The 72,089-nt window shown below is 42.9% G+C and overlaps 1 long non-coding RNA gene across 3 annotated transcripts; it reads right to left on the bottom strand.

Moving 5' to 3' along the window:
* Positions 1–32,996: 32,996 nt before the first annotated feature.
* On the bottom strand, positions 32,997–51,361 carry LOC121476774. Of its 3 annotated transcripts, XR_005984030.1 has the most exons (7): positions 51,032–51,361; positions 44,988–45,153; positions 41,543–41,592; positions 39,116–39,212; positions 38,292–38,522; positions 35,436–35,492; positions 32,997–33,477 (listed from the first exon to the last, which is right to left on the bottom strand). It is a non-coding gene; the product is annotated as an uncharacterized LOC121476774 (long non-coding RNA). The 3 variants fall into 3 exon arrangements; XR_005984031.1 differs by lacking the exon at positions 39,116–39,212; XR_005984029.1 differs by lacking the exons at positions 38,292–38,522; positions 39,116–39,212.
* Between the last annotated feature and the right edge of the window lie 20,728 nt (positions 51,362–72,089).

Raw genomic sequence — 72,089 nt, 5'->3', positions numbered from 1 at the left:
TGCATGGAGCCTGCTTCTCCCTTTGCCTGTGTCTCTGCCTCTCTCTTTTCTCCCTCTCTGTGTGTGTCTCTCATGAGTAAATAAATAAAATCTTAAAAAAAAAAAAAGAAAACAAGAATGGCCTTCCAGATGTTATTTACTCCCAAGAATTATGCCTCCAGTTCAGGTAACTGCCATCATTGGTTCACTAATTACTAACCTTGCATTAAAAAAACAAAAGCAACTCAGAGCCAGATATAAGTATTTAACATTAATACTTAATTACCATTGCTTCATCTAACTGGCTCTCTAGGAGACCTGCCTAGTTTACCTGAATCTTGTTTTTGAGTGAAAAGTCTTTGGACATTTTCCAATATCCTCTCCCATTCCGTAGGTTGCCTTTTAGTTTTGTTGACTGTTTCTTTCCTTGTGCAGAAGCTTTTTATCTCAATGATGTCCCAATAGTTCACTTTTGCCTTTGTTTCCCTTGTCTTTAGAGATGGGTCTAGCAAGAAGTTGCTGCAGCCGAGGTCGAAGAGGTTGCTGCCTGTGTTGTCCTCTATGATTTTGAAGAATTCCTGCCTCACATTTAGGTCTTTCATTCATTTTGAATTTGTCTATGTGTAAGGTGTAAGAAATGGTGCAGTTGCATTCTTCTACCTGTGGCTGTCCAATTTTCCCAGCATTATTTATTGGAGAGACTTTTTTCCATTGTATATTCTTTCCTGCTTTGTCAAAGATGAGTTGACCATAGAGTTGAGGGTCTATTTCTGGGTTCTCTAGTCTGTTCATTGATCTATGTGTTCATTTTTGTGCCAGTACCAGACTGTCTTGATGGTCATGGCTTTGTGATACAGCCTGAACTCTGGCATCGTGATGCTACCAGCTTTGGTTTCCTTTTTCAACACCCCTCTGGTTATTCCAGGTCTCTTCTGGTTCCATACAAATTTTAGGATTGTTTGTCCCAGCTCTGTGAAAAAAATGTCCATGGTATGTTGATAGCGATTGCGGTGAATGCGTAGATTGCTCTGGGTAGCATAGACATTTTAACAATATTTATTCTTCCAATCCATGAGCATGGAATGTTTTTCCATTTCTTTGTATCTTCCTTAATTTCTTTCATAAATTTTCTGTAGTTTTTAGAGTACAGATCCTCTACCCCTTTGGTTAGGTTCATTCCTAGTTATCTTATGGTTTTCGATACAATTGTAAATGGGATCGATTCCTTAATTTCTCTTTCTTCTGTCTCATCATTAGTGTATATCCGAGATCTATAAAGAACTTACCAAACTCAACACCCAAAAAACAAACAATCCAGTCAAGAAATGGGCAGAAGACATGAACAGACATTCCTTCAGAGAAGACATATAAATGGCCAACAGACACATGAAAAAATGTTCCACGTTGTTTGACATCAGAGAAATACAAATCAAAACCACAGTGAGATATCACCTCACACCAGTTAGAATGGCAAAAATTAACAAGACAGCAAACAACAAATGTTGGCAAGGATGCAGAGAAAAGGGAACCTTCTTACATTTTGGTGGGAATGCAAGCTGGTACAGCCACTCTGGAAAACAGTGTGGAGGTTCCTCAAAAAGTTAAAAATAAAGCTACCCTTCGACTCAGCAATTGCACTGCTAGGGATTTACCCCAAAGATACAAATGTATTGATTTGAAGGGGCACCTGCACCCCAATGTTCATAGCAGCAGTGTCCACAATAGCCACACTGTGGAAGGAGCCGAGATGTCCATCAATAGATGGATGGATAAAGAGGATGTGGTCTATATATCCAATGGAATATTACTCAGCCATCAGAAAGGATGAATACTAAAAAAAAAAAAAAGAAAGGATGAATACTTACCATTTACATTGACATGGATGGAACTGGAGGGTATTATGCTGAGCAAAGTAAGTCAATCAGAGAGAAGAAATTATAATGTGGTTTCACTAGTGTGTGGAATATAAGAAACAGCACAGAGCATCACAGGGGAAGGGAGGGAAAATTGAATGGGAAGTCATCAGAGAGGGAGAAAAACCACGAGAGACTCCTGACTATAGGAAACAAATGGAAGGTTGCTGGAGGGGAGGTGGGTGGGGGGATGGGGTAACTGGTTGATGGGCATTAAAGAGGGCACATGATGTGATGAGCATGGGATGTTATACACAACTGATAAATTACTGAACACTAAGGATGTCCTATATATTGGCTAATTGAATTTAAATAATAATAAAAAAACTAGAACAGGAAAAAAAAATGCCTCTGGACAAAAACATTTATCTTTGTCTCTAGTACTTTGGAACTCTAGAGCAATTAGAGTTTTTTTTCCTCCATACCAGTTTTAAAGCTTTGGCTCATGATTTGTAACTTGTTGGAGAAAACAAATTTATTGATCTTCTGAACATTTCTAATTACTTTTGGGGAGTTGACACTTACTCCTCCTTTAGCTTTTTATAGGAAAATCCTGTTACGGCTCCATCCAACTTGTCTTAGCTGGAAGGGGACCATCTGGTTGTCTGCTTCTCCAACTCTCCTGACAGGAGTCATTTCTAATTGGATGTCTCTGATGATAACTCTTAACAGTTTTCTTCTCCAACATATATACATTTATTTGGCTGGGAAGTACTAATTTAAGATTTGGTAATCCATGGAAGCTTCTAAATGTTTTAAGAGAGATCTCAGATGGGGTAAAATCTTTTATCATCTGAAAATTTTGAAGTACACTTAAATAAACAATTTCTAGAAAGAACTCTACAAGTGGTTTTCTTGTTACCTTCCTGACATGCGTGCGCGCATATGTTTTTGTGTGTAAAACCAACCATTGATAAACGGGCTAGGTATGTCGTAGTCTGATGTAGCCAGACAGAAAATAAACAAAATGAGAAGCCTAGAGAAACTTCCTTGATTTGGAAAAACCTTGACCTTTTCAGACTCATTTCTCATGGTTTTTCCATTGGCAGTGGTTAGAATTAAGATGGCATTAATAGCTGCCGGCACTGATTCTTCTTACTTTTTTCTTTTCCTTTTCCATGTTCTACATTCAGTGTTTATCAAACCCCTCTACTTCCTATTGGGACAAAGTTTAATTTTTATATTCTGATGACAAACTACTCCGGGGCCTTCTTGGGACCACTGACATAGGATGTGGATGTCACCTCATTACATCAGGATCTCTTTCTCTCTCTCTCTTTTTAAGCTTATGGATGAGGCACTGACCCCAAAGTAAAATAAGAGTTTCTGAAATCTCTGCACAACTCCTAAAATCAAGATGGAGTAATAGCTCCTTCTGTAATTTCTGCCAATTAATCCACCCCCACACCACAAACCAAAGATTCCACAATAAGTTAAAGAGCAGCGTTAGTGACTCAGATGGAATGATTTCACCCATATGGCCCTACTGCAGTGGTTTTTCACTTGCTGGCTGGTATTTCCCTTTGTACTAACAGTGACATTTACCTGGGTGGGGGGTGGGGGAAGAGATGACATTACTTGCCCGGCAGCTCCTGAGTCCTCAGCCTTGGGAGTGGAGGGAGCAAACCAGGCCTCCGGGGATTGGAACCCTTGAACTCATACTTTGCCCAGTCAGAGCCTTTCATGGGCTCCCCACATATACAGAATAGGCCCCCCAATACAGCAGAACAGTCGGGGCCTTCCCAGATCTGCACTAGTTTGCCTTTCAGCATTCCTTGGCACTTCTTTACCCCAAATCAAACAAACTGAATTATTCTAGTTCCCCCACAAATGTCACATCTTTTTTTTTTTTTTGCCTCCATCTCTGGCTCATGCTGTTGTTTCTGCCTGGAATGTCTTTCTCAGCTCCAGAAAAGCAAAATCAGATTCACCTTTTAAGGCCTGTGAAACTTTTCCAGATACCGTCTCTTCTTTTTTCCAAAGATCCGTACCTCCCTTAACGCCTTGACCCCTTCTGCCTTATAGTCAGATTGTTTGTTTACATTTGCTGTAAGTTCCATGAAGGAGACATCTGCTGCTTATTTGTCTTCATGCATGAGACTCCACTTGGCAGAGTTTTTGCAGGGCCTCGGTGACTACTTATTGAATTGAATCTCAGACCCAACAGTTTGAAGTCAGCAGCTCCTTTCTCGGCACCCATTCCCACGTCCTCTGGAATTCCCCAGCCTGGTGATGGGGACACTGCCCACTTCATTGCTCATGCCCGGGCATGTAGCATTACTCTTTCTCCTCTGTTCCTTACTCCTTCAACCTCCTTCTAATCAATGACTGTATCCTGTCAACTCTGTCTTCTTTAGCAACCTCAGAATTGCACCTCTGTTGGGACACCTGGGTGGCTCAGTGGTTGAGCATCTGCCTTTGGCTCAGGGCGTGATCCCAGGGTCCTGGGATGGAGTCCAGCATCAGGCTCCCCATGGGGAGCCTGCTTCTCCCTCTGCCTGTGTCTCTGCCTTTCTCTCTGTGTCTCTCATGAATAAATAAATAAAATCTTAAAAAAAAAAAAAAAGAATTGCACCCCTGTTCTTTCCTGCCATGGTGCTGTAACATTAGATTTGGCCATCACCATCCCTTACCTGGAATGCCACAGCAGCTCCTAACTGGTCAGTCTGTCTCACTTCTTGCCCTCCTCGTCACCCCTACCCAAACCTATTATTTTTCCACCGCATATCTAGTGATTTCTCTAAAATGCAGACTTTATTATGTCACTCTCTTGTCCGTGAGTCTCGGAATCTAGTTTAACTTCTTTAATGCCGTGTATAAGGCCCTTTAGAATCTGACCCCCTCTTTCCTTTATCATTGATCTATCGCTCCTCCTCATTTTCCACCAAACTCCACTCATACTGGATACGTAGGTTTCTGGGAAGGCTCTTCGGGATTTCTATGATGTTTGATACAAATTTGTGTTTTAAATATATTTTAACTCTTTAAGAGACTATAATAAAAACATTCATTCAAATGTATATCACAGTTCTGTGTACTGAGGACCATTAATACATTAATTTGGACTACAAGTTAGTTCTTCAGGATGGAACTTCTACCTTTTTCTTTTAAGATTTATTTATTTATTTTAGTGAGAGAGAGAGAGAGAGAGAGAGAGAAAGTGCATGCATGAGTGGGGGTGGGGGGAGAGAGGCAGAAGGAGAAGGAGAATCTTCAAGCAGACTCCTTGCTGAGCAGGGAGCCCAATGCCGGACTTGATCCTGTGACCCTGGGATCCATGACATGAGCCGAAATCAAGAGCTGGATACTTAACTGACTGAGCCACCCGAGGTACCCCTGGAACTTCGACCTTTTTTGAGTATATACTTAAAATTCTGCTAAATGCATCATTGATTCAAAAAGTTGGTAATTTTTCATGGGATTTTTTTTTTTTAAACAGGCCAAGTAAAAAATTCTACTCAAGTAAAAATTGTGTATCCTTGCTATACAGCTCATTAAATATCAAACAAGGCTCAGACTCACAGTATAGGCACATGTATCTGTACACGTCAAAGTATCGTATTTCACTAGAGATATTTTAGCACTTACTGAGGGTTGGGGTGTTTGTTGCTGACTTGTATATCATGATGAGAAGTGCACACCATTGTAATATATTGTTGTGGTTAAACTTTGAAACTAAAATCTCTTTGACTCCTTGACTAAGTTTTTAGATTAGTTTATTTGTAGGGTACACTATGATGGAAAGAGAGCTATGAAAAAAAACATACTTTCCTTTTGCATCTATTTCTCTGTGTGAACTAGGGTTTTCTAGTTACTTTGAAATATGCACACAAACACACACACATTTTTTTCAATGGCCAAACATAACCAAATATGACTGAAATAATTTGGATGCAGAAGTCGATACGAAGCACAGCGTTAACATTCAATTTCAGATATTTATGTTCATTAGACTTATCTGCTGTTCTCATTGATGGATGAGCAAATACTAAAAATCTAAATGTTTAAAATAAATTTGTGTTAGTAAAATATCATATTTATCTATTTTATGTAATTGAGCTCCAAGTAAGCATTCAGTTAAAAAGACTTTTTTTTTTTTTTTAAGTGAGAACCATTAAGACTACAAGAAGACTATTTTTCTCTTGATCCTATTAAGGCATTCACACTATGTCCTCCCGAAGCATTAGAGAGAAGAACCACCAGATGTCCACAGCATGTTTTCTCTTCCAGCCAGGACCAGCTCTATTCCGAATGGAGACTTGTCCTGTTGGCATATGTGTTCTCAGGGGAACATACTAAGGTATAGCTGACTTCCTGGGTGGGGGGGTGGGTATCCTCATCTCTGCCCCGATTTCCCACACTTCTCTCAGGGTTATACCTTCGAGAAGCCTCTTGGTGTTGAGAGCATGACCATGCATATTCTTCCCTTTTGCTTTGCTTCCTCTGCTCCCCATCTCCTTCCACACGCACAGCATTGTACTATTCCCAAGTACTCCAAAGAACAGAATTTGCTCTGCAGAACTACTAAATTGCAACAGCGTCAGGTAGTATCTTGCCATGTGTGTTTTTTCAATACGAAGGCACCATACCTTCATGTGGGATTACATAATTTCTAGAATTTTAGATTCTTCCTTAACCAGTCAGAAAATACGTGTTTATGGTTGTAGAATTTTTCCTCCCTACAGAGTGCTAACTGAAGGCGTGTTTGGTGTTTGTGATCAGCGAGTTATATGCTAGCTGGACTGGTCTTGTGCTGATATGGTCTAGCTGAACCCATAAAGACATGGATGCTGGCAGTGCTAATTCCACTGGGTTAAATTCCACCAGGAGGACAGGTGCTTACAGCTGCCCAGAATGGCATTGAGAGATATGAGTTTGTCCTTGTCCTTTTGAACACCATCCTGGTTGGATTCCTGAGAGCTTTAATTGTCACCCTGTGAACGGAGCTGGTCTTTGGCTTGGTGTTTATCAGCTCCAGAGCTGAGGAAATTGGGCTTTATCTCTTTCAGATTAGATCACTACAAGCCTCATTGGGTAAAGCTAGTGGGAGGAGGGATGGGGAGAGTAAAGCCCTTACTCCTTTTACTCAAAATGATTCTGCAAAGCTCATACCCTTGACAGAACAAAGCCCAGGACTCCCGCCCCCTCCCCTGACCCAGCTCAGGATAACTAACTGGGGATTTATTTATTTACTTCTTTCAAGGGCTTTTTAATTAGTAAACCTTTCCCTTAACTAAAATGCTGATCTCTTTCAAGATAAAGCTCTTTGGGCCTCAGGTTTCTAGTCTCTTTTCCATTTCCTTCAGCTTTTATTAACTCCGTAGCCAGGTAGAGGGTGGCGGCTGTGGGATGGGTGTCTGGCCCACTATGGAACTTTGTATCTTCCCCTGCTGCCCTGAGATCACACTCCATCCTCTTCTTTGGTGGGGGGGGGGGAGAGAAAGAGAGAGAGCGAGAGAGAGAGAGAGAGAGAGAAAGAAAGAAAGAAGAGAAAGAAAGAAAGAAAGAGAAAGAAAGAAAGAAAGAAAGAAAGAAAGAAAGAAAGAAAGAAAGAAAGAAAAAGAAAAAAAGGGGAAAAAACCCTCCTAAACTCTGCAGTTGTTCCATATGATTTTTCTTTTTCTTTTTCTTTTTCTTTTTCTTTTTCTTTTTCTTTTTCTTTTTCTTTTTCTTTTTCTTTTTCTTTCTTTTTCTTTTTCTTTTTCTTAAGTAGGTTCCACACCCAGCACGGAGCCTAACATGGGGCCTGAACTCATGCCCCTGAGACACCCCTACAGGATCTTGATTTTAAAGGGAAAGCTTTCCTCTGGCTTGGGGTCTGGCTGGGTGCTGGCAGTGTTTTATGGCTACAAGGCGCCTTGGGGTGGAAAAGCAGGGCCCCAGGGACGCTGTCACAGGCATAGGAACTGCATCTTGCAAAGGTGGCAGGCCTGTGCCCCACTCCCCCTCACCCCAGGGCCCTCAACTTAGCATCTCTTTGTGGCACAGCCCCTTCTGCAAGGCCCTGGCACCCCCTCACCATTTATTTTCCCTCCTCGATGCCCTGTTCTTTGACCTCTCGGGCAACAAACGACTTCCTGATTGCCAAAGCTGGGCCCCACCCGCCTGCCCTGGCCAAGATGTGGACGAGGACTGAGCAGGGCTTCACTGAAATTCACGGATCCCCAGTGAAGTTACCTCCCTGGGCGTATTTATCTTGAAGGCGAGCTGGCTGCTTTGGAGTGTCTGGTGATTAACCGTTTCTTCTTGCTTTTTTTTTTTTTTTTAACCCATGCTAGGGCTGAGGAAGGAAAATTCAATCCTTGCTACTTTTAGAGTGTGGAGTCGGCAACGTGGGCAACACATACCTGGGGCCCACTGGGGGTCCCCGGTGGGAAGGGAGGGGGAGAAAAGATCACAGGATTTCTGAAGCTCAAGTCAGCTGCATTCATGAGCAAATCAGCTGTCTCCTGGTTCTTGACCTCCTTTGGGCATTGTGAGGGCTGATGAGCTCATGCTTGTAAAGAGTGCAAGCCTTTAATTGAAGTATAATTAATAATCATCTGATAAGTGAATAACAATAATAATGATGATGTAATCCCCTTCCCCCACAGCCCCACTCCTGTTTCTTTGGGGAGTAACATTATGACATGATGTCCCAGTGTACTCAATTAGATGAATGACTGTAGGTGCGGACAAATCATCACAGCCATGTGCTCGCCGGCACAGCCCAGGATTGGCCTGCCACCGAGAGACCCGAGGGCCCAGAACAATGCAGCAATGTTCTCTAACCATTGCGTCGTTCAGATAATGGGCAAGTTCAAGCTGTTTCATGACTCAGGTACTAGGACAACCTACTTGCTTCTTTGCAACCTGGTGGCCCTCCCAGGCAGGAGAGCTGAGCATGGAAGCCTTACGGAGCGTGACAGTGACTTATTTCTCCTGTTCCTCGGCCTCGTGCTTTCCACAGACCCCCACATCCTGGAAGATGAATGAGCGAGTCTTCCAAGGGGGCGGGGGGTGACATGAGTGGATTTCTACCTGCCTCTACGCCAATGATCTTCCGAGGGACATCTGGATGCAAGATCTGGATGGCCGAGATTTATCTCGAGTACCTGATGGGATGAATGGAGAAGCAATGGGTTTTAGAAAAAAGGAATCTTTTTTGTTCACTTGTCTTCTCCCAGTGGAATCTAAAAAAACCAGAGCCCTCAGAGTGGACACCAAGCTTAAAAGAAGTGCTTAGAATGGGAACAGGGTGGGGGGAATTATGAAGGAGGCAATTCATCACCCACTTTTGCCCTAAAGTCTTCTCAGGCTAGAAGGCTGAGATAGGCAGAATGGAATCCCCAGCTAGAAAAGATAATAACACCTTTCATTTGCAAACAATTTACAGTTTACAAAGCACTTTCATGCAGCATGACCTCATCTGGGTCTCCCAGTATCTCTGCAAGGTTGGCTAAGTTTATAATCACCAGTTTTATAGATGAGGAGACTGAGGTCCAAAGTGGCTAAGTGATTCACCCACCCAGAGAGAAAGTGGCAGAGTGGGAGCCAAACCCAGGTTCCTAACCGGACACTAGGACTTCCTCCACGATGGACAGAGTCCACAATCTTCTCCCTCCTGGGAAGATCAGTGTTCGATTTATTCAACAAATAGGTAATGAACGATCGCTCTGTGCTGGGCACGGTGCTGGGTGCTGCGGGGACAGCAGTGAAACGGGACATATAACGCTTGTTTTATAATATTTTCACCACGGTAACAGTCTTGTGCGGCTGGCATCTCTAGGCCACGCTCTCCATTCAGAGAGATCCGTAGGAAAGTCCTTTTGCTGCAACAGTGAAAGTCCATTCTATCTAGCTAATGTACAAAAGGGAATTTTTTTTAAAAGATTTTTTATTTATTTATTTATTTATTTATTTATTTATTTATTTATTTATTCATGAGAGACACACAGAGGCGGAGACACAGGCAGAGGGAGAAGCAGGCTCCCTGTGGGGAGCCCATGTGGGACTCAATCCCAGGACCCCAGGATCATGACTGGAGCCCAAGGCAGACGCTCAACCACTGAGCCACAAGGGAAACCTATTACAAAAGTTATGGGTGTCTCACGGCATCTAATCAAATGTTGGTCCATCCCAAGCTTTGGGATGGCTAAGAACTTTTCCAAGATTCCCAACATTTGGGAAAGGGCATCTTCCAAGCTTTCAGCAGCAGGACCAAGGAGACCCTTTCTTTCCATCTAGATCATGTTTTCTGCTTCCAAGTTCAAATCCCCAACAGAGAGAATCTCATTGGCCTAAAGTCTCTAGCCTTGAAACAACCCAGGCCATCTGTGCAGACGTCACCACTGGAGGTCCATCCGTGGGTGCTGGAAACCAATGGGTGCTGACGAGGCTGCACAAATTGTGGTCAGTACCATGTGCCCACCCCAGACTTTGGATGACACCTCAGAAGAAACAGGTAGGCAGGAACGAGTGCCCAAAACTCTGTCATCACCTCCCCGAGGCCCATCTCCCCCTAATTTTTCTATCTAGATTCTCAATATTCCAGAGAGAGATTTCTGTAGAAAACACAAATGAAATAATCTTTTATAAATACATTCTGAAATACGTATGGGCAATATGTCTGGGATTTTTCTTTCAAATATTCCAGGAAACAAGAAGGGTGGGATGTGATAAAATAAGAAGCGTGTATGTTGATCCTTGTTAAAGCTGAGTGGTGGGTACATGGGGGTTCGTTCTACTATTCTCTCTACTTTTCTCTATTTTCGAAAATACTTATAAAACGAGTTAGAAAGAGGAAACTGCATGGCTCAGTCGGTTAGCGTCCAACTCTTGATTTTGGCTCAGTCACCATCTCAGGGCCATGAGATGGGCCCGCATTGGAGTCTGCGCTGAGCATAGAGCGTCGTGGCTGCTTAGGAGTCTCTCCCTCCCTCTACCCTCCCCACCCCTGCACACATACATTCTCTCTCTAAAAACACAAAACAAAGCCAAAAGTAAGCAAAAACCAAAAGTCAAGTAAGAAAAACACAAAGGGATTATTCTGTGTCATTATGTTCTTTCCTTGAGCCTGTTTTTTTGGTTTGTTTGGGTTTTTTTCTGTACAGATCTTGTGGGGAGAGTCCCTACTTGCCTTGTCATCTCCATTATTTGATGTTTCTTGCGGGATAGAATCATTTAATCAATTTTGCAAGTATGTGTGGAGGGCTCCCTCAGGTCAGGTGGTCTCTCCAGCTTCCAGGTGAGCTAACAGCACCAGCAGTTTGGGGTATTTGCTTGTGTATTTCCTTCACCACCAGCCCTTGGTGCGGATGCCACAAAATGTTGTAGAGGGACTCTCGTTGCCCCGATGGCTCTGCTGACCCTTCTGTGTCAACTCTGCCATGATGGGACAACAGCAGCTGGAGGAAAGATCACAGCGAGAGCTCGGGAAGCCCCTGGGAGGCATTTGCAACGGCAAGGGGCATTTCTTCCCTGGCATCTGTTGCCCAGCACAGCTTCAGACATCGGCTGATGGCTCTGGGGTCAGGCCAGGTTCTAAAACACATTCAGGAACAACCTTTATTTTGACCCAAGGGGAAAGAAGAAAGGAGAGAAACAGCTCACTTGGCCCGGGCTCAGGTGGGGTGGGCCAGGTCAGGCGGCTCGCAGCAGGTGCCCAGCTGTATCTGTTTCCAGCAGTTCCATTAACACTTGGCAAGTTGCACTCACCTTCAGCATTTGTAACATGCGATTGTTGACACAACTAATATTACCTCATGCTCTTGGGCCTTTATGTGTTCCCTTGCCATTGTCATCAGGACGCAGGATCTCTGGGGTTCCTTTCTATATATGCCATGTTTGTCCATGGCAGGGAGACAGTGTAGCCCCCCCCCCAACCTTCCCACCAAAAACACAGCGCCCTCATTTCTCCCGTCTGGATTGATGTTAAGCACTTAACATAATTGCCTTGCGGAAAAAAATAGCCAGAGATGTACAGTTGGCCCCACCGTGGCCTCATATTTCAAAACCAGCCAGGCTTCTTTTTAAATACTCCTTTACAGGGTGTGAAATCCATCATGTCATGCGAGGTCCCCCAGGGCGCAGGGGAGACAAGACTCTCGTCTTCCTCTGGAAACACAGCCAGTGAGTTGAGTTCTTCGCCTCCCCTGGCCCCCCCACCTACCCTCGGTTCTTCGTGCCACGACTTCCCAGTTGGTTTCTCGTCAGTGGGCTTCCTCTTGGGAGTTGGCAGCTGCCTCTGTGACTCTCGTCCGCGCTGCATGAAGAAACCACAACCGAATCGTTAGCAGCCCATTGTCTTCCCTGGTGTCAACCTGGCCCTTCCCATAGACCAGCGACGTTCACCCTACTTACTTTCTCAGGGTGAGTCAATACCCGAGCCCTGGCCATTTTCTTTACCTCCCCCCTTGAAATGCCTCCTTTTTTTCTTAGAATGGCCCAGGCTTCACCAGACCCACACTTGCCTTCCCTCAAGCAACCTTCTCCTCTGCCCCCAGAGTGGGGGGTGGTAGCTAGGCCCTGTAGTAGAAGTGGGAAAACACAAAGCTGTTGACAATTTGTTCTTGCCCATCTATTGTATTAGAAGGTGGGGCCAGGAGTAAAGAAAAATAGCCTAGAAAAGCGAATCCTGTATGAAAAGAAAGAAACTGGGACGCCCGGGTGGCTCAGCAGTTGAGCGTCTGCCCTTGGCTCAGGGCGTGACCCCGGGGTCCTGGGATTGAGTCCCACATCAGGTCCCTGCAGGGAGCCCACTTCTCCTTCTGCCTGTGTTGTGTCTCTGCCTCTCTGTGTCTCTCAGGAATAAATAAATAAAATCTTAAAAAAAAAAAAAAAGAAGAAAGAAAAGAAATAAACCAACAACAAAGCAAATGACATCCCGCCATTCACTTGGAGTATCAGTGGGCAACGAAATGCTAGAGCTTCCTTCTGCTTGCTGCTTACCTACCGATGGAGAGGGATCACGGCTTACAGTAGGAAAATGTAGGTGAGGTGGCTCAGTCGGTTGGGCGTCTGCCTGCTTTCGAGTCAGGTTGTGATCCCAGGGTCCTGGGATCGAGGCCCTCATGGGGCTCCCCGCTCAGCAGGGAGTAGGCTTCTCCCTCTGCCCCTCCTCCTACTTGTTTTTTTTTTTCTCCCTCTCTCTCTCTTTCTCTCTCTCTCTCTCTCAAATAAATAAATACAATCTTAAAAAAAAAAAAAAGAAAATATAGGTGAGGAGGGGGCATTGACAGAGGGATCGACTAACCTATACGCCAGGCAGACAGCCCTCAGCTGCGCTACGTTTCGCTCGCTTCCTGCTGAATCACATCACTGGTGCTCAGGTAAGCCAGACCACCTTCTGGAAAACCATTCCTGGCCTCTGTCTGCTTGGTGCTGGATTTCCTCTTCTTATGACTGGTGTGGGTGCCATGACCCCCCTCTGCCCCCCAGCAGGTGATGCTGTGGTTATGACTATTTCCTGGCCGCCGGGCCTTGCAGAGAAGAGTCAGAACACACCAGTTTGGCCCCTGGATCCGGCCTGTGCAGCCCGGCCGTGGTCTGCCCTGAGCCCTTTCCCTGGTGTGTGCACACACACACGCTCGCCCTCCATGTGCTGGTTTGCCGTCTCTGTGCGTCTTCTGGTTACTAACTCAAAATCGGAACGTGAGGTCTCTTTCCTCCCTATGTCACGAAATCAAGAGTTTCTGTCGAGATGCTTAGAGCTGGTTTAGAATAATGACCGCAAATAAGACCGTGCCAAGAAGGTCTACACACCAGGCTGCATCAAGGAGACTCTGATTTCCCTGGTGGCGGGGGTGAAGGGGTGAGGGTGGTCCTTCTGTTTCCCTAGAATGATAAGCTCAGGCCTTACCTTGGGATACTTACTTCTGTTTCTTCAAAGATTGTTTGCTTGTAGATTAACTTTGATCTTTGTCCACAACGAAAATGTTGGGGAGGTCAAACTACGTGGAGTGGAAGTACGAGAAGAGATGTGCATGACCCAGAGGCCCACGATGGGGACGCGCTACCCACCCCATTTGCCTAATCACGGGCCCAGGTGAATGGAGACCTGGAGCCACACGGCCATCCACTTCGCAGGCCGGATACGGAATGAGGAGAGTTCAGAGGTAAGCAAGGCAGATACCATCCCTGCCCTTTTATGGACAATAGTCTACTGGGAAGACAGACTTAAGGAAATCAGAATAAATAATATAAGACTCTCGCTATATGAGAGATAAATGTTAGAAAATTAAAAAAAAAAAAAGCAAGCAAGCAAGCAAGAAAGATAAGGTGCTGCGCTGGTCATACAACAACACGGCCCAGGCTGGAGCATCTGGGAAGATGATGTTTATGGGGAGATGTCAAGGATCAGGGGAGATGGTGGGAACTGGGGGGCGGTAGGGAGAGAGAGGGCACATAGTAAGGGTTGGGCTGGTATTTCACAGCAATTGCAATCTCCCTGGGAGAAAGGTAGGACTCTTCAGATCCCTTGGGAGTTTGTCCTAAGCCAATTTGGTTAAGTATGGGTCTCATTCATAATGATAATAACACAACAGTAATGCTTATTAAATGCTTGCTTGTGGGTAGATATCCTGCTAAGTGTCAAAGGTCACCTCGGTGAGGCTGTCCCTAGACACCCTGCATAGCAACCCCCCACCTCCTATTTCCTAGACTCTGTTTTTCTTTTCCCTTATCTTTTCTCTTACCACCATCTGGCATTGTCTATTGTCTGCCTGTCAGGCTGGAACGTGACCTACATGACAGCAGGTACTTTTGCCTCTTTTGTTCACTGCTGTGTCCCCAGAGCTTAAAACACTATCTGGAAATTACTTGGTGCTCAAGAAAATACATATTTGTTAAACGAATGGATATTGTTCATTTAATCCTCACGGCGTGTCTGTGAAGTGGGTACTGTGCGCCTTCCTCCGCAGATGGGCAAATTGGCACAGAGAGATTCAGTGATTTACCGAAGGTCACACAGCCAACCGGGTAGTAGAGTCAGGATCCGAGCCCAGGCAGCCCGACTCCGGAGTCCTGCACCGCGGGCCTGTGTGCAAGATGGAAGGAGTTGTGAATAGAATGTGCCAATTTGACTTAGAGCTTTTCTCTGGTTAAATGGTGTTCTGTTTAAAGACTTCGGAAACGTGATCCAATTCGGTATTGCAGTTCTAGATGCTACTGGTTTTATAACACAGGGATCATTGAGCAAGTGGAATGTAAGGACAATCATTGGATAAGGAAGCCTTGTGCCAACCCAGGGGACTTGCAATCCAGATAAGATAAGGAAGTACTGAGTCACACTTTCAGATCCTAGAATATAATCTGAAGCCAGTGTTCCTGGAATATTCCTCACTTACAACTGACGTCTTAATGACTTAACTCAGTCTGGCTACTAGGCATGTGAAATATGGAAACATGATTTACTGTTTGACTTGTTTGCTTGAACTAAGCGCTCAGAAGTGGTTGTTGGTGGCGTGTGTATGCGTGTCCCAAAAACTAAGAGTTAGAATAAAGAAAACAGAAATATTTACCCCATAAATCCATACGGTGGGCAACAGATTCAGTCTTGATGTGCTGTTTTTCACAGCTCTTCATGCCTCTGAGCCAAAATTATTTCAGCCTCTGGAATACAAGACCTCCTCCTGAGGCCATTTTGACAGTTCTTTCCTCTGACCAATTATTCTTCAGGAATGTAGCTGTCAATAGTTGGCTTTTTCCCAGATAAGAACGGTTTTATCTTTGTGCGTGTGTATGGAGTTGTCAAAGAAAGGAGCTTGCTTTTGATCTCAGAAACTTCATCTTTTCCTTTCTGCCCACGTACCCCTGAATCACTCAGCAGTCCCTAACCTCTTTTTCTAGGAAAGCTATTTAGGAGGTTCAGCATTTATTTTGCTTTTTCTTTGGCCACTTACCATGTCAGAAGTGGTGAGTAATTCTGGTCCTTTTCACACGTCTGTCTTTATGTTGTCTTTCTGGGTCCGTCTCTTGGTGCCTGGCTCTGGTCCTTCCTGACTCAAGGGTACCATACACTCTCTGGCACACATACACAAATTTAGATCTACAAGAAGTGATGTATTTACAAGGAGTGTGTACAATTGCCACAAACTCACTGAAAATCTGTACCTTGTGGTATGTGTAAGTTATACCTCAATAAGAAGAAGGAGTTTTGTGTTTACAAATTTGCGGCAAATTTAATGAGAGTTTAAGCATCTCTTGAGTGGATTTATGTATTGGTCGGTGCCCCCAACAATATCTCGATTGGTATGATTGTTGTGCAAAGACAATACTTGTGGCTATGAGAGCTGCCATCAGCAACCGTTATTCATAGGTTACGAGTGCTCAAGTTTTAACTCAATTTCTGCATACACAGAGCCACTGGAAGCCCATTACCACCAGGAACTTGAAAGCACTGGAGCAGTTTCAGTGCAGGGAGGGGCAGTCTAGTAAAGAATGCACGAAGGGGCGCCTGGGTGGCTCAACTGGTTAAGCATCTGAGTCTTGATTTCTGCTCAGGTCATGATCTCAGGGTCTTGGGATCAAGCCCCCCATTAGGCTCCTCACTGCTGAGTCTGATTGTCTGTCTCCCTCTGCTCTTTGCTGTGCTCTCTCTCTCTCTCAAATAAATAAATAAGATCTTTTAAGAAACACACACACACACAATCAATGCATGAAGATTCTAGCAAACACCTTTTTTGTGGGATGCCTCGGACAAGTAACTCTTTCTCTTGTCCTCAGATTTCTTATCTGCAAAAGAGGATAACATTTGCCCCACTTTATTCCTAAGATTGTTATGAGAAGAATTACTTTTAAGCCAATGAAATATATATTTAACGCTCACTCAACCGTGTCATATTCTGTGGGCACAGAAGTAGGAAAAGGCTTGCTTCCTGCATTCACAGAACTTAGGGACGAAGACAAGAAGGAAGACCAGTAGATACATGTTTACAATAGACAATATCACATCATCTAGGTGATGGGGGGCAGAGTGATGCAGACTCAAGTAAGGGAAACTTTAATTCTCGCTGGTGCCATTGGAGAAGGCTTCATGGAAGCACAAGCATTTGAACAAGACCCTGAAGGAGGATGGTTTGGAAGACTTTCCAAGTAGAGGGGCGATAGGAACACAGCACAGAGATGGGTCTCCATGACAACCAAATGAGTCTGTAAACTATAAAACACGATTCAGTTGTAAAATATCATTTGTTACCCCTACTGGGGTCACTGCTCACCTTCCCCAGCAGCCATGGCCTCTCTAGGTAATAAAATACCAGTGATTCCAAAAAAAGCCTAGCTTCCCAGCTTCCAGAACTTTGGGCTAGGCATGACTAACTATGGTAACCTTCAGTCTCAAAGGAGGTGACGCTACAGCTCAAGTCCAACTCGGAAGAATGAACATCACCCAAAGGTTCACAGTTAAATTCTCTTTCCATCTTCTCACATTTCCCCCAAACCCTTCTCACGTGGGCCTCCCCCACTGCCCGCCCCCCTCATCAACTCTTCTCCCTTAACAAGGACCAGGGCAGGCTCTGAGGGGGCCAGCCCACACTCAAACCCTGACGATGCTGATTTCTAGCTGTGTTATAGGAAGCACCCTCCTTTAATCCATGTAAGACATTTTACATCTATAAAACGGGAATGAAAATGATAGTCCCCACTTCATGGTGTTGCTGAGAAGGTTAAGTAAAATAATGTACCTGGTATGTAACACTCAAAATGTTATGTATCATATTATCACCTGGTGTAGGTGTTGCCAGACGATGGCTGGGGGCCAAATCCAGCCACGTCCATTTGTTTGTGTAACGTCTAAGCAGCTTCCTGTTGCAATAGCAGGGTGGAACCGTGACAGAGACTGTACGCTCCACAAAGCTAAAATACTGGCTGTCGGGCCCTTTGCAGAAAAAGTGTGCTGACCTCTGACCCGGAGAGCAGAGAAGAGAAAGCCAGCTTAGGTGGCATTTACAGCCAGTTAGATTTTGTCCTCAATGGGCTTGCTGATGCCTTTGCGTCCTTATTGTTGGTCCCTGGCATCTAATGATCTATGGTGTGAACCCCTTATAATGGAGAAGTCCTTGGAGAGATCCTCACATCTCAGTACCGTGGAGATTCCTGGGATCTATTTCCATCCTCTTGGGGTCCAGTATTAATAGATAAGGATCACATAGCAAATGTGGGGAAGGTGGGTAACAAGTTTCAGCTCTTATTAGTTACAGCATAATCTCAAATGGAAACTGCAGAAAACTGGAAGGTGAAAGAGAAGTTAGTGTTACCAGGTGATGACCCAGTCACCAAGCGGAGGCAAGCAACAACACGGAAAAAGAAGCAAACTGGTGAGTGGTGTGAAGTTGCCACTGACCTCCTCTTGTGTACCTTAAATTAAGAGCCCTATGAAGTCCACTCCAATTCCATTTAAATATCCCTCTTTTAAAGACCTGCAACATTATTGTTATTATAAGATATACAGAAACTTGGGTAGATTGGGATTATGCGTCGGAGCAGTATTTCTAGGGCTTTGTTGTTTGCATACTGGGAAGAGCACCAGATCTGAGTCCAGGAAACATTGCCATGATCTAGGTGGGACCACAGAAGCATGTCACCTCACCTCTCTTAGCCTCAGGCTCCAGCATAGACAATCTCTTTGTTAATTGTTAGAGGATAATAAACGGAGACGCTCCTAGAGTGGCGTGTGCATGTGTATGACTGTGTGGTGGGGTGCTCTGTAAGGAAGTGACTGTAAGCCTTCTTTTGAATGGTAGATGCAACGAGAAAATATTCTAAGATGCGTTTTGGTCGCAACTGTTTTCACCTACTACCCCTTAGGCCATCTGCATCCCTTCCCCTTATTCAACCAAGGTAAGGTTGCTTTGGACCCCAGCTGCCATCAAGGCAGAGAATGAACCTAGTATTCACTTGTCCACACTTGTGATCCAGAGGCATGCACTCCTAAGATCATTGGCCAGGGGATTTGTCCCCGTCAGTGAAGAGGCTTTTCTTAATCAAATAAAAAACAGATGTTCACTAATTTTAAAAATTCATTAAAAACACCAACATTTATTGAGCTGTCACTATATCCCAAGCACTGTAGTAAGTGCTGGGGCCAGCAAGAATGCACAGACAATGTCCTTTAATGACCTCAAATCCAGCCTTGGAAAACTCTTAACAATTCCATTCTGAAAACACGTTCCTTTATTTTGTTACAGCCAGTGACGGCTGTGAGGCTCTCTGACACCCCATCCCACGACACCTTCACTGTCCTTCCTCCCACGCTTGATGCCTCTCCTTCCGGTTTCCACTTACTTTTGGAATTTCTTCCCCACGCAAATGTAAATGACTGTCAACAGTTCGGAGATTTTTCTTCCTGGGGAACTTGCATTATAGTTCCATGTCCTCCCAACAGCGCTTTTGTGCTAAACCTGGAGTTGGTCTCAGAATCCATCTGTCATTACCAGTCAAGGTTGGCAAGGTCTACAGCTATTCATCATGGTTTAAGCCAAGGCTGAAATTTCAGGAATAAGATAATAAACACTAGGTTCAATTTTGGGGAGGGGAGGGAGTTGGGGGAATGGAGGTTTCATTTTTTTGTTTTGTTTTGTTTTGTTTTGGGGTTTTTTTTTAGGGGGAAGCCCTGCAAAGTAAGATGACAGAGATATAGCCTACCCCTGTTATACATAAGGTCCCAACTTAGCAAAGGGAATAGCCCAAGGGTGGCAATTATCCTGCAGAAATATTCTCTACCAAGAAGAAAATCAGAGATGATCTTCACTGGGATGAAAACCTTTTCATGGAGAAAAGGAAGAGTGTGATATTTATATTACTATAAAGGCACAGCCACTCAAAATATCCATAATAAGTAGAGAATTCAGAGCAGAAGCACTGTGGGTAGAGAAAGCACCAGAGGTGCTTTAAGGTGCCTAAATGAACAGTTGGCCTCAAGAAGAATCTAATTTGAATGCTGTAGAGTTAGCATATGAGGAGTTCTATTCTAGAAAGTTCTATATACCGTGCTTGACAGGAGCTAAAGTCCAAAGAAGGAAAATGAACACGTTCACTAATGAGGATTCAACTTGCAGTTGTAGTGTCAAAAAAACTCAAAAATTTAAATAATATTCCAAAGCTTTCATGGTATTTATTTTTAAAAGATTTATTTATTTACTTGAGAGAGAGAGAGAGTGAGTGTGAGTGAGAGAGGGGCTGAGGGAGAGGGAGAGAGAGAGAGAGAGAATCCCAAGCAGGCTCCACCCTAGAGCAGAACCCCATGCGAGGCTCCATGGTAGGATCCTGAGCTCAAGACCTAAGCCAAAGCCACGAGTCAGATACTTAACCAACTGAGCCACCCAGGTGCCCCAGCTTTCACAGTCTAAATATTGTGAAAGTATGCATTAAACTTGGGAACCTGCTGTGATAGAGTAGATTGTAAACATTTCCATATAGTTATAGAATTTCAAATGCAACAGTATGCCCTCATGATTATAATAATAAATAAATCCAGGAGAGCTTAGTTCAAATAAACACATTATTGGAGTTGACAACGCAAGTGTGAACACCTCCCCGACTCACGGGTGTGCTCACTGCAGATCTCTGTTGGCAAAGGAGCCAACTTGGTATAGTCTAGGCTCTCTCAAGAAGCTCTCTTGACAATGTCTTGGCTGTGAATCTCTGAAGCTCTTCTTCAGTTGTCAAAGTATTTGAATCACTTGTCTACAGGTATATGCGTGTGATGATACAGCTGCCTTAATCATCTGCAGAAATATGCACAAAGTTATATTTCTGCCTGATATCCCATTACCAATATAAAAATATCATCTACTGTTTTGGTCATTTGCATTAATAATTAATTAGAAGCCTTTAAAATTCCCATTTCCCTCAAAGCTACATTTTTATAAGGGCTTGATTTGTTTCTCTCAATAATTTTGTGAAGTTTTCAGTGTTTTTACCAAATAAGTATCTTTTTATGTACCTTATAAATGCACAAAGACATAAAAAGTATTGTAAGATACCCCAGTATTATTATTTACCCTTATGATTTGTTTTAATTGGATTTTAAACATGGGCTTAACATCATATGTATACACAACCATGTGGTTATCTTGACTGGTAAGATTAACCTTGAACTACTCCTTCCTTCAAGGAGTATTGAAGGAAGGTATTGTCTCATTAGATGACCCTCCCTATCACCTCACAGATAAAGAACCAAGCTTTCTGCAATGTTTGAATTCATATTTTCCCCCCAAATGCAGTTGTAGTGGAGTCAAATAAATAGTAGATTTAATTAACAGCGGGATTTATGCCTCAATTCTGTCAACAACCCAGATTAGCTGTTATTAAGAGGGCCTTTTGTTTAAGCTTTCAGAGCCTCAATTTTGCCATCCTTGAAATGGAAATGATAGTATTTTTTTCTTATTAAGTAGCCCATTTAATTAAAAAATATTTACTAACATAATCTTTGAGAAAACCGCTGGGTAAAAACTCTAACATTAAGCAAATACAAGACCTCGTAAGACATGCTGTGATATTTTATCACACCATGACTTCATCAGTCCCTATATATAGTTCTAAGGATGCCCAAACATTAATTTTATTTGGTCATTGGTAGTGGACATTTTTGTTTTTGTTTTTGCTTTTTAATCTGTCCCCCAAAAATGTACATCTTCTTCTGATGATAGTACAATTTTCCATGGAAATACCTTTTTCCTACTTCTTAATCCATGTGACTGGCCTGCCCAATGTGATGTAAGTGTGGCCAATCAAAGTACCAATCAAGTGTGGCCAATCTGGACTCAGTGACTGGGTGGCGCAGCGGTTTGGCGCCTGCGCCAGAAATGATTCAGAAATCATTGGTTCAGAAATGATTCTTCTAAGATGAAGCCAGGTAAATAAAAATTTGATTCTGGAATTTACCGGGTAGGGGCTCTCAACTAGAAGAATTAAGAAGGTTGGGAAAATTAAGTCTGGAGGTGCTCATGGTCATCTTATCACCAGGTAGACTGATTTATTGAAGCTAAATATAAACTATTGAAACTAACAGACAAGCAGGAGACGGAGAAGAACATATTCTGAATTACATCATTGGCATCCCTGAATTCATAACCCCTGAGGTTTCACTCGTGTCCTTTTTAGTTATCCAGCCCATGGATTTCTTTTTCACTTTAGACTTTGGAGTTGAGTTTCTGTCACTTGCAGTGAAAAGAGCCTTGACTGATTCATTAACTTCTCACTATGAAGGAGATGCTCTATAAAGAGTCCATGGCCAAGCTATGAATGACTCACAATTGCGTCAATAGATACACGGTGCTAAATGCCAGTGATATGGTTGTGTGATGGCCTTCACCCCATCTTCTGTACATAGCTGGACTGCCTAATAGACCCCGAGCCTGGATCTTCAGAGTCTAGGTTCTCAGCCAGCACCACAGCTCATCTAAACCCAGCCAACAGGTGAGTCTGCTCTTTTGTCAGATTGACGCCAGCTTTTAACCCTGGGGCTAGGATATGCTTCTAATAAATCCTCGTAGAATCCTGATGACTCAACTCTTCCCTGATTCATTCAAGATTTCCTACTGCCTGCAGAAGCTTAAATATTGCCTGAGTTGCACCCTCCCCCCAACCCATTGGCTCTCTCAGACTTTGGTGCCTGCAATGGATTTGAGCTCGCTCTAAATTACTCCTGATTATAACACTGAATTTGAACTCCTGACCACCATCCTCCTCTACCAGAATTGGACTGAACTTCCTTTCTCAGTTTTTCCTGGCTCCTGGACTTCCTTACCCTTCTACCATTCATTGGGAGTGATGAAAGCAATTTCATTTATAGATCTCTACACTTAGATATAGTGAGGCTATATCAGGATCTCAAATGTACTTTTTAAAAATAAATGAGATTTTTCAATTTTTCATGTACCGAGTGCCTATCCCCCACCCACAACCCTGAAATCAGAATCATGCTGGAGTTCTGTGGCCAGACTCTATTTGGGAAACCAGCCAAAGGGAATCTCTGCAACAGATTGGTCCAGCCTCAATTATGACAGAGTAGCTGGACTACATGTTACTCCAAGGAAAAAAGTCCTGCCCAGAGACACTCAGCACATTGTCACGTTGGCCCCGCAAAAGTAGGACAAGTGGAGAATGCCCACTGAAGACAGGAGTGACTTCATGCTCTGTCCCTGGAATTGCCGCTGCACTTGTCCTAGGAGTGAATGTTGGGTGCTAACCAAGAGGACTTTGATGATGGTTGGTAAATTTGGAAAATGAGTCCTTTGCCTGGATGATTCCTCACATTCGTAAGTTGGTGCTTTAATCTCCATGTCATTTGAGGCAAGGAATGTTGGGTTCCCTGCTTGGATGTGGGAAGTTGAAGACAGAGCTCTGAGACCTTGTCTACTTTAAACTGAGGAGCCAGGGAAAAATGCCAAGATTTTCTCCTTTCCTGATGGCCCAGGATCATCTCCCATTCTGATCATGAAGCTCTTGCACCTCTCTGGGCCGATGGAAAGGACATGAGTCCAAGAGCAAAGTTCAGAAGGCCCCCAAGACAACTTAAATCAGAAAAGGTAGAGTCCCAAGCCAGAAGTCATAGGGAGGCCAATCCTTTCCTTAAAAGCTGACCAAGTGGCTGAGCACCTGAGAAGTCAAGTTCAGAGGGAATGGAATACAGCCCAGAGGCCATGTGGTGATACCATCCCTCCTACCATAGTCCTTGGATTTTGTCTTGGCTGGGGAAAGGGATGGGGTAGTGAGTCTCAGTCCAGAACCATAAACTGAACTGTGGGTAACAATTTCCATATAAACGATAAATGCTGGCTACACCCTGGACTAGCTCACCAAAGTCTATTAAACACAGAACATAGGAACAAAGCTTTATGCCTACAAGAAATTTGTTCTGAGTATAAAAAAGAAACAAAACAAAAACTGACCGATGAACTTAGGTACACACCTTCTATGTAAAGCTGGAGACAGTCTGTACTGTACTTGGGTAAATGCGGAGTGGTTTTGAACATATGGTAAGTGCTTGATGACCACTTTATGCCTGATAGATTAGTTATTCTATAAAAGATTATCATGTTCTTTTCATTTGCTTTCTTTTTTTGTAAGTCATTTTCAATTAACTTCCGTATATGACACGCAGAATCCTAATAACAGACATTTTTACAGGTGCATGATCCATGTCAGTGTGCCTCAATTCTTCCTTTTCGTAGAAAATATTTGTTGAGATATATATATATATATATATATATATATATATATATTTGTTGATATCAAATATATCTCAACAATATATATATCTCAACAATATTTGTTGAGATATATATAATCAACAAATATTTTACATATTATATACAAATAATACATATTATATACATATGCTTGCAAATAATACATATTATTGTATGTATACAATAAATTACAACAAATAATACATATTATATACATATGCTTACACACATACATATATACATATACATATACACAGAATCTGATAAATTTAAAAGCAAAAATTCGTTTGAGAGTTAACCAAAGTCTTGACTTTCACCATTCATATACTAAAGCACAGATTTTCCTTAAAGATAAATTCTCTGTTTCATAACATTGGTGAAAGGGCAGCAGGGATAAAGAATTTCAACAGTTTAGGGGAGGTGGGCGGGGGTGGGGGTGACTGGGTGATGGGCACTGAGGGGGGCACTTGAGGGGATGAGCACTGGGTGTTATTCTATATGTTGGCAAATTGAGCACCAATAAAAAATAAATTGATAATTAAAAAAAGAATTTCAACAGTTTAAATTTAAGGTCCTGGGAAAAGTCCAAATGGAGAATATTTTATGATTATGAGAAGTTGGCTTTTTTTATCTGATTATTTTTTACAGAGTCAGAAACACCCAGAGGGCAGTCAGAGCGCTGAGCAGTGACACGGCGAAGAGGGTTGGGACACTGTTCCAAGGGCCCCACGTGCTCTGCCCAGCTCACTGTGGAGGTGGCTTAGATTTGGCGAGTCGCACAGATAGTCATTCAGGCCCAGATCTTGAATTTCAGCATATTTTGCTTCTGAAAAGACAAAAACCAATTATTGATAGCTATGCTGACCTCAGATACACAGGCTATCTTAGCGAAATGATCTTTTCCAACGGTATTATTGCCAGTTAGAGGTGACCCTGAACTTGTTGATAGTTTAGTGAAAAAAACAAAACAAAACCCAAACCCAAGAAATAGATAGTCTCCCTGCATTTTGTGTCTTCAGTTACCAACACGGTTTTGCCAGCCAAGCTCTCTCTTACTAAGGGGTCCTTTGTAAGATCATTCCGGTGCCCTGGAAACCACTATTGGAGACTGTAGTTATGGAGTCTATGGAGACTCCTACTGGAGTGTATGGAGAGCAGGGCCCCACATAGAGAAAATCTGATCTAAAATACAGGAAGAAAGTGCTATGGTGAGCTCCTAGATCTAGCTGGACGCCTCTCTGTCTCCTCCAAGAGAATATGTCTCCTTAGAGGCCTAAGCCGTATCTGGCTCAGCCTCTATCCTATGTTGGGCTAAGTGTTTTGAACATAGCAGATGTTCGAAAGCTGTACTCTGGACTTTTGAGGTTGAGTTGAACTAGACCTTGGCATCATCGATTTATAATTAAAACAGATTCAGATTTGGACTTTTTCCTTTCCAGTCTCAGTCCCCACAGCCTCCAATGGAAGTCTGAGGAACCCCCATCTCTTGCTCTGCACCTCGGTGAGCCACCCTGCCCCAGTGCTACCTAAGGTCTTTTCTTAGACAAGCAGCAGCAGCTACCCCACACCTTCCCTCCTGCCTCTGCTTGTCTGGCATGCTCAGCCTCTACTGCCTTGGGCTCCGGCTGCCTTTGAGAAGGGTCAGAGGCATTGAAGTCAGGGCTTCTGATATTTCACGATATCCATTAATCATAATCATACAGCTACCTTTTTTTTTTTTTTTTTTGAGGATCTGCTATGTCCTGGATAATGTACTGGACTTGCTCAAAACCTGTTACTTATTTACTTTGCCTCGAGCCAGAAGAGTGATTCCTTTTGCTAATTCATTTGCTTAGACAGTGAAGATCCCTGATTTAATGAAGCACATGTTCCTATGGAAAAAGAGAGACAACAAACAAGTAAACAAGGTAATTTCAGATAGTGACTACACAATGAAGGAATTGCAACTGGGTTATGATGTAGTTAACGCCGCTTTAAATATCAACATCAAGGAGAATCTCTCCAAGGCAGTGACATTAGTTCTGAACCCCAAATAACGCAAAGGAGACTGGTAATGTAAAGGACATTCATGCGCAAGGACCAGCATGGGCAAAGCTCAGAGGAGAGTATGGGCTTATCGTATTATGAAGTTATCTATGGATCTGTCTTTCTCTGCCAGAATTTGAGCAATATCTTAGTTCACCTACACACTCAGGAAGGAGATTTCCATCCCCAGCATCCTCCCCACCCCCAGCTCAGCAGGGACACTATACTACATTCATAAGCATTTTCTTTATCTTTCAAGCTGTAGCCAAAACCCTACCTCTGCTTTCCCATCTTGGTATTCAGAGAATTGATTTTGTATTTGTTTTCTCCTGGTTTATTTTTGCTGTATGAAACACGGGTCATTGCATCCACCTAGGCACCTCCTGGTACTTGTGAGGCTTTCATTCAACAGATTTCCTAAGCATCAACCTTGTGCTGGGTATGGGGCTAAGGCTTGGGACTTAAAGATGCATATGGGTTGGTAACTGCTCTGTGACAGGTATGTATTTTGATAATTAGATTTGTATCATAGATAGCTATTTCCAGCAATGGCGGGGAGAATTGACTGAAAAGCAACTAAATTGTATATTTGTATATAAAGAAAACAATAAGTATGTATATATGCACATGAATGTGTGTGTGTGTGTGTGTGTTGTAGATAGCTGCTATTTGTAGCACTAACACCCACCCCCCTTTCTTTTCCTGGAAAGAATACCCTGTTTCCATTGATTACCACCCTCCCCCCCACACACACACCACTCCTGTTCCATGAGGTTGGGTGAGATTGATTCCAGTCTTAGGTTCCAGGGTGGCCATGTCATAGGTTCTGGCCAATCAACACCATGTAATCCTAAGCATTTTGCTAGGAAAACAAAATGAGAAAAAGTTTCTCTCCTCTGGGGCAGTTGAAAGGCTAGGTAGGATGCATGACTGGAGCTCTGGAAGAGATCTTACCACTACGGAGGAGGAGTCTATGGAGAGTAGACCCCCACATAGAGAAAATCTGATCTAAAATATAGGGAGGAAAAAATAAAATAAAATAAAATAAAATAAAATAAAATAAAATAAAATAAAATAAATAAAATATAGGGAGAAAGCGCTAAATGAGCTTTTAGATCTAGCTGGACCCCCTTGACTCAGTTAAAAGAACCAAAAAATTCCCTTTCTTATTGGTTCGAGTTTTCTGCTACCTACAATCCAAATGTTCCTGAATAATATAGGTGAAGAGCCTAAGGCACATTGACATTAGTTGCCCAAGATCCCATAGTTAGTGAGTAGCTATGTTTACTTTAAATTCAGGAAATTGATCTCCAGAGTATTTGCTCTAAATTGCCTCTTAGATCAAGGTGGAAAGGGAGAGGAGGAGATGGATTTGAGATCTGTAGATGGTTGGAGCTGTAGAACCTGGGGACAGGCTGGACATGTGAATCAGGAAAACACGACTTCCATGTCAGGGAGATGATGGTGTCACTCATAGAGAAGGAGGAAATACCAAACAGAAGACATATATGGGGGTGGAAAAGAGTTGAATGCAATGAGTTGTGTTCTGGATGTTTTGAGTATGAAGTGTCTGTGGGGCATGCAAATAGAAATGGCAGGACCACAGGTGAACAAAAAGCTCTGGGCTGGATTCACTCAGTCTTTTAACAAATACTTATTAAAGGTCTGCTTTGTGGGAGTCATTGGACTAGATTAATGGGGATATATGGGAGGACTCTATAGTCATAGAAATTTTAAAAAGATTTTATATATTTATTTGAGAGAGAGAGTGCATGCATGTGCAAGAGAGAGAGAGGATGAATGGGGCATAGGGGTAGAGGGAGAGGAAGAAGCAGACTGTCCGCTGAGCAATGTGGAACTCGATCTGGGATCATGACCTGAGCCGAAGGCTGATGCTATGGAAACTTTTTGGACTCACAGAGCTTACATTTAAGTCTAAGTTATCAGTGTATAAGTGATCTTTGAGGCGTATGGGTGAATGAGAGTACCTGAGAATTGTATATAGAGTAAGAATAAAAAGAAATTTAACTTGTGTATCTCAGTTTCTTTGCCTATAACTACCCCATGGGGTTGTTCTGAAAGTTAAACTTTTAGAATGATGCTGTATAATGAGCCAACTGTGTATCTTAGCTATGATATGTGTGAGGTGCTGCTGATGTTGATAATGAAGACATTGTAAAGAGCAAAGAAGCTGGGGCAGGAAGTGTCAGAAGTCGGGGTTAATGCATAACCTGGAGGTAAGATTGTGCTTATCACAAATGAGTCTAGATATACAGAATGAAATCAGAAAGGATACAAAACTGAACTTTCATTCTTACTGTTGCAGTGCTTGCCACTATAGAGGCAACTGTTGAGAAAAGCAAATTTATTTGGTTTTGAAGTACCCCAGCCCCTATTAAATTAAATTTAAATGAAGGTGCCACTTAGCTAGGTGCCAGGGATGCACATACAAACACGAATGTGATATTGCCTTTTTACTCAATGACTTTTATGTCCTCATGGCCCTCATTAGTGTCAACTTCTTGCCTCCACTGAGTTCTTCTTTGCACTTGTAGCCCTTTCTCCATTGACGGACAGGCATTAGCCTAAGTACAAAAGTCGGCTATTAGTCTTGATTTACATACACACTCACACACAATATTAAGTCAAAGTCTCCGTCCCTGTCGTGACTTGATTGAAAGCTTAGGGAGGCGGATGGCATCCACTCCAGCCATCCTTTCTCTGCTCACTCTGAACACCTTCTAATGTGTACCCTTTTTCTTACACAAAGCAATACCACTCGCCTGAGGCTCCACCCCAGAGCTATTGCCAGGCCTCTGTTTACACATCCAAGGATTTAGCAGATGCTTTGAGGTTTCACTTTAAAGAGTCTGAATAAATTCTTAGAAAAGGGTCATCTTCTTCCCTAGTCTTTACCTGGGCAGAGAGAGGTGGTTTACTCAGAGATAGACTGCAGGTATCTGTGAAATATTTATACACGAACTTAAAAATATGGACATTTTTAGTAAAAAATATTGCATTATGCTCTACATGTATTTTTGCTGTCTGCTCTTTTACGATTATAAATATATTTTAAACATTTTTAGTGTCAACAACTCTGATCTAGAACATGATTTTTAATGGCCACATATTACTCTGTCTATGGCTATAATGTAATTTTCTTATGTAGTTTTGACATTTAAATTGTGTTCAATGTTTCGCTTTCATAAACAATTAATTGGAGAACATCTTTGGGTCTATACCCTGTGGTATCCCTGACACCTATAATAGAGCCTGGCATTTAGTAATTGTTCACTAAAATATTTGCTGAGTGAATGAGTGAATATGTTACCTTGAGTTTCATTCCGGGTGCCAGTGTTTTTTTCATACTGCGTATTATTTAAGTCCAAAGTTTTCTTTTTAATAATAACCAGTTATCACAGACTGTGCAAATCAAGGTCCCAGTTCCAATAGGTAGTTTTAGTTAACATGATACTATGCAAAGTGACTGTATTACTTTGTTTCCTTAATTCAAAAGTAATGCATGCCAACTTTAGACAATTTGGAAAATGCATATAAAGAAAAGAAGAAAGGTAAAATCACCTCTGATTACAGCACTCTTAATTACATTAAGAGTTAATCACTATGACATTTTGATATATATATTCTTGTTAATCTTTTTTTATGCAAATATATGGAGTTTTTTTTTTTTTTTACAAAAAAGGAGGTATAATACTATGCATAGTTTAGTAACTGCTCATGTCATTGTTTTTTCTTTTACATAGTTGTTATCAGGCTTCTAGTGTTACGTTTTATGTAGGAACTGCAATATTTTTTATCTAATCTCTCATTGTGGGTGAAGTACATAGTTTTTTGTATAAACCATTCCAAATATTCTAAAATCTAATTAATATATATGTTTTTGTAGTTTTCAAATGTTGCACTATAAAGCTATACTAATTTCTAAAAAGCAGAAATACATACTATAGTATAGTTTTGCAAAGTAGATTGGGGGAAAAAATAGGTGGCACTTTTCCATGTCCTACTTGATCCATTTCTGTGTTATTTGGAAACTTTACCAATGGTACGTATTAATTTTATAATTAAAAATAAACACTGAAAATGTTTTTAAATTTTAATTTACATGTAGCACCCAGATCTTGGTTTCTAATCCCATTCTCCAATAAAAGGAACCTGCGCTCCTTAAAAAAAAAAAAGGTTAACTCCAGGGTTAGGGTAAGGGAAATTCAAGATGATCCTGGAACATCTCGTAGTGCCAGAGAATAAGAAAAAGCTCAAAAAGAAAAAAAAAAAAAAAAGCGACACGTCAAAAGGATACAGGGACCAACCAATGGCCAAATCCGGAATAGTCTGAGCTGCACAAGACATGGTATTGGATTGTAACTCAAAGTATAAAATAAATATCCATGAGCTCCTAACATGATGTAAATAATAATAGTAATAAATGATATAAATGTAATGTGAATAACTAAAGAAATAAATAAATGAGGGATGGGGGCAGAGACAGCTCTTCCTTACAGAAGAACTCCAACTCATTTTCAGAGAGCCTACCCAACTTCCAGGAGGTGGAGCTTAATCACCCCCAGTCAAAATAAAAGAAACCACCCCCGCACTTTGAACACGGAGAGCTGTGTTTTGTGGGTGCAGCACGCAAAGGGGAGATCAGGGACTTTACAGTGACGAGCATCACCTTGGCAAGGTGATGGCCATCAATGTAACAGCGGTAAGTCATGTTGACAGCATGTGCCCTTGATATGATGTGATGAAAATGGGCACTTGGTATCTGTGGTTTCCCACACTAAGAAACTTGGGCCCAGTCTAATCTTGAGAAAACACCAGACAAATCCTAACCAAGAGGCTTTCTACAGAACAGCTGGCCAGCATTCCTCCACCGTTCAGGTCATCAAAGACAAGGCATAGCTGAGAAACAGTCACAGCCCAGAGGAGGCTAATGTAGCTCGCAGGATGAAAAGCAATGTGGGATCCTGAATTAGATCCCAGAGCAGAGAAAGGACATTAGTAGAAAACCCAAGGAAACCCGAACCAAACCTGGAGCTGAGTTAACAGGGTCGTGCCAATGCTGACATCTTACTTTTGATCATTGTAGCACAGTTTCTGTAGGAATAATACCATTAGGGGAGATTCTCTGAGGGGGGCACCGGAACCCTTGGCGCTATCTTTGTAACTTTTCTGTAACTGTAAAACTATCATGAAATAAAAAGTTATTTCAAAAAATTGAAGATGCTTCCATCAACGAACATGCCTATCAGCAAGTAGCTTGGCATTAAAAAAACCGAACCGCTTCTAACCCCTTACGTCATACCTAATCAGGTTACGGAACACGATGAGTTAGATCACAGAGTTAGGCCCACCCAGTCCAACGGCTGTGTTTTTAATATTGTGTCTTTGTCCCTTTTTTTTAATAGGGCCTGCCTTCGGCATGCCCGTGATATCACGGCTCTGTCTTTAATCCTGCCCTACCTCTGACTCGGGCTTGTGCTGTAGCCAGGGGCCCCATCCTCTGTACTGGGCCTCAGCCTCTTGAGGCTCCCCACATCCTAACATTGAGCCTGGATGGATCTTCTGCAGCCACTGATACTTTGGATCTTGTGTCTTTTCAACTACTTTCTCTCAGTCAGTCGGGTCTTGGTAAGGGTAAGAGCTACTTTTGTTAAGGAGGTTAGACTGGATTCTAAGGGCAACAGGAAGCTTTTGAAGACTTTTAAGCAAGAGAGATGCATAATCTGTAGAATATGAACCAGGAGGGAGGGATGCAAGAGTGACTTTCAGAGTGGCTATTACGGCAGCCCCCCGGGCAGATGCGGTAGGCCCGGACCCGGGTGCTGGCACTGCGGGTGGGGACTTCTGATACCGTGACAATGAATAATGATAATCATAAACATTTATATACTCCTATGGGGTTTCCACTGCAAATGCCTTTACATTCTTTGTCAATTAATGTTTACAACCCTGGGTAGAGTTTCCATTTTGCAAATGAGAAAAACTGGAGCCATACGAAATTAAGTGAATTGCTCCAGGCTAAGCAGCATAATTTTAACCCAAGCATTTTGATTCCAAATTCAATGTGCTTTTCCAGTGCCCAATTGCAAGATTAAGGGGGAGATACATGTTAACAATTTGGTCTATTACCCCTTGGGTTAATGGCTTTCGAAATTACCGTACTTACAAGCTTAGGGATACATATTCCTGGGCCCCCCACAGTTGGAGGTTCTGACCCATCTTCTGGAAGGGGGGCCCAGAGCTCTGTAGCACCCTGGAGGCTATAAGGAAAGGGGCTTGTGAAGCTCACTCTGAAAGCCAGAACTGCCATGGTCTTTGCTTCTTTTCCCAATTCCCATGCACAGGCAACACGGGGGGCAGCTGTTCTCCAAGTTCATGTACCACCGGTGATTCATGTACTGAGTGTGGAGCCTGACTCTGAGCTCCATCTCACAACCCTGAGATTGTGACCTGAACCTAAATCAAGTTTATTGATTGCCTACCATGAACTAGGCACTGTAGAAATGCTTTGATGTAGAAATCTATATCCAAAAAAAAAAAAATAGGATATAGATTTTTTAAAGTATTTTTTAAAAATATTTATTTATTTATTTATTTATTTATTTATTTATTTATTTATTTATTTAAGACAGAGAGAGAAAAAAGAGAGTAGGAGAGGTAGAGGGAGAATCTCAGGTAGACTCCGTGCTGAGTGTGGAGTCTGACTCGGGGCTCCATCTCACAACCCTGAGATGGTGACCTGATCTGAAATCAAGAATCAGATGCTTAACCGACTGAGCTACCCTGCTGCCAGCATCTTTTTAAACTATTATTTGAGGGGATCCCTGAGTGGCTCAGCGGTTGAGCGTCCGCCTTCGGCTCAGGGTATGATCCTGGGGTTCTGGGATCGAATCCCACATCAGATCAGGCTCCCTGCGTGGAGCCTGCTTCTCCAGGCCTGTGTCTCTGCCTCTCTCTGAGTGTCTCTCATGAATAAATAAACAAAATCTTAAAAAAAAAACCAAACTATTATTTGAGCAGTCATCTTTCCAAATCTGAGTAGCATTAGCAAACTTGACTTCGAAGCTATTTTTGCTGTTGAATGATTACTTTGTCCTTTTCGCTCCTTTCCTGCCCTGAGCCTCTTCTGTGATCACTGTCCCCATGTCCCAGGCCTGGCTCCGTGACTTCCCAGCAGCAGGCCTCCAGCCACAGAAGCGCCGCCACACACCGGCTCCTCCAGAACAGAAGCCCCAGCCCAAGCAGGCTCAGAGCTTGTGGTTTCGCAGCCACAGGGAGGAGGGGATGGGAGAGGTTGGTGTGAGCATCTTCTCATCTTCAGGCCTCCAAGCGGAACTGCAGGTGATGACTTCGGTGCGCCGCTTCTCCTTTAAGAAAATAATGAAATTGTCCAGAATTGTTCCCTGTCTTATTTGGCCTAAATAATGGATTTTCTTTCTTTGTTTAGCTCTCTGGTACATCTAAAATCAGATGTACTGCTTTATGTAATTGTTTCTTGTTACTACTTTATTTGAAGGTCACTTAAGGCTTGTGGCTCACTATTTGTGAATTTTATCTACTTTTCAATCATTACAAGAGCATAAATACCTACGTACTTGCGTCTCGAGTTACAAAAAAAGGGGGGGGGCAGCTCACATGGGTTAGGTGCTCTGAAGAGCAAAACTGCAGTGACCCATCACTGTTTTATGGATACGCTTTGCCTCAGCCCCCACCGGGCCACCATGCAGTTCCAGGCCCTCACTCGCCACAGGAATATTTTCCTGGAAGGCAGAGTCAACCCAGAGAAAACCATTCTTTCCATGTGGTGATGGCTTCTCCCCAGAGGCCTGGCCTCAGCAAGGGGTGTGGAGAGGCATGTTTGCACTTCACCCAAAGGGGCCCTGGTCTGCCACACATGCAACTTGCCAAGCCCAGGGGGTATGTCCCTCCCTCTACCTCAGCTGAGAGCTCTCTGGTGGGGAGAAGACGCATGGAAGTTTATTGATTGCCCACCATGGACTGGGCACTGTAGAAATGCTTTGATCGCTTACAAACATCTCTTTCCCTCCAGCAGGTGGGACTACACGTGGCCGTCATCGTGTGGCCTTCTCTGCGGTTGGTACTCTCTGGGACCCCTCGGCCCTGGGCAGCACACACTCCACAGCCCGGGCTTGGCAGGGTTTCCCAATGGGATTCCCAAGGATCACAAATCCTCCTGGCTGGGGGCACCTGGAAACTCTCCTGCAGGACACAGTTGGCTGTTTCAGCTCCACTGTTGCCCCTGCCCCCAACCTTGGTTTATTAAAGGATCAACGCAAACCACTGACCTCTCACAGCAAGCCCTAGGGGTCAGGACCTAGTTCAGCTCTCAGTGGCTCTCCTCACCTTAAAGGGGACATAGAAGGGATCTATTCTTTGTATTCCCCTCTAAGGCGATGGCCATGGGTCATATAGTCCTAGTCTCTGTCTAACAGCAAGGCCAGGTGAAGCCAGCAAACCTTGTTGACTCCAATGTGCTAACTTTGGATCTTTCTGAATAATCCTTCCTGATTTTGCTTGTGGGGTTGAGGAACAGCCCTCTCCGTAGTCCCTGTCCCACAAATAGCCCCCTGACGTTAAGGGGCCTGGACGCACCCTTCACAAGGGCAGCCCTCTAGGAGTGGTGAGACCTCCATCTGCTTTCATAACCCTTTCAGACAGAAGGGAGGAACCAGGATTGGTCCGAGCTGGTTTCTAAGGAGCCCAGCCTAGAATCTACATCATGACTACCCAGGGTTTGGTGAACTTGAGTCTACGGTGTTTAATCAGAAAGCTGGAAGCATGGGGTGGTTGGCATCGCCGGGCAGAGAAACATCCACAACAGGCAAGCGCCCTCAATGGAGGCAGGGCCTGTATGGGGCATCGTGGTGGAAGCAGGACCCCTCACAGCAGCTGGGGGGAGGGAGCGATGACAAGTCCCGGCCCTCCAGAGAGAAAGGAGCGTTCTGGCAAGGCGTGGGCAGATTGTCAGGCCCCAAGCCAGGCAGCTGTGGTTTGGGGCCGGGTTCCAGGGCCAGCAGAGAACTGGAATGCCAAATGGGAGCTGAGCAGGCGCCCAGTCATATGCCAAACTTGGCCCACGGGGCGGGTTTAGACAGAAATGCTCTGCTTTCAGGGCACCTGGGTGCCAAAGAGCTTTCCTCATATACCTGGATCCTGGGCTTGGCACAGCAAGACTGATCGAGTCCCTTTCCCCCAACTAGTGGCCAAAGGTCCCAAATTATGAAACAATAAGCTTGTGTAGGATCAGATCAGCTACCTAGCAGAGTAGAGTAAGTGTGCAGATGTTCCAGGGATCTAGGATTACCTCTATCTTCATCCTCCCCACCAGATTCTTCCCTTGAGAGGCAGCCGTTCCTATAAACTGAAACAGATGAGTTCTTGCTAAGATGCCTGATAGATTTTTTTTTAATCTCTTAAATTCACACACAAAGAGACTGTAGATGATAGACATATACATCTATACATACCCACAGACACACTTACGCATGCAGATCGGTCTTACGTACATAGTAGACGAATCCCTAAAAAGTCATCCTTAAGTTCAGTTTTTATAAATAATTTTTACTTGAAATTATCAAGGCAACATCTCCGGATGGATCAGCATGCTCTCTTTCATTAAATAATAGGACATATGCAGCCTAACTTTCTTTTTTTTTTTCCTTTCCTAGTTTTTTTGCCAGGAACCTCAGAGCTCAACTTCCTATTTAATTTCATTACTTCCTTAGCTTCAATCTTCTGATAGAATAGTTATTTTCTTTGAACCCATTTTGTTACATGACTTCTGTATATAGGTCCTTGATGTAGTGACTTCACGGGTATTTATCAAATGTAAGTTTCCATGATTTTCAAAGTGAATAATGAGCAAGTGATAAATAAATGAGTTGACTTTTCTAGCATCTTAAAAACACGTACCAGGGAAGTTTGCCAATTGATGGGTTACTAAGTTCTGGAAAAGCAGAACTCTACTGTAAGGAACAGTATCCTATCTTGGAACCTACTTGCGTGGAGTCTGGAGTGTGGAATTCACCCTCTGCGGTTGAGTGTGAAGGAGGGTACCTCTGTGTTGGAAGGACCCGCAGCAGGAGAGAACTCCTGGTCTCCCCCATGGTGCGCTTTGCCAACACCACTCACTTTGCACCTACTCTCCCAGCCATATTTGCAAACACACCTAGGAATGTTGGCTACATCCTTCCCGGGCAATGCAGACAATGCTTTTGCAGTCCTTTATCTGACCTACTTGGTCAACACGGCGCCTTGACTCAAAGATATCAGGGAAGAAAAAGGCCTGCAGTGTCACTGAGTCCATTCCTCCGGGTGGGGCAGGAGTGAGAAGAAACCTGATCGGCCCCCTCCATCTCTAGGGAGAAGCATGTGGTGAAATCTCCTCTTTCCACCCAGAGCAAAGCCATCGGCATTGGCCATCTTAGGAGTAACCAATTTAGTTTCTCATTCTGGCATCCATCCTTACTGTGTTCTTGGAGATAATTGGCTGAAGCAGGAATATGTGTTTAGGAAATCTCTCACAAGCATATCGTGGGGCCAGTAACCCACGTGCTGTTCCTCAGCTCTGTTAACCCTGGTCTGAAGGTGGAGGCTGGAGCTCTGCTCTGCTCAGGAGGGGCTGGCACCTGGTGGCTCTGCGGGGCTGGGGGGTGAGTACGGTGGACAGTACTGCCCCCAGAAGACTGGGAAGATGAGCCACTGTCTTGGCCAGTTTTCCAGGCAGGGGGCCATCGGTATGGAGTGAATGGCATTAGGATCCCCAGTGTCCTAGAGGCAGGAAATGGATAGATGGAAGGTATCTCCCCTCGGAAGCAGCTCTTTGGGCACACATGTCATCCTCGGCTCTGATTTCAAAGGTCAAAAAGGGAAAGTCCTAGGGCAACCTGGAATCGTCCTAAAATAAGTAGAGGACTGACAGGGGGGAAGGGACTTGGCTTACTTCATGTAATGTTTTGAGGAACTGAACTCGGACCTGTGAACACCAGTTAGAAGGAGACCAAACTGGGTTCCACATGAGGAAGGAATGATCTCTTAGGGTTGATCAAAAGTGGATTGGGCCTATCCACGGACAAATTCGTAGAGAGACAGGTTGCTGAGGGGCAGGTGCCAGGGGCTGGGGGGTGGAGGACTGAGCAGTTACTGTTTGCTGGGTACAGAGTTTCTGTTCCGGAAGAAGAGGGTTCTGTGAACCGGTGGTGGGGATGGTGTTACAACAAGGTGAAGGTACTTCATGCACCGACTGTACACTTGAAAATAGTTAAAAATACATTTAAAATATACATTACATAATATTTACCCTTTAAAATGTAATGTATGTAATGTATATTTTATCACAGTAAGGAAATTAGGTAAACATCGTTGGAGATTAAAGGACCTTGTGACAGTGGAAGAAAAGTGACTATTAGCCAGCTTATCACACGAGCCTGAGTGTGCTCCTCTGGTAGCTGCTGCTGGTTTTGTTTCGGAGAAACAGTCCCAGAAACCGCAAACTAATATGGAGAGAGAGGCTAATTCCTCAGGATTTTTTAGACAGAAAATAAGAGCAGGAAGGCAAGTTTCCTTAGGAAAGGGGGCCCACCTGCCTCCCTCTCGTCTGCATGTGTGAGTGGACAGCATGGGGTACTCATTAGCTCCTGGGGGCAGCAAGAGGCATGGTGATGGTGAGGAAAGATTCTTCCTACTTCTAGTTTTGTAGTTATTTAGCCTCTTAGAGCCTCACTTTCTTTATCTGTAAAATGGGAATAACATCTTTGCAGAAACAGAGAAGTGGTCTCTGAAAGTACCTACCACATAGTGATTACCCACAAAAATGTTCATTATCACTGGTCTCCCCACAATAGTCATTTTTTAAAAGTTCTACTTTTAAGACACATTTTGCCATGATTTGTCTGTCAGGGATGTGGTTCCTGCCAAATTCATCTTAGCAACCAGGAAATGGAGTTGATACTGCAAAACATATTATGCTTATTCAAGGCAATATAACCCAGTGCTATTTTGAACATCCTGGGTGTTTTACAAAAGGAAGGGTTATTATTTGTCTTAGGTTCATTGGGACCTCCCTCGGGGTCCATCAGTGGCACAGCTGAGACTTGGTCTCTTGACCCAGGAGACCATTGGCCCCACTGCATGGCCCACTCAAGTGTCCTCCAACTCTCACCTAGATGCCTGGATTAGAGACTCTTCTGGAAGAGGTCCAGGAGGTACTTCATCAGCATTCCACACTCTGCCAAACGACAATCAGGAGAGGGAGGCCAAAGCCAACCAGGGGAAATAAAGGCAGCAATGCTTTTTCTAACTAGTCCATCAGCGCTGAGGCTGTAGGGTGCTCCTCTCTCCTAGCTACCCACAGACATGCTTGTCTGTAGTCACCAGGGCTTGACCTGACAGACTGGTGGAACAGAGGGAAACTTCCATGAGGACTCGGGGAATAGAAACACTGTGAAATGTGAAACCACCGCTCTGACTTGTCCACAGCGCTTTGGGGCACAGAAAGGGAATTTCTGGTCTCTGTTCAAGCCAGCATGGAGTGCCTCTGCCCATTTCCCCACCCCTACTGAGGGACATTTGGCAGCACCTGAAAATGGCAAGACCCTGCAGGTTGCAGTTGTCCAGCCCTGGTCCTCCAGTGTTCCAGGTGGACTCTGGATTTTGCCTGATTCCTACCTCCTGAGACTCAGCTGCCTCAGATGGGGCAGCAGCAGGTGTTGTAAGACACCTATTGTCTTGGCATGTGTGCCTCACCATTTCCCTATACTTCAATCCCATCTTGGTGTTTGCTGTAAAAGATTACCTCAAGTCATTGGTGCCAAAAACCCAATTCAAACTAATTTAAGTAAAGATGGGAAATTACAGGCCTTGGGACGTCTAAGGGTGAATCTAGGCAGCTGAATCCAGGAACCCAGATCATGTCCTCATGACAGTATTTTGTGCTCTCTTTTTTCTCCACATCTCCCCTGTGGCCTTCATTCTCATTCTCCCTACCTGGTAGCAGGGATGGCCACCAAGATCCCCAACTTTTTATTAGCTTCACAGCTGCAGAACATAGAAAGGGAGTCTCCTTCCATCATCAGATGATTTTCTAGAGGCTGATGAAACACCAAAAATAACTTTAGTTCCTGCCTTCAAGCCTCTATGGCAAATGGGTTAAGCCTACGAGATCACTGGAGTTTGATTGGTTTATTAAAAAGAAGAAAATATGATTTTGAAACAGGATGTATTTGTATGTGAAGCCTCTAAAAGGGATTCTGGAGAATCAGGGAACTAACTGAATGCCACTGAATGCCTAAAGTTAGGAAGTAGGGGCTCCAGGACAGGGAAGGAGAAAAAAAGAAGGGCACTTGAAAAAATTTTGGCCTCTCACAACTTTGATTATATATCATTTCCAACAGCTATAGTTAGTTCCTTGGCTCCACACAATCATGATTTGTGGTGATCTAAACATGAAAACAGTGGTCACTACATAAAGTATATGTGAGTAAATTGGTGAGACTCGAACTGGGAAGCCAAGGGTTTGACTCTACCTTCTTTTACAGATCTGGAAGGTGTTGGGAAAGGAATAGGAGCCTGCTGCTAATGTAACCAAAGTGAAGTTTCCAGCATGAGTAATTAGCGTGAAACACCTACAAAGGGGTACTTGGGTCACTTAGTCCGTTAAGCATCTGACTTTGGCTCAGGTCATGATTGCAGAGTCTTGTGATTGAGCCCCACATCAGGCTCCTTGCTCCGTGGGGACCCTGTTTCTCCCTCTCCCTCTGTCCATCCCCACCCTCTGCTTGTATTCTCTCTCTCCCACTCTCTCTCAAAAAAATGAGTAATATCTTTTAAAAAAAAACAAAACCAACCGTCAAACTTGGTAAGGAACTATAAAATCACTAGTGGTAGTAGAGGAAAGAAAGAAAGAAAGAAAGAAAGAAAGAAAGAAAGAAAGAAAGAAAGAGAAAGAAAGAAAGAAAGAAAGAAAGAAAGAAAGAAAGAAAGAAAAATTTCTAACCACAGATATTCACTGAAAGGGCGCAAAGACTTCTATTTCATGGCCAAGGTGAAATAACAGGAAATGAATTGACTCTCCTGGTCTCAGTACCTAGAAAATTGGACAGAATATTGAAACAATAGTTTTCAGATATTAAACAACAGGCAGCATTAAACTATGGCCTTGAGAGGAGAGGTGGAAGGTAAGGAGAAGCTGGGAGTTCTATAATTGTTCCAGCTTGCTACCTCGGGGCAATTTCCAAATTGCAGTGCAGAGGGAGAAACAGAACTCAATAGTCTCATTGGAATGAAGAATTAGAGATCCAGGTGAAAGGAGGTTGAAGGCACTAGAATTTATAGATATGGGTATGAGAAACAGGGAGCTACCGAGAGAGAGCAAGCTCCAGAGATTTGCAGAGGGGTTGCTTCAAAACTTTAGCTGAGTACTGAAATATCTACACACAAGAGGAAAGTATCTGGGAGGGGAAAAACCCCTCAAAGCAGCAGGCTGAACATTTCCTGGGGCTCACACAGGGCTGGGAATAGTTTATAGGCAGGAGGGAGACTCTTCTCATTCAGTTCTACCATACTATTGGAACTAAACACATCCTGGACTAAAGGTTGCATTGGATCCACCTGTAATAAAACTTAAAATCAAACCTTGAAAGGATCCAGTTGCTTCTAGGCAACTTAACCCTGTGCTATAATAAAGTTCACCACTATTTCAAAGAATACAACAAAATCCACCAAACAACAATATAGAATTACAGTGTCAGGCATGCAATGAAGCAGGAAAATATTATTCCTAACCAGGAGAAAAACTGATCAATAGAAACAGACCCCAAAATTTCAGAATGATGAATTAGCAGATAAGAGCACTAAAACAGCTATTTAAAATATGCTACCCATGTACAAGAAAGAAGAAGAAAACATAAACATGATAAGAAGACAGACTGATGACATAAAAAAAAAGATCTGGATGGGACAAATACAGATTAATAATGCAGTATCTGAAATGAAAAATACTGGATGAGAATAATAGTTGATCAGATACTGCAGGAAAAAAAGATAAGTGAGGTCGAAGGCAGAGCAGTAGAAACTATCCACAAGGAAGCATAGAGAGAAAAAAGACTGAAAAAATTAAGAGAGCTTAGTGACTTGTGGGCTGTATATGTATAATCCAAGTGGATGACATCTGTATAATTAAAGTGTCAAGGAAATGATGTGAGGGGTGGGGAGAAAATATTTGAAGAATCATGAATAAAAATGTTTTAACTTTGATGAAAACTATATATTGACAGATTCAAGGAGCTCAACAAACACCAAGCAGAATAAACATTAAGAAAACCATAACAAGACACATTATAAACAAATTGTTCAAAATCAGTGTAAAAAGAAAATCTTAAAAAGCAGCCAGAGGAAAAGGGACACATCACATACCTGGAAACAAAAATGACCATAACAGCAGATTTCTTATTACAAACTGGAATCTGGAAGACAATGGAGCAATGTCTTTAAGGCAACGAAAGAAAAACTGTCAATCTTGGATTTAATGCTCAGCAAAAACAATACACAACAATATAAAAGTCATTAGAAACAACAAATACCCACCATTTGCTTTGACGTGGGTGGAACTGGAGGGTATTATGCTGAGTGAAATAAGTCAATCAGAGAAGGACAAACATTATATGGTCTCATTCATTTGGGGAATATACAAAAATAGTGAAAGGGAATAAAGGGGAAAGGAGAGAAAATGAGTGGGAAATATCAGTAAGGGAGACAGAACATTAGAGACTCCTAACTCTGGGAAACGAACAAGGGGAGGTGGGTGGGGGGTTGGTGTGACTGAATGACGGGCACTGAGGGGGGCACTTGGTGGGATGAGCACTGGGTGTTATGCTATATGTTGGCAAATTGAACTCCAATAAAAATAAACAAAGGAATGAATGAATAAATAAATAAATAAAACAATATAAAAATAAAGACAGTGAAAGCAATATAAAAATAAGAGTGAAATGAAAACTTTTCAAAGAAACAAAGGTGAGAGAATTCATTGCTAGAAGCTCTTCATTATAAGAAATATTAATAGAAGTTTTGTAGGTAGGATAACCACTTGAGAAAAGGATCTACTTAAATGACCAAAGGGTGCCAGAAATGGTAAATACGTGCATAATTTCTTTAAATGATGATTGTCTAGAGCAAAAATAATCACAGTGTATTGTGAGGTTCATAACCCATGTTGAAGCAAAATGTATGAAAGTGGCACAAAGAAGGAAGAAATGGAAGTATACTTTTTTTAGATTCATTTACTATACTTACAGTGGAATAATATTGGGGCTCCTGGGTGGCTCAGTCGGTTAAGCGTCTGCCTTCACCTCCGGTCATGATCCCAGGGTCCTGGGTCAAGTCCCACATCAGGCTCCTGGTCAGCTCCTTCCTCTCTCTCTGCCCCTCCCCTGGCTCTTGCTCTCTCCCCTCTCATTCACTCTCTCTCTCAAATGAATAAATAAAATCTTTTTTTTTAGAGTGGAATAATATTATTTGAAGTTAGACCATTGCACATTAAAAAGTATAATACATACCGTTTAGGGCACCAAAATATGTTACACAGATCAAGTCTTGGTAAACAAAACAAAACAAAAACAACAGCACAACCAGAAAACAAAAAACTCCAAAGAGCTATTTCAATAATTTTATCATTCTTAAATTTGTGTCTTTCATTCTGGCTTTAATTAGCTATAATGACATTTGTAATTTCAAAATTTAACCTGTCTCTGTAGTTCAACATCTGCTCCTCCTTTATTAAACATTGCCAAGTAACAGCGCAGGAAGTATTTTCAGCAGCATGCTGGTCTCAGCAAGCTAAATTTGGTACTGTGGAATTTGTTGGTGAGGATAAACTATGTGAGAATTCCTATGCTTGAAGTAATGCTGGCATCGGGCCACTTCTATTTAAATGATGGCTTTGGAAAAAATGGTGTTTACAAACTGATCCTACCACTTACAAACTGTACTACCTTCTGTTGGGGATAATACGTAAGGTCCCTGTGACTTGGAGGTCCCATACATTGCACATGGCGGAGAGAAGAAAACACACTGCTCTGGAGCCCTTCCTTATTTCCCGTAGAATGAACAGACTTTTGGAAACCGTGATGGAAAACTTGCTTACTTAATAACTAGCCATTCTTGTCAGATGAGTAGAAAATAATACTGAGTGACCTCATTAGTTTTTCCATCAAGGTGTCTCCCTATTCGGGACTACACGTGGGTCATATTTGAAACTATGAGCTTAAATCAGGTCTATTACTTAGTGGCTGGATAATCTGATAGTGGCACAACATTGTTAAGTGGTGGTGGATAACTTAAGGAAGGTATACGGTTGATAAGCACATCTTTAAAAAAAAAAAAAAAAGCACATCTAGATAGAGACCTAGGCAGCCTGGCTTGGTAATAAAGAACAAGTAGGGGATTCAGGAGATCCAAACACTGTCCCAGTTTTGCCATTTTCTAGACCCAAAGCAAGCCCATGTGACCTCCCCAGGCCTTAATTTCTATTTGGACTAGAGTAATGCTTCCCTAAGTGGAGTGCATACCACTGGTGGCACACCAGATTTTGTTATTAGTGTATTTTAGAAAATATAACCATTTTAGAGACTATAGCTCTATCCAACCATAATTTTATGAGTATTGTTGATGAGGATGAATGAATATATAAAAATCAAGTGAATATAAAGACAAATATTATGTAAACAAGAGTCCAGACAATACTAGGATGGAGAAAAAAAAAACTGGAAACATTATCAGTCTAAAACGCTGGGTTTAGAAATATTTGTTTTAAAGCGTTTACAATAGCACATAGTTTGCACATAATAGTGTAAATAAAATAAGAGAAAGATCCTGGCCACAAAACAGTAGAAAGTAGATGTCAGTCCTCTATACTAGGAAATCAAGAGATAATGCTAAAATTAAAAAAAAAAAAGCCTAAGTAGAAATATTATAGTTTTTTTTTTTGAAGATTTTATTTATTTATTTTGAGAGAGAGTGTGTATGAGTGGGGAGGGCCAAAGGGAGAGGGAGAAGCTCAAGCGGACTCCCTGCTGAGTGTAAATCCGGATGTGGAATTTGATCTCATGACCCTGAGTTTATGACCTGAGCTGAAATCAAAAGTCCCACGCTTAACCGACTGACCCAGGCACCTCTGTCAGGGTTTGTTTTTAAAAATAGAGAATTGAAGCTAAATATGAAAACAATAATTTAGAAGCACTAAAAATGTTAACTTCAAGAGGTGGAGTACGATTTTATTTTATTTTTTTAAAGATATTATTGTTTTTATCCATGAGAGACACACACGGGGGGAGGGGGGCGGGGGGCGCAGAGACACAGGCAGAGGGAGAAGCAGGCTCCATGCAGGGAGCCCAACATGGGACTCGATCCCAGGACTCCAGGTTCATGCCCTGAGCTGAAGGCAGACGCTCAACCACTGAGCCATCCAGGTGCCACTCATTTCCCCCCCTTTTAAGCTACAGATGATTCTGGAATGGCTGGGATCAGGATGCATAGACCACAGCTGGAAGCCTTTATCGATTCCATTTCATGACATTTATTAAATTGGAAATATGAGAAGTGGGTAGGCATCTATCGTTAAATGAGATAAAGCATATAAAATACCAGGCACTGAAATGAACATTTGCTACCCTCTCTTCCACCCAACCCCATGGGGAAGAAGATTAACAGGCAATCACTCAAATTGTGACTGATCATTTCTAGGGTTCCTGGAACCTGGAACCAGAGTGATGTTTGGGATGTGAGGAGCTTCTTTCATAAGGCGGAGCCTAGAATTGTATCAGAAGAAAGGAAAAATTAATGGGAAATGACTTGATCTTACACCCGATCGTTTGGAACATCCCAAAGCCAAGAGAGGCCTTTCTTGTCACACGTGATTTCATGATAATTAGGGCCAGCTGTGCCTGGGCAATTCAGGTCAAGCCAGATGCCAAACCCAACTCAAACACTTGCAGGAAGATCTTCATCGTCAAGAGCCTTCAAACATCCTGTAGAAAATCAAAAGAAGGTAAGTTGTGTTATCTTTTCCCATTTTGCCAAAATGTTTTTCTGAGTCACCGACAACTTCTATGGTGTTCACTTGTGCTTCGTACCTAAAGATAATGCTGCTGATGATAGATTGTGCATATATGGAAAAATCCTTAAAGGGGGGGCATCATTAACAGCTTTTCCACTCTGCTGGGATTTGTTCTTGGATTATTGCCCCTACCCATAAACCAGACAACTCACCCATATTTCTAGCCAATAGAGATGAACTGTCTCAGAATCTCTCTGAACTAGAGAGGAATTGAGTGACTGGGGAATGGTTTGGAAAGAAGGAGAGTTTTACTATATGCTCCGCTGTAACTTTTGAACTTAAATGAAAAGATGTATGAGAATTTCCTATTCTAAAAAGTAAGCACTATTAAAAAAATACCTTTTCTTGGGACGCCTGGGTGGCTCAGTGGTTGAGCGTCTGTCTTCCAGTAGGGTTGTGATCCTGGAGTCCTGGGATCGAGTAATAATACTCGCATCAGGCTCACTGCAGGGAGCCTGCCTCTCTCTCTCTCTCTCTGTCTCTCAAGAATAAATAAATAAAATCTTTAAAAAAACCCCACACTTTTCTTTTCAATGGAAGATATATTTATTTGCTAACTGGCTCACTTTAGCTAGAGAAATTCTAGTTGACACAAACCCTACTTTAGAGACTGGAAACTTCTTTTCTTCCAGGTCACTTCAATTTTATTCTTCCTATCGAACTGCGGATTTCTTAAAGTATTTTGAATTGCAGACCCTTTCATCTCATATTTCTTTTACTTCTACTTCAGGACAACCTTTTTTTTTTTTTTTTTTTTTTTTTTTTTACAGCTATAGTTGAGAGAACTCCCCAACAAAGCCATACAGTATTTTGCTTCACTAGAAGGAAAGTAGGCTAGGCCCCAAAGCAGTGTTGGTGTTGCTTGGTCTTGTGACCCCCTGCTCACCTCAAGCCGGCCTGCCCCTTCTCTTAGGCCCCTGTTTTCACAGGCCAGTTGGTTGCAGCTAGAAAGGAGGTGGAGTAAGAGCCATGGCTCTACTGCTATTTGTTATGGTGACCGACTTGGGGCTGAATGGAGAATTCACTGCATTCCTGAAGTTGACTCACTTCCAACCAAAACCCTTGGGTTGGGGTTGGAACTCAGCTCAGGCTTTCCAAAGGGCTGTTCCTGTGAGCTGGCCTTGGATGATCTTATCTGGGCCAGCTCAGGATTGCTCTTCAGCTTGGAGACCTCAGTCTAGCTTGTTCGGTAGGACGTTGATTTAAAAAAAAAATGGCTTAGCTCTCTGGAGATGAGAAAGAGAATTCTGAGAAGCATTTTCAGAATTGATCTAGACTCATCTGGGTTCCATGAGCAGTAGAAGCTCCAACAAAGTAACCTCCAGCTGTCCTAGATGTGAGCACATGTCAAAGGTATTGCAGGAACAGGCTGGTTCCAGAAGTGAAAGGAGCTCGCACTTAATTGGATTCTCTGCTTTAGTTACTGGCAGCCACACTCCTAGATTCTCTCAAGTTCTGCAGCAAGATTAGTATAGAGATGTAATAATATTGTCCTTGAAGGCGTTTTAACCTTTTTACTGAATAATTCTACGATGTATAATAGAACTCATACCACTGACCCTTAGGTTTTCCCATTTTGGTGAAACCTATACTCAATTTATAGATCAGCGGTCCCTAAATGAACTATTTGTGTGTAGTGGACATGCAAGGGAACAATGTGGGGGAACAATCAGAAAATATTTGAACCTAAATTTATTTTTATCCAGAATAAAACAGAAAGCTTTACTAGTATTTAATGAATGGGTTGCCACTGGTCCCTTCTCTTAGTCCACATGTCAGAAGGTCAAGCGTTCTGGATGACAGAGGAGAAAACTTGAAGGAATCTTATAGTTTGGAGAAATTAATAGCATCACCATAATTTATTTGTTTTTAATGTACTAGGACTCAGTGCAGTTTATGTGCGACAGGTTGCATGGATTTGCAGGTTTTATAATCTTTAAAGTCTAGTTTTGATAAAACTAAACCTTATTAAAATAGGCTAGTGGCATGAAAATATTCCTGTAATGGAACCAGGGAGTAAAGCTGATATCAAAATACAATCAAGTAAACAAGATTATGGTAGAGCAGACACCTCTCTTATTTATGAGGTTAAAATAAGGTGAAAATAAGGAATCTATTTCATCTCATAATCCCAACTAAAAATACTAGTGAGAGCAGAAATATGATTATTTTATCTTTATCTCATCTTCTTGAAATGTCTATTTTTGTGATTTTTTTGAGCATACATAATATGTTAATGGAATTCTACATGTCTATGATTTTATAAGTAGATAACCATTTCATGAGCGAGTATGCCCAAACATTTTCTTACTGATGGGATACGCAATCAAAACAATTTGGAGGTCACTGTTAAAGAGAGGCAAACTAAAGCAAAATAATATTCAATTATTTCTTTGTATCCTGAAAACAAATGAGTCAGAAATAAGTTCTGTCCTTGAGTCCAATCACAGCAAGCCCACCGCTCAGGGTCTCTGTGATTCTCAAAAATGCCATCTTCTTAAAATATTATTTCTAATATTGTGTGTGAATTAAACCCATGAGGCTAAAACAATGCTGTGGGAAGAATGAAAGTTCTCAAGTCAGACAGCCCTGGGATGTAGCCCAGGCCCTGTAATTTACTTGCACTGTAACCCACATAGTCTTGGTTTCCTTATCTGTCCCCTGGGGGGTAAATGACCTCACAGAGTTGGGAGGATTACACGAATTAATAAATACACAGTCTCTGGCATATGGTAGCCTTCCCTCCCCCTGCATTATATTTTAACTATAATTCATGAAATTTAACTCTAGACTAGACTAGAGTGAGGTTGGCCCAAATACTTCCAGAAGTCAGAAATGCTGTGGGAATAAAATCATTACTCTTATCTCCAACATACTCATGCAGATTCCACCTTACTCGACCTGAGACACCTGCACTGAAATGCTCCAACACTCTACACTGAGCCCTTCTAGCATCTTCATGCTGCCAAAGAGCATGTTTAGTTTCCAGGACTTTCTTGGAAATACTAATGGACCATATCACCAGGAGACTGAATATTGAAATCATATGAGTCATGTCAGAATCTTAGCAGTGGTGACTGACAAAGTAAATCAAATGAAAGTAAAACTTTGCATTTGTAAATAAACAATGCTTGCATTACACATACTACGAAAAGCAGAACTCAACAAGCCATGTCGGCTGGTAGAGACATCCAGAGGGATCTGTGATTACACTGGGGGGAGGAGTAGAGTGAGAGAAGCCCCCATAAGTAGACATTTCAGAAACAGGAGAGGGCATGAGAGTTTTGTGTCCAGAAAATGGGGATGTTTTAAAAATAATGAGCAAAAGGATAGATCTTTTGTCTAAAAGATCTGAATGAACACTTGACCAAAGATGACATTCAGGTGGCAAATAAGCAAATAGGAAGATGCTCGACATCATTAGTCATTAGAGATATACAAACTAAAAACCACAATGACTATCACTACATGCTTTTAGAATGATATAAAAGAAGAGAAAAAGAAAAAAACTGGAAACCCCAAGCGCTGATAAGGATGAACTCTTATACTTTCCCGGCAGGAATTCACAGTGGTACAGCCACTTCGGAAAAGAGTTTGCTGGTCTCTTATAAAGTTAAATATATACTTACCGTATAACCAACAACCCACTCCCAGATATATACCCAAATGGGCTGAAAACTTATGCTCCCACAAAACCTATACCTGGATGTTTACAGCTCGTAAACTGGAAACAACTCAGATGTCCTTCCACAGACGAATAGATAAACTGTGGTATCTCCACACCACGGAATACTACTCAATAACAAGGAACAAACTGCCGGTCCATACAACATGGATAAATCTGAGATTATCTTTTGTGTGGTGAAAGAAGCCAGAACCTAAATGCTACATGTTGTATGATTCCATTTGTATGGCATTGTCAAGAAGGCAAAACTATAAGGACAGTCGGGAGAGGAGAGAGGTTGGGATAGGAGAGGAGTTGATGATGAAGGGGCAACGCAAAGGAATTTTGAGGGTGATGGAACTGTCCTATATATTATTATGGCAGAGAATATGTGACTCTGCATTTGCCAAAATCCATAGAATAGTCTAGAATTCTTTGTCTAGAATTCATTCAAAGAATGAATTTTGGGCAGCCCAGGTGGCTCAGCAGTTTAGCGCTGCCTTCGGTCCAGGGCCTATCCTGGAGACCCGGGATCGAGTCCCACGTCAGGCTCCCTGCATGGAGCCTGCTTCTCCCTCTGCCTGTATCTGTCTCTCTCTCTCTGTGTGTCTCTATGAATAAATAAATAAAATCTTAAAAAAAAAACAAAGAATGAATTTTATTACATGCAAGTAAAAGAAAAAATCAACCAGATTGTCAGAGGCCCCAGATGGAATGTAGACTGTGGCAAATGATCAAAATAGTATTATAAATGAATGATATGAGCATGGTTACAGGGGTGGGGAAGAAAGGAAACAATTTAAGTAACTCTGCAAATAGTGTTTTGAGTGGATATAGCGAGGCTAAAGACAAAAAAAAAAAAATGACTTGTATACAAAACTATAGTATACTCCAGTGAGCAAATTTGTCTCTTACAGGGTATGGGTTAGCAATTTTGAAACTACTTTACCTTCATGCCAGAGTTGAACAAGGTAAATGTAGCATAGATAATGAGAGCCAGGTTTCTTCTTGTTGGGGGAAGAAGTAGCATGCAAAGGGCCAACCTGTGGTGCTGGATTGCGTTGTTGGCATCCGTATGAACTCGTGTGTGGTATGTTTGTATGCTTTTAATATATATTTAGACAGATAAGGGATTCTTGACTTTGACACTGTTGACATTTTGGGCTGGAGAATTCTTTCTTATTTGTGCCTGTGCATTGTGGGATGTTTGGCAGCATCCCCAACTTTTACCCACTAGATCCCACTAGTAACACCCTCCCCTTGAGTTGTGATGCCTCAAAATATCTGCAAACATTACCCAATATCCTCTGGGGTGGAGGTGGGGGGACAAGATTGCCCCTGCTGGAGAACCACTGAATTAGTTGTATGCAGAGGCGAATACAGATACCTGTGTCTGCATGGTTTCGTATGCATGTATGATTTCCTAGTTCTATCGACTGACGATCTAGAAAACAGTGACATCTCAGTGCATATGAGCTAACTCACTCAGATCTTGGCTTCTAAATACCAATCTCCAATAGAAAGAATTAGGGCTCCTTGGAGAAGTGGTTGGTTCCAGGAGTGGGTCAGGGAAAATACAAGATGCGCCTGAAGCACCTTGTGATGTTACAAAATAGGGGCGTGCTCCAAAGACAGCATGGGGGACTTGTTGAAACCTGAATGAGCCTCCAGTGGCTGGAGCTACAATGATTTGAGGGGAAAAAATACCAACAATACGGGATTTTAATGTGGAGAAAAAAAGAAATATCTGTGAGTCTATAGTGCTGTCAATGAATAGGTGGAAGAGACATGACGATTCTTCTTCCCAGAAGAATTTAAGTCAATAAATGTAGAAAGGATGAAGGAAACTGGAGAATCATTTGAACATCACAGTCATAATTGCAAAAGGAAAGAACCACTTAATGGATGCTAAAATTGGTAGGTGAAAGTTGAAGGAGAAACCTGGCCGACATTGCCCTAACCAAATGATCAGTGTTAACATACCTGGTAATTAAGACGCACTGATATTATTTACTCCTTAATAGGATGCAGTGAGAATAGATGCAGTTTCACCTCTGAAATTTATAACCTTAGGTTACCAGGAGACAACAGACAAACCCAAATTGAAGGACATTTTACAACATACCTGACATTAATCTTCAAAATTTTTGTCGAGGGCAGCCCGGGTGGCTCAGCAGCTTGGTGCCGCCTTCAGCCCAGGGCCTAATCCTGGAGGCCTGGGATTGAGTCCCACGTCGGGCTCCCTGCATGGAGCCTGCTTCTTCCTCTCTGTCTGTGTCTGTTTATCTCTCTCTGTCTCTCATGAATAAATAAATAAATCTTAAAAAAAAATTGCTGTCAAGATTGCAAAAGACAAGACCAAGTAACTATAACAGATTAGAAGAGACTAAGGAGGCAGGACAACTAAAGGCACTGGGGTGTTCTGGAATAGAAAAACTGGGGAAATCTGATTGAAGTCTACAGCTTAGTTAACTATTTTGTACCAAGGCTCGTTTCTTAATTTTGCCAATTGCATCATGATTAGGTCAAGTGTTGACATTAGAGGAAGCTGAGTAAAGACTTTAGGAACTCTCTGGATTGATTGCAAATTTTGCAGGTCTAAAATTATACAAAAAAAAACTTTCTTTCTTTTTTTTTTTTTTTGTAAGATGAAAACCGTGGAGTATTCCTCTGCATGACACTCTCAGTTCAATGATAACACATAAGTTATATTCCAAATGCTATTCAATAGCCCCCAAAAAGAATAAATTTCCAGAAACTGCTACCAAAGGTACATGGAGGTAATTAAGGAACTCTGAGTAATTCTGAGAACTCTGAGAACCTACCATGTATTCTTCAGTGTCAATTACTTCTAAGGAATTAAAGAGTCCTATTTTTTAGAGATCTATAAAACATATCACAGTTTTCCTATATATTGAGAGTTTGATATATCCTAAAAAAGAGAATGTGGCTCTGAGTAGTTGTTAGAATCATTTTGAATGAAAATGAAAAGAGGTGTACAATCTGCCTTTTTTTCCTGGTGAGGCCACTTCTCCTCCTCCTCTTCCTCTAAGTATTTTCCCAAGGTTCCTACCTGATAGATCTGAACGTGCAATATTAAAGGAAGCTGGTTGCAGTGGGGACATGAACCCACCGGGGAGGCAGGGCAGAGAGCCAGACCCTACATCAGAGAAGCGTCGAAGACAGTCGAGAAGAAAGGCTGCCTTCTCAGTTCTGCTGAGCTCCCAGCCTGTGGCAGATGCTCATTCCTCACAACACCAACACCCTGTGAAGGTCTGCAGCATTGTCCCGTTGAAGGGCTCAAGTTGTGAATGGCTCAGCCAGTTGCCCAAGGCCACACAGCTACAAGTAGCAGAGCCAGGTCTCGAGACCAAACATTCTAAGGCCACAGCCAACACCATTGCCACTTTTCCTCAAAGTGGTTGTGGAGGTGAAGCAGCCTAAGGCTGAGAAACCAGGAAGCCACTGTGGTCAGAAGTAAGACGAGGTCTGGAAGTCAGACCGGATGGCATGGGTCAAGGCAGGCGGAGGTCCTGGAGCTCAGTGGCCAAGAGAGTGACTGCAGGCAATGTTAGCTCCGTGGACCTTATTCTTTCCTCTTGGGAGTAGGAACTGAGGGTGGGTGTGAGCTGAGCTGACCGGCGGCTGTGTGAGGAAGGAGGCAGTGAGCCGAACGGGCAGGAGCATAGGAGGAGACTCACACTGACATGATGGAAGCCTAGGCCCTAGGACTTACCTTTGTAGGACGTTGGCCACCTCTTTGAGCCTGATTCCCTACCTGTAAAATAGGCATCATAATTGTGAACCAGATCATGTTACTTCTCTACTCAAAATCCTCCAGTGGCATCTGATCACACCTAGAGCAAAAGTCCCAAACGTACAAGGCCCCCTGTGACCTAGCCTCTGGATCCTATCCAACCTCTCACCTGCTTCTTGCTCACATTGCGTCAGCCACGCTGGCCTCCTTGCTTTTCCTCCTACACTTGCTCAGTCTCACCTCAGTAGACAGTTTGAAGCCCCCTGTCCAGGTAGACTTTCAACAGGTGTTGCCTCTGTCTGGAATGCTCTTCCCCCAGATTTGTGCATGATTCACTCCTCTATTAATCCAGGCCCCTGTTGCCGGGTCATGCTCCCTTTCCTCCATCATCCTTCTCCATCTCCTTCATCCCCTTCCTCTGCTTCATTTCTTCACCTCATTTTCACTCCCACTTGACATGATGTTATAGAGTCATGCTTGGATTTTCTGTTGTCTTTCTCACTTAAACACCAGCTCAGCTCCACCACAACAGTGACTGTGTCATTTTTAAATTGCTGTGTTCCCACTGGCTTCCTCCTAGTGGGTATTCATATATTTTATGAACTTGTAACACTGTTGTGAAGAATAAAATTAGATAAGGCACGTTAGATGACGCTTGTTAGTGCTTGATATTAAAGGTTAAGAGAACAGGGGCACCGGGGTGGCTCAGTGGTTGAGCATCTGCCTTTGGCTCAGGCCATGATCCCGGGGTCCGAGGATCGAGTCCCTTGTCAGGCTCCCTGCAGGGAGTCTGCTTCTCCCTCTGCCTGTGTCTCTGCACCCCCCTCTCTCTGTGTGTGTGTCTCTCATGAATAAATAAACAAAATCTTAAAAATATATATACTTAAAGGGTAAAAGAACAGAGAATGCAGATGTAGTTTGATGCTTGCTGAATATTGGGTAAGAGAGCTAGGGGTATAGGGTGGTTCCTACCTGTTGCCAAGATAACAAAAACAGAGACACCAATTTATCATTTTATTATTATGGAATTCTAGAAACGTCAGTATGTCACATAGAGAGAGGTGGTGACACTGACTGCAGTGATGGGGCACCGGATGATAAGAAAAAGGCCAGACATTTCTTCTTTTTTCCAGTTCTCATACCTCTATACCCAAACACTCTCCAAAAAGTGCCACATTTTCATCTTTATTGGTGGCAGCACAGGATATTCTTCATGCATTGGCACACATGACCGGTTTTTAAGAGCTGGTTTTGAAACAGAACTCTGACACGGATGGACAAATCTGCTCCTCAGAGGACCTCAGTCGGCACATCATTTTGTCCTGGATTACTGCAAAAAAATCTCCCAACCGCTTGCCTTAAGTCTTGTGCTTTTCTTAATGAACCATCTCAGATTACTTTCCCAAAGCAGGGCAGGGAGCACTTTCCTAAACCCACCGTGGGGCACTGCTGCCTACCGAAGAGCACAGAAACTCCTTACTTGTCCTATTTACCACCCTGGACCATCTGAGTCCAAGTGCCTTTCTAAGCTCATCCTAGATCCACCCGTAGCCTCTGGTTCTCAGACAGAGAGCATCCCGCACCGTTCAGTGCTCCCCACACAGTTACCTGCATTCCCACCTGCTTCCTTGTTCCTGTACCCAGACCTTCCCCTTTCCACCACTCACCCCACCATCAAAATTCTGCTCAAGGCCTAGTTCAAACCCACATGCCTGTGATTGCTCTTTTGAATGCAAAGCTTTCCCGTGCCCCATGCATGATCTTCGCTTATTCCTCAAGGGTACACTTAGTTCGCTTTGCATGGGTTGGTTGGTGTTTTGTGTCTATCTTTTCTACTATGGCCAAGGTTTTGGAGGGCAGAGACTGTGTCATATTCTTTTTTGGTTCAACCTTCAGGGCGTTGTTCAGAGCAGGTGATCCCTGGAGGTCTGATGAATACACATTCCCTGGGCAATTCAGTGTAGGCTCTGTGGTTGGTTTAATATTTCTAGAGAGTCCACAGTGAGATAGACATGGGATGGGGTTCAACAGTGTCTGCTCTGTCACTCCCATTTCCAATGAGATGTGGAATGAGACTCATAACAGGAACTGGGTTTTAATTTTTTACATTAATTTTTTTAAATGAAAATATAGGTTAAATGTAGCAACTGTCTAGAGGGAGAAAATAGGGCTAACACACCAGACAAGCCCATAGATAACAAATGGTGGCATTAATCCTTTAAAATCTGTTGATTTCTATGACATTCTAATGCTCATATGCATCCGTTCATTTGGCACAGCAGTTACCTAACTAGCATGCAACCGAAGCATCATAGTTTATAATAGGACTGGGATATGCTGGTGCATTTACACAACTGAGCTTAGAGGAGTGGGATGGGAGAGATTAATTAAGAAAGTTACTTAAAGTTAACTGGAGGTTACTGTTTATTTATTTACTTTTAAGATTTTGTTTATTCATGAGAGACACAGAGAGAAGCAGAGACACAGGCAGAGGGAGAAGCAGGCTCCCTGCGGGGAACCCGATATGGGACTCGATCCCGGGACCCTGGGGATCACGCCCTGAGCCGAAGGCAGATGCTCAACCACTGAGCCACCCAGGTGTCCATGGAGGTTATTTTTTAAAGTAAAGACTTGGAAACTACCTAAATGTTCATCAGTCGGGCACTCATTAAGTAAATTGGAGAATCCACACATCATGTTAACGCATGGGACCAGCATAGAAAAATATGCATAGTAGATACTCAGGAAAAAGGACAAGTTGCAGAACAATACATATGGTATGATACAATTTATATTGGGAAAAACTTCTTCTATGAGTGCACAGAAGTGTGAATAAAACACATACATTGTGTATACATACACACACATATACACACACACATTTATATTTTTTTTTCTGGAAGACTACATACGTTAAACTGTTAGCAGCAGCTATCTGCAAGAAAAGGAATTGAAAAGGAAGTGCAAAGTGAGAGAAAGGGAAGGATAATGTTCAGTTCTAATTCTTTACATTTCTGTGTTATTTGAATTTGTTATAATAAGTACATGTTATATTTGCAATTAAGAGCAACAGTCCCTGAAGGGAATCCTTTGAAGAAAGAGGACATTCCCAGGGCAGAAGGGTGTTGGAATGGCAGTAGACACACGGCCTCAGAAACCTAGAGAGGGGAGCGGTCAGGGGGCCACACACAAGCGAAGCCACCGTCTTCTGTTAGGATCTGGCCCCACTACTGTGGGATGTGCGCCGGTCACCACCAACCCCACAGAGACACAACCCAAGGAGGGGACCTGTGCATTCACTTACCTGCCTAATCACCATCGCTCCTACATTGGGATCAAATGGTTTTCTCTCCTGGTGGAAACCCCTTCAGGAGAGGATTGGAGCTTGGGGTGTAGGCTGGAATTCATTTAACCCATTCTTCCCCACCCAGAAGCCAGCCCACTCCAGCGGTATTTCAGTGCGTCCAATTCAATTCCTATGTGGGCCTCCAGAAGGGACACCTAATGGGCACCCTTGTTTCGATAAGCATTCATAAACAGTGTTGAAGGACATCCTCAAGTTGCTCTTTTGTTCTGTTTTTTAGGTAAAGTTATCTCAGGATCTGGTGACTCTCACATAGTTCCTGCTCAAAGCAGGATTTGGTTGGTTGTTTCTGTGCAAAGTTGGTATAGGAGACAGAGCCCTGGAGGACAGGCTTCTGGAAACTTCGAAGAGAGCTGTTTTCTTCTCTGTGCTTCAGTGTCCTCATCTGTTAAACGAAAGGGTGGTACCAGATGATGTCCAGGGTCTTATTAAGCACTAACAGTTGTATTCTGGTCTGTGAACCTTTGCGTGAACACATACCCTCCACCCAGGGTGGTGTGGGGCGTGGGGAGGCCCAGAGACTTCCGGTATAGGTGACTTGTTTCAATCCCTTCTCTTTTGACTGCTCCTCTGTCCTTTTTCCAAAGTAAAAAGCTAACGCCTCACGGTGCTATAATCTGATATGGAATCTGCCCAAGTGGCAAGTGCAGAAAACAGCAAAAAGCTACACAAGGACAGACACCCATTCTATCATGTCCAGAGACGAAGGCCCATTGTCCAGCACTACATCTGGCCCCAAGAAGGTGCTCAATATGAGTTCTTTGAACAAATAAATTAGTGAATAAATGATGTCATCAGCTGAGAGAAAGGCCAGTCTGATGAAAGAAAGGCTGGAACTTCTGGAAATGGACCTTGGGGCCAGCTTAAAGGCTCTCCTGGAGCCCACCTCACTCCCACGGCCTTGAATTCTCTTCTCTTCCTGGGGGAAGAGGGGCATCTCCGGGACTGAAGGAGGGTTCTCTGAGGTGTAGCAAGTGAGACTGGCTATCCCCTCCCTACAGAATGTTCTACAAGAAAGGATTTTAATCCCTCACCAAATAGAGCCCTTTATTTTTTCATTTACAGTTGGGAAGTGAACTAACCTGACTGAACAGTCGCGAATGAAAGTTTTTCAGGGTCTGGTTGAGCAAGTGGATGGGACTCGTTCAAAGACAGCGCAGGGCATCAGAAAATTCGAGCTCAAACAATGCTTGAAAGTTTTGTTATCTTAAGTAGGTTAAACTAATTTGTCTATACTTTTGTTTATCCTTTTATTGGCTTAATAAGTTCTTTCTTCAAGGACAACACAATGATAAATTTCAGCCAACTTTAGTTGTCAAAAATGCCTAACTTCGGTCATTCAAATTAACGTACTGGAAAAATTTACCTGTTAACTTTCACAGCCGACTCTTCCAGAGGCTCCTACCTACTTATTTCTGATGTCCAACTTCCTTGTCACTCATGTTTTACTGTAATCTCTCTGATTTCTAATTCTTGTCTTTTTCTGCGTATCCCTTGTTCGTGCTCAATTTTCTACTTTTAGCTCCTCGTAACGTCTCATTGCCAAAGAGCACCAAGCTTCACTGCTCCTGGCATTTGTGAAATGTTGAGTTTTCCCCCAAATGTGTGTGCTTCCAGCAAATCAACACACATGAAGAAGGATCCAAATGTGGTTTGGTCTCTTTTTAATGCTTCTTTGAGTCCTGGTCAAAGTGAGAGAGACAGTATGGCCTAGGATGTGAAAAACAGCTTGACTAATGGTCAGTACTAGAGGCCTGTGATTTAAGGGACATTTGTTCACCTTCCTAGGCCTCAGTTTCTCATTGCAAAAAAGAGTCTATTAAAGCTGACTACCCTCTGTGTTTTCAGTTTTGACTTTCCACTGTGTTCTGAGAGGCAGCATTTGGAAGTAGTTGGTATGATTTATAAGCCAATTTAGGTCAACCAGAAAGGGATAATGTAAATCTTGAGAAATACAACTACCAGGGTGCCCATGAGACTCATGTAATCACCTCTCTTCCTGGAGAGATTAGGAAATTGTGGTTGAAAAACAAAAAGCCCTAAGTTGCAGTCCTGGACTCATTGATTAAAAACAACAAAAACAACAACAACAAACCTAAGTCAGTATTTTCCTTAAAAAAGAAAGAACTACAAACAGTATGTGTTTTGAGGTGAAAGAAAAGTAAACAAGCATGAAAAAATGTTTATTAAAATTTTTAAACTTTCAGTCACATGGTTGTTCTGGAACACAAAAGCCTTCCCTGTTTTTGTTACTAAGTGGCCTGTGATTTAAAGCTCCTGACAACACCAGCCGCTCACAATGACACTGTCCCCCTTTCTTCCCTGCACGGTCCTAGCAGACGCTCATTTGTATGTATGGTTTCAGCCTGTCTGCAGCGTCTGGCCAAAGGGACAGATACTAATGGCATATGGTAATTACTATCCAACAACTTCCTTTCATTAGAGTGTTTATTAACATTCTCACTTCTGCCCATTGAACCAGCTGGCACGAGGGGACACTGGCAGCCCGGAGTTCACGTGCTGTTTTCACTCCGGGTTCACACGATAGAATAGAATTTTCCTTTTGGGTAATGAAACCTTTTCTGTTTCTATGTCAGCCGAGAGCTTTCTGAGATGCCCGGAAGCTGACACCAAAACAATAACTTGGAAACAAAGGTCTTGCGATCGTGCCCCACCTTTAGACTTGTTCCAGATGTATTTTGGTACCATAGCATGGTAGGTATCCATCCATCCGTTTAGACATCTCTTCTGTATCATTAGCGGGCACCAAAGGACCCTTCTTCTAACTCTGTGCGCCCAGAAGCTTTGAAATAATTTGTCTATTAGTGAAACTATAAGCTATCTTAGGAAGAACATCAGTCTTTTCTAAATACAACTCTAGTCTGGATTTCTCAAGAGCAAGACAAGACATCGTTCTCTAAAATGTAAGGGCAAGGGCACTGGGGGAGTTGGGGCAGAGTAGAGTAAGCTAGCCAGGCAAAAGGCCTGAAAGGCCCAAAGTTTGGACATCACGATGAACTATGAACAGATACATTTTCATATTTAACAACAACAGCCCAATTAACCATAAAGAGCTCTTTAGATCTTTCCACTTCATTGATCGCACATGTCCCTTTAAGGCACCCCGAGGAGGGAAATGGACAAGTCCCCACCAGAATGACAAAGCAGGAATGACACGGTAAACAAGTGGTTTCCAGCCTTCCCACCCAGTGACATCCCCCAGCAATCACTTGTCGCAGAATATCAACTGTAGGAAAGAGAGCAGAATGCTAAAGAGGCCGTTCTTAGACAGTCCCTTTGTCAGGAAATCACAGTAGATTCCACTTTCAAGGGGATCAGAAGCTTGTTCTCATCTGATCAGGCTGTCTTGCCACAGATATTAGACTAATGGGGTTTTTTTTTTTTGCTCTCAGAGTAGAGCACAGCTTTCGAATACCATGCAAAGAGCAGTGATTTTGCCAAGGGATTTTCACAGTTGCAAAGGCCTTACGGCTTTTGTACCTTCTTTTTAAATGAAAGCTAAAGCAAGCTTTGTATTATTAATCCTGTGAGGAGGCCACATGTCTTTCTCTTCTCACCCTTGTGTCCCAGGCACCAGACCCAACCAGCAACCAGGGTTGTGTGATCTAAAGCCAGGACTACACTTGGTTTGGTCACACTCTGTGTGGGTCTGGTGTCAAGGAGCTCTGGGAAGGAAGGTCTCTGGCGTTGCTGGGGGTGGGCAGATAATGGGGTACCACCAACCACGGGGAGGGTGCTTTAGTGAGAGGTATTCATTTAATCAACAGGTATTTGTTACCTACAAACAAAACTGAGATTTAGCTGTTATGCATCAGGATGGTTGTATCTACTAGTTTTTAAAACATCAAAATACTTCCATACTGATGGTTAAATGTCTCTACACCGAGCCTCCCCTGTATCCCTATCTGCCCCACACATCATCAACCCCCTGTACCTCCTGAATTCCTAAGACCGAGTACCTACAAGATTTGAACTTAGCCTCACAGGGGCCTCTAGGACTCTGCTCTGGCATCAGAGCTCATATGGTGTGAAAAGGGCAGTGACCACTTATGTGGGTGTAAATAGCTACACTCTCCCCCATTGCCTCTAATGTCCCAGCACTGAGCTGGGTGTCAGTGATACACAGAAGAATAAAACATTGACCCCTGTCTTCCAGGATCGCCCAACCAGGTGGAGACTATCACACACAAAAAAGCTCTGTGCTAAACCCCAGGAATTTCGAGATGATGCCACTTTGGTGAAACTGATTTGCAGACTTGGAAACTGGACTTTATCAACATGCTAGAGTGGATCAAGTTCTCAGGGACAGATCACATGAGTCAAGCTCTCAAGAGACAGCTCTATAAACCAAAATCACAATTTATTAATTTGTGATGAGAAATGAGAACTTCCAAGCAGAATGGACATTCGTGTCACCTTGACTAACACATTCTCTCCCCGTGGGAAACTAAATAGGAAGACCAATGGTAATGAGAACACAGCTTGAGTACACAGCCTGAGCAGGGGATATTAGAGGGATGGTTTTAGTGTCAAAGGGTGTCACATTTTCTTAAGCTCATGTCTTCATTTCCTCTTGGGAGATGGACCTGCCAAACAGATAGGACTGGATGTTCCCGTCAACTCACCCATGCACTCCTCCCTTGGCAAGCCTTTCCCCTCTGACTCCCACTTTCTCTTTCCAAGTAGACCCCCTCCCTTGGTTCACTCATTCTATCTTTAGATTTGTTAATACCTTCAACTAGTCTCCAGCCAAACTCTGTTGGTTTCCTGTCCCTGGCTTGGAAGCCCTCTCTCTTTCAGGTGCCCCGCACAAATCCTGGTGTTTGGGTTGGATCCCTGTCATTTAACTCTTTGCTGCTCAGGCTTGGCTAACCTTCAGGAGCATCTAAGAAATCCTTAAAAAATACTGATGTCTAGTTCCTACCTCCAGGGATTCTGATTTAATTGATCCAGAGTGCAGTTTGGGCATTGGGCTTTTTTTTTTTTTTAAACCTCACCAAAATATGCAGCCGGGATCTGGGGCTCCTGAAGAGTTGAAATTCAAAGAAAAGAGCATTGAATTTTAACAAAGTCTGAGAATCACCGACACAACTCTCAGAGTTGGAGGATGTCTCGACCTGCATCAGCTTTTAACACATGCCAGCACTCTGGTTCCAGCCCAAGCTGCTGATGTATTTGGTCTGGAGCGAGAGCCAGGCAAAGGCATTTTTACAAAACTCCCCAGATGATTCCAATGTGTGGCCAGGGTTGAGACTGAATGGTCTAAATGTTAGTTTTACTGAATTTTTGGTATCGGTTCCTCCTTGGACATGGCATTGCACAGAGGGGAAAATAGGAGACGAATTGTGGGAAAGGTCTGTAGAGGTGGGTTTTCCCAGAGGAACAGCAGGGGCCTGTGGGTGTAAGCTCAAGGGGCATCAGCAGGACGAGCACGTGGCCAGGATGTGGTAGAGGAACTCAAAGTAGGTTTCTTGAGGTCTATACCAAGCTTCAGCTATTTCTCTGCCATGGACATATATACTCTAAGGAGTATCTTCTAGGAACTTCAGTAGACGTCACTGAAGTCAATGGGTGTACTTGAGGCAAGTTTGGTCTGCTGTACACTTTCCTGTAGGAAACTGACTTCTTGTCTTCTTTGAGTACTCTTTTGGCTGCCCCTCCACCTAAGCCCCCCACTTCCTGAAGATCACCATCTTGAAAGAGGCTTAGGGACATTCCAGTCCATATTGTTTTTCACTCTGTTTAGCAGAGAAGCAAGAGACTGGAGAATCCCAGCCCGTCGTCTTCCTAAATAAGCTAAGGATTTTCCATTTTCCTCACAATTCCCTAATTTCCTGTTGGCGTTTTTAACCTTTCCAAAGAGCATTACAAGTCATCTGGGCTCTCAGGGTGTTTGTAGCCTTGTCTGATTGCAGGGCATCTGGGAAAGCTATCAACTCCACTTTGTAAGCAACTTAAAAAAAAAAAAACAAAAAAAAAAAAACCCTGCATTCCTAGGAAAGGAAAAGGCAATGGGCCGGGCTGAGGTCTACCCTAGTGCCTTGACCCTTCTTTCTCCTGGGACTGCCAGTCATGGGCCTAGGAACTAAAAGATTGTGAGTAGGGATGTGAGCCACTCGCTGTGCAGATGACACAGCACGATTCCAAGGGAGCCACTGACTCAACATGCTGTGACCACAGTGCTCACAGCCACCGTCCCCCACCCCTGCTCTGTTCGGCAGGTTCAGCAGAGGTACCATTCTTTGAATTTCACTTCCTCTGGGGCCCCAGATTCTGGGGCACATTTGTGCTTCTGACACATGCAGCGCCAGAGAAGTCCCTTGTTTTCCTGGGCTTCATTTGTTCATCTAGAAATAGATAGGTGTTTGCCGGGTCTCAGCATTATTCCACGAGCCACTTTCTCCAGGCCTGTGGGAGCCCAGCTATTTGCATGACAGAAACAATTGGCACATAATCTCTTGGATAGACTAAAGAGAACATTAATTTGAAGACTTTGATAACCAGATCTGAGGCTGAATTCTTCTCTCTGGCCCCTTTTACACATCTCAGATTAGGATCCCTTGAGGCCTGTCCCTAGATTATGCGCACGAGGACCCAGTATTTCTCAGGAAGCAGCTATAGGAAGAAACCCCCTCTAAAAGGCATCTCTCAAAAAAATAATAATAAAATAAAATAAAATAAAAAATAGGGATCCCTGGGTGGCGCAGTGGTTTGGCGCCTGCCTTTGGCCCAGGGCGCGATCCTGGAGACCCGGGATCGAATCCCACGTCGGGCTTCCGGTGCATGGAGCCTGCTTCTCCCTCCGCCTGTGTCTCTGCCTCTCTCTCTCTCTCTGTGACTATCATAAATAAATAAAAAATTAAAAAAATAAATAAATAAAATAAAATAAAATAAAAAATAAAAGGCATCTCTCTAGATCATTCGAAGAGGAGCCACGCTCAGCTCTTTATAATCTTATAAATATCCATCATTAAATATGGTCCTATAAGATAGTCCTCCCCCTCACCGTAACTGATGAGCTTCCGATTAGGATTGTCTTTGTCTTCAGAAACCAACAGTTTAGGTGTCCATAGGTTGGTTCTACTGCATTTGCACGGTCACGTATGCATCGCTGCCTCATGGTCTCATCTTTAGCTGGTCACAGTGAGACGCTTCTCCAAACTCCCAGACACTGTGGTGAATGGTAAGCCCAGATGAAAGAGTCAGATCCCTATGAGATTGATGGGCATCCGGTGTGGTGCATGTGTGTGTGGACCCGCGAGAGGTAGTTTGACTTCCTCGTGCCAGGATGTTTATTTGCTCACTATTCAAAGTCACAAAAACTTCCAGGAGGCAACTATGCTAGGAGCACTTTGTTGTTGTCTTGTTTCACGCCCTCTTTTCTAAAGAGAATTGTAATGGCTTAATGTTACCCTGGAAGATCCATAAAGATTTTTGGTTATAACTGTAGGGTTTTAGGGCCAGCAGACACCATAGAGATCATCTATCTGATGCTGGCACCAAGCTTCTACACATGACAAAGCAGCAGTGTAAAGTCACACAGCAAGTTTGTGGCAGGTAACACCCAGGTCCCCTTGACTATGTTACCCCCAAGAACCTCGACCCGCCACTCAGTCATTACAAACATAACCCTGTGTTCCCCATGTCTCCCCTACCTGAAGCTGGACTACATCGTTAGTAATGAAGCAAATTTCACTACTTCATGCCCACTCTGGCTCAGCCAAGATATCCTCAATCCTCTGTAACATGTCTCCTTAGTTTTCTGGAAATCTCCATATACGTGGACAGATTTACTCTGCTGGGTCCACCGGGCCACTCTTCCCCACCAGACACCACTGAGCACCGCTGTCTCATGCCACAGCACTGGAAAGCAGTGGAGCTCCCCAAAATGCTAGAGGTGTCCTGGCTCTGGTGCCACCTCCTCCTAGAAATGGTCTCCTTCACCATATAGTTACTTTGTGGCCTCAGGGAAGCTGCTTGTTTGGGGCTCTGATCTTTTCTGTTAGGACTCCCACGTGAGTCTTGTGTAAGGGGTAAGTGACTAAGTGTGGATGTATGTGTGTCTGTGAAACAAAAGTGAGTGACAAACACTCTACTGAGAACTTGAATCACAAAGACTTAGCACAGGATCAAGCTGCCCAAGCCAGGCTCCAGCTCCCCTTAGGATGAGCTCTTTCTCAGAGGGCTCCTCAGTTGTTTGTGCAAATAAATGTCTCCTCTAGGCCCACCCCAGGGGTTTAGATTTATGCCCATAGCTGAACTCCAGCTCAGATGTAAGGTGGATCCCTATCATACTAGTAGTTTTCTTCTTCTAAGTATATAACGTTAATTGAGTATTAAAGGATCCATTTGGCTTGAGGGCCAGACCTTTGCTATGAATGTGGCCTAAATACCACCCTTGCTTTCTGTTCCTCAATTTTTCCATCCACAGTAGCTTTCCCCCATCTGCTCTGCTGGGAGACAGCAATGGATCCAGGCCTTGTGGGGCTTGAAGCTTGTATACTTTTTGGCATCATCTAATAAAAAGAGTACAAGATGCCAAATACAACGTCAGTACAAGAATGAATTTTGGGTTAGAATGAGTACGGATATCACAACATATTTTAAAGTCTAAAAAGCTGACCAATAATAAAACTATAAAACCTAGAAAAAATATCAAAATATTTTTTTTGTTGGGATGCCTGGGTGGCTCAGTGGTTGAGCAACTGCCTTTGGCTCAGAGTGTGATCCCAGAGTCCTGAGATCAAGTCCCACATCAGGTTCCCTATATTGAGCCTGCTTCTCTCTCTGCCTCTCTCTCTCTCTCTTTCTCATGAATAAATAAATAAAATCTTTTAAAAAATATTTTTTATTGTTTGACTGGTACACCTCTCTAATTTCTTTTTCACTACTATTTTTTTTTTTGCTGCATACTTATTAATTGCTTCTTTTTTTTTAACCATGATTTTGTAGTACCATTTTTTATAGTGATAATACATAACTTAGTCTTTCCCCACACATGGTTGATGGTAAATTGTATTTTATTACTGATCATGGTTGATGGTAAATTGTATTTTATTACTGATAGAAAAGTTTCTTTTGGCTTCACAACATGTTATCAGTCATCTCATGTAAACTTTTAGGATGGGGGGAACTTCTTTATAATTTCTTTCACATATGAGCTATAAGATTTCCGGGCAGTTCAAGTTTGCACAGTAACTAATCTTCAACACTCTTTGGATTGGTGACACTCATTAACTGGCATTAGGAGGGATCCATGCAAGTGAAGTGACCTGAAGCTTAAGCCTCCTTTACCTCCTACCCTAGCTTCTCTGGAAAATGAGTAGAAAAATGCCCCCCAAATCCACTTCTCCCCACCCGCTCTCACCACTATGCTGGAGCCAGCTCTGCAACCGTTGCTCAGATAGCACTAGAGCCTAGAATGTGTGCATATGGCAGCTGCAGCAGAGATAATGAAACTGGTCTCGAACTTTTTTTTCTGTTGCTTAAAGCACTTCCAGCTAATAAGCAGATACATTTATGTTGGACCAAGTCACCAAGGAACTCTTAGGAATGAATTAAAGCTCTTGGGGTGTCACAGCGGGGCATCACGCTCACTGTATCTTTCTTCTTGAATCCAGCAGTTTTCAAATAGTGCTACACAGACCCATAGGTTTCCAGAGATTCCTCAGGGCCTGCCTAGAGTGAGGATGGGGGAAAGTGCTCCATAGGCAGAGCCCTGGGTCTCCCCTATCCATCAGATTCAATCAGATTCAACTGTTTTATATACTGAAAGGATTCCATTAAATGAAAGTGTTTTGCTTAAAAGAAAAGTCTGAAAAATTTTTTCCCAGTTATTTTTCATCCAGAACAAGCAGTATGCACTCAAGATGTGTACTCTTTGCCATTTAGAAATACTGTCCATTAATTTGCCAATGATTACTAGTCAAAACACTTACAATTAAATGATTTTTTTGTTGTTGTTGTTCTGTGTTTCACTACTACATGTTCATCTAATATGTAGGTCAGTTTGTTTCAGGGTTGGATTATTTCTACTTTGCTTTCAATTTTCTGTTCAAAATGCAATTCTTTGAATAAAAACCATTTTGTTTCAATCACTTAACACAGATACTCTGGGAACACCAACAGTTTCTTGGTACAGCAGGGACACATCTACTGTTGGCATTTAATAAGGTGGTTTTGTGTTGTGTGTGTATGTGTTTTTTTTTTTTTTTAACTTTCTTTTTTAGCTCTCAGAGTTATTCCTGTATTCACTTGAGGTTTGCCCTAGTATTTTTCTCTGGATTTCGTTATCAAGCTCTACATTTTGCCAACTCTTCCATTTAGGTGTTTGCTTTTGTAAGATGATTTGCAAATGAGAAATGATTAGCATTTTTCAGATGTTGTTTGTTACTTTGGTGCTATATCTTCTTCTCTTTTCCATAAAGGTCACAGGACATGTATTACCTTTCTCTCTTTATTCCTCCTTATCTTCAAGAACTGGTCAGGAATTACATACCTTAGGCAATTAGTGAGTCAATTTATACTTGAACAAGCAGATACTTGAACAACTTGGTATTTCTGATTCCAAGTTTTCCTTCCTGGCTTTTTTTTTTTCCTCTTCCGTAGGTTCCTTAGAAGCTGATTTTGGTTCCTTCTCATATTCCACGTGTTCCGCCTGAGAAATCCCACCCATAACCACTGCCTCAGTATCACGTGTGCAGGAACCATATCTATTTACCTCTCAAGCTGTGTCTACTTTCCTGAGTTCAAGACCATATTTTGTTTGTTTTCTAAGAAGCGTACTTCATTTTTCTAAATTTTTTTATTATTGAAGTATAGTTGACATACAATGTTGTATTACTTTCAGGTGCAGAACATAGTTATTTGACAATTCTATACATTACACACGCTCAACCTGGTAAGCGTAGCCACCATCTCTCACCCAGCAAAGTTATTACAAAATTATTGACTATATTCCCTATACTGTAGTTTTCACTTCCATGACTTATATGTTTCATAACTAGAAGTTTGTACCTCTTAATTCCCATTATCTATTTCACTCATCCTGTCATCTGCCTCCCCTCTGGCAACCACAAGTTTGATCTCTGTATTTAAGGTCTGTTTCTTTTTTTTTTTTTTTTTTAATTTATTTATTAATGGGGGGGGGCAGAGACACAGGCAGAGGGAGAAGCAGGCTCCATGCTGGGAGCCCGATGTGGGACTCGATCCCAGGTCTGCAGGATCAGGCCCTGGGCTGAAGGCGGCGCTAAACCACTGAGCCACCAGGACTGCCCTTAAGGTCTGTTTCCTGTTGTTTGTTCATTTGTTTTGTCTTTTAGATTCCTCATGTAAGTGAAATTATGTGGTATTTGTCTTTCTCTATCTGACTTATTTCTGTTAGCATAATATCCGCTAGGTCCATCTATGTTGTTGCAAATGGCAAGACCCCCCCTTTTTTATGGCTGAGTAATATGGAGACTCATAATTTTAATGGCTAATGAGTTATCACCACGAAGTCCCCTAAGGCCTCAATATTAAGCTACTCCTTGAAATAAAGAATGAAGTTGTCTCCATGTAATGAGATAGACCATTATGTTTGCTCTATAATGTTATTGTCTTTTGAATCAAGCATAGTGCCAATTCAATGAAATTCCCTTTGCAGGGTCAGCCAAAGTCAAAATGCTAAGAGCAAATTTAAAAGAAAATAGCTATTATTAGAAGTAATCTGTTATACTTTAGGGGCAGCCTGGGTGGCTCAGCGGCTTAGCGCCGCCTTCAGCCCAGAGTCTGATCCTGAAGACCCAGGATTGAGTCCCACATCAGGCTCCCTTCAGGGAGCCTGCTTCTCCCTCTGCCTGTGTCTCTGCCTCTCTCTCTTTCTGTGTGTCTCTCATGAATAAATAAAATCTTAAAAAAAAAAAAAGGTAATCTGTTATACTTTAATTGGTCAAACCAAACTATATTGCTCATTGTGATATAGGTTTGACAGCCTTCTGGGGGTCTAACAGCCCATCCTCTGGTAGGGAAACAGGCATATGCCCAAGCTGTGTCATGAACCCTATTTATAAGACTATAAAATATGGAATATAGTTCCCATATTGGAAATCCCATTTTTGAAAAAAATGTGAAAAACTGTCCCTTTGACTGGAATTTGGAACAAAATATCTCTTCCTTTCATGTGTCCGAAAGTCTAGATCATATCCCTCCCTTTACAGCCGTTCACTCATCCCACAGATATTCGCTACGTGCTTTCTTGTAGCAGGCCCATTCTAGTTGCTGTGAGACCTTGGAGACCAAGACAGGAAGTGGAGCTTTACCTTTTGGAACAGGTAAACAAGCACAGAAGCAACATGACTTTGAAGGTGATAAGTAAGGTTGGAAGATGAAGCAGAACAAGGTGGAAGGAGTGTGAGGGGGGGATTAGGGCTGCTGTTTCAGGTAGAGGGCTGAGGGATAGACTCTCTGGAGAAGCAACCTTTGGATAGAAGCTTGAGTGAGGTGAGAGGGAGCTCTGCACAGATTGGGGGGAAGAGCATTCCAGGTGAGGGAATAGCGAGTACACAGGTCCAGAGATAGGAATGGGCTTGATGTGTTAAGGAAGGGCTATTGACTTCATGTCCATGGATAGAATCAGAGGCCCTGAAGTTGAATGGGGGAAAAAAATCGCATCTCTCTTTTCACTAACTTCCAGCTGAAAGTTAGCTTTTCTTTCATTGAGGAATATGGGCAAACAAACTGCAGTGTATTAGCAGCCTCTGCAACTTGTCACCCAAAGAAATCACCGACACTTTCATATAACATTATAGTCGTTACAGATATCTGCAAATGTCATTTGTGCCCATCACGACTTCAAAATTATGATAGTTGTTAGGGCTGCTAGATCCTGTTATTTAACATGGTGACAAAGAAGCACATCTATTACTTATCACAAATTTGATTTTTAGTACTCTGGTAATCATATTTCAGTGCAGTTGTATCTTTTGTAATCTCATGCATTTTACTTTATGAATTTAAAAACTTGCCTCTGACAGGCAATCCATTGGTCTTATGAGGTTGCTGAAGGGATTCAGGCCACAGAAAAGGTTGAGAACTCACATGCTTGAGGAGAGCAAGAGGGCAAGAGTAAAGTAGCGATTTAGTAGTTGAGTTGGATGCGGTATGCAGGGTCCAGATCAGCAGGGTTGGTGAGGCCATAGTCGAGAATTGAATTTTTATGTTAAGGGCAATGGGAAATTAGTAGAGGCTTTTGACTGAGGGTTGTTTTCTTTCTTTTTTTTAAACTTTATTTATTTTTATTTTTTAAAGTAAGCTCTAAGCCCCGTATGGGGCCTGAACTCACCATCCCAAGATCAAGGGCCATGTGCTCTATTGACTGAGCCAACCGGATGTCTGTAGAGGCTTTTGAGTTAAGAGCCAACATGATCTGATTTAAGCATTGGGTCATTCTGGCTGCTGTATGGGCAAAAGATTGTTAAGGTTAAGAATGGTATCCGGGAGACGGTGAAAAGGCCAGCTGGAAGGCCAGTTGGAAGATGATGGTAGAGATAGTAGTGGTGGAAGAGGTCACAATTTAGTGGTGTATTTTGAAGGCAGAACTGACAATTTGATGACAGACCAGATGTGCATGTGTGAGGAGAAAAAAGAAGAAAGACTTTCAGGTTTATAGCAAGTGGGTGAATAGTGGTGCTGCTTGTCAACATAGCGGGGGCTGGGGAGGAATAGGTTTGGGAGGTGGGGTGAAGTGACTATGGAACCAAGAGTCAGTTCTCTTTTAAATAGATTACACTTGAAATGCCCATCAGCCATCCACATGGAGCCAACTGGGTAGGAGTTGGGTATGACCGTGGAGCCTGGAAAGGTCCACAAGGGATAGAGAATGAAATGTTGGGTCCTGGGTGTACAGTTGATATGTGAAGTCATGGGACTGGAAGAGATCACCAAAGGAGAGGAAACATCCAACATTTAGAGGTCTGGAAGAGAAGGAAGGAGCTGGCAAAGTTAAATGAAGTGCACAGCCAGGGAGACAGGAAGGTAGGATGGATGTTTAAAGAAATACTGCGGAAGAAAGAAGTCATTTGAATCATAAAACATGCCTCAGTACAAATGCCACACAGTACTTTAAAAACGGAATTTTGTAGCACAAACAATAATGGGTGAACAGAGTATAGTACAGTGTCTGGAGCTCCACTTGAGACTGTGGTGTAGCCATGGACAGATCCTAGATTTCAGGACTTGATGTCTGCGACTGTAGACTGTAGTTGGTGTATAAGCATGTTATGTTCTTGGGTATGTTGTTTGACCACTTTGCTTTTTTTTCTTTTTTCTGTCTGTAAATTGAAATCCATCCATAATGCCAACCTGTTTCACGGGAAGGTTGTGAAAAATCTCACATACCCACAAGGGAAAATGGACCACAGTCTGCTTTGCAATATCAAGGTGCTGAGCAGCAGGGTGGGACTTTACCCAGTTGTGTGTTCAGCATGGCTCTTATGCGGGTCCTGAATTCATCAGTCCGCACCTTTACTATATAATTCTACTAGGTCCTGTTCTAGACAAAAATGTAGAAGGAAAATTAATCTTTAGCTGTTCCATATGTCTTTTTAGATACCTTTAGCCTAACTTTGTCAGGCCCCACAGGATCTCCTCAGTCTGACTTCTCCAAGGGTTTCACATGATGCCCACTTTTCCCAAGTCTCTTTTAACAACGTGTGGTAAGGCTTCCTGTTCCCTTAAGGCTACGCCTTGCAGATGCAGGCTACCAACTCCCTGGCCCTACATCCTTCACCAGAGCCTGTGGGAGTTGTAGGAACAATCCAGTCCTTCATAGGTGCCAGCGGGGGCTCCTTCTTCATCCCCTACTCTTTCCCTTATCTGTAACACAGTATGTTCCTGCGCCGTCCCTTCCGGTCGTGTGGTTAAACCACATCCCAGTCTCTTCCAGCTGTGCCCAACTTCCCCAAGTCCCAAGATACAGATATGGGAAGGACTTTGGGCCAGGGGCTAAAAGGCCTGGATTCTGATTCTATGCCACTACATGCCACTTAAATGATGAGTTTCACCTTCCACTTTTGAACAACACATGGTCTAGATGAGCTCCAGAGTTGCTCTCACTCAACCCTACCGCAGCCTGATAGGGAGGACCATTTTACCAAACCCTGGTAAAATGTTAGTGGGCAGTAACTAGACTAATATGTTTCCTCTTTCTGGTCACGCATTTGAACTTTACCTCGAGTGTCCTGAGGAATTTTATCTTCCCTTATTCCCAAAGGTTTATTTCAATTTCAATAGTGGGGCAGGCCCACAAGGGTACATCACTTCAGATAACTGAGGCTTCTAGTAGACCTCAAACCACCTTCTCCACTTATATCTCTGAACAGTCCTGACTATGAGGACCAATTGGTTAAATGAAAGGGATATGGGGATAGGTAAGTGGAGAACCATCTGATTAAAAAAAAAAAATTGTTAGGTTTCAGGCCTATAGGGTACATCTCATTCCAGAGGAGATGAATTGGTGGGAAAACAGAAGACTAGAGAGATAACTGCTTGTTAGCTCCCTCCCTCTCCTCCACTGGTCTGAGAATGGCCAGACAAGGGTCCTTCCCTGTGGATGAGGGTGGAGAATCAAAATAATAGGCAAGTCATCACCAGATCTCATAGTCTAGCTCCCAGAGGGCAGAAAGAATCCTCAGGTCTCTGTTCAAGTCAGAGGGATATCCTAGCTTTTCAGAGTCTGCCTGTCTCGGTGTCGTGATGGTAAGAGTGGAGACCTGGTAAAAGCAAGGATTTGCAAATGCTGTCATTCTCTCTGTACTTCCAAAATCATCCAGGCTCCACTTGTGTCCACGCGACTCCTGTGACCTTTTTCAGGCCATTCCCAAGTGGGCCAAAGGTCTAGAGAAAAGCCCCATTAAGGAGAATGGAGATGAAAATGCTACCCCACCCCCACTCTGCGAGACCTGGAAAAGGACTAGCAAGTGGAACTGTAGAATACTGAATAGTCTCCCTGGGGAGAAAGAAGACATCCACTATCTGGCTGGCTTTGGTCTTTGTGGGGACAGT

The sequence above is a fragment of the Vulpes lagopus genome, chromosome 16 (genome assembly GCF_018345385.1).
Source record: "Vulpes lagopus strain Blue_001 chromosome 16, ASM1834538v1, whole genome shotgun sequence".
Classification (NCBI taxonomy): Eukaryota; Metazoa; Chordata; class Mammalia; order Carnivora; family Canidae; genus Vulpes; species Vulpes lagopus.
Note: the sequence above shows the minus strand (reverse complement) of the source record. Positions and strands in the feature narration are given on the sequence as shown.